General features: G+C 41.1%; 1 protein-coding gene across 1 annotated transcript; it reads right to left on the reverse strand.

Moving 5' to 3' along the window:
- Positions 1 to 31,556: 31,556 nt before the first annotated feature.
- Positions 31,557 to 33,793, reverse strand: LOC148032769 (uncharacterized). Its single transcript, XM_087684174.1, has one exon. The coding sequence runs from the start codon at positions 33,705 to 33,707 to the stop codon at positions 32,148 to 32,150; it is 1,560 nt and encodes a 519-aa protein (XP_087540300.1). The 5' UTR covers positions 33,708 to 33,793; the 3' UTR covers positions 31,557 to 32,147.
- Positions 33,794 to 72,089: the final 38,296 nt, after the last annotated feature.

The raw sequence follows: 72,089 nt of genomic DNA on the forward strand, positions 1-72,089 counted from the left end.
AAGACTCCAAAACCTAAATTACTTAGAACTAAAGGTGCCTTTCAGCAGCTGAAATCAAGTGGAGGACCAACCAACCATCAAAATTGGGGCATTTTCACTCTTCTCAAAGTGGATGATGCACAATCAACTACTCAAATCAAGGGGCAATTTGGATTGAAGACTTGGTGGTCACTTTGGACAGCAAGGGAAGTTTCGATTACAAAGGCAATTAGGAGAATTGCATTGTAAATCAACTTATACTTCAATAAAGCTAAAGAAATACTAAAAGGGGTGCCAACCAGGTGTCCATTGTCCAAAGATTAGAGGCAGCTTTGTATATTCAGTTTTGCAATAAGTGCTTGGTACTGTAAGTTGTAATCAAGAAATTATCACCCATCCACTAAAGGAAGGCTGTTTTCCCTCCCACTCACTCCCCCCCCCCGGCCCCAAGGTTGGTATAGAAGGAAATCAAAACAAGGAAGGAGGCAATTAAGAAAGATATAAAAGATGCCATCTTTTCAAAATTTAGTGAAGCCACATTGCAAAAGAGGACTACATTCCATGTATATATAAGAGGCCAGATAGCATAAGAAACACAAGAAACTAGATGATGAAGACCACCAAGGTTGTTCAAAGTCTACACGCTAGAGACCAAATTCTAGAAGAAAAAGGGGGTGATCATCTATACTACATTATTATTTGAGCTACAGGTTCGGGAAAGTGTCGAACCACCACAGTGCTCCCGAACCTGGCTCCCAAACCAAACCAAAGTGACCATTAATGTCACATGATTAGGAGCAGAATGAAAGGTAAGTGACCATTAATGTCACACGATTGGGAGCAGAATGGAACGTGGTCTCCTTCCACCACCTTCTCTTCTTCTCTCACTCTCACTCTCATTCTCACTTTCACTCTCACTCTCACTCTCACTCAGGAGGCAGCAAGTGCAAGCAGCAGGAGGCAGGCCAGCAAGCAGCAGGAGGCAAGCCAGCAACAAGCAGCAGGAGGTCAGTCCTCTCCCTCTCTCTCTCAGCATTTTTGTGTTCTCTCTCTCTCTCTCTCTCTCTCTCTCTCTCTCTCTCTCTCTCTCTCTCTCTCTCTCTCTCTCTCTCTCTCTCTCTCACGTTGACGTCTGATAGACGTCAGAGAGTCTGTCTCTCTCTGATGTGTGTGCCAGTCACGTCGCAGCGTCGAGATGCTCTGACGTGTGTGCCAGTCGCGTCGCAGCGTCGAGACGCCAAGAAACACGTCAGAGGGTTGGGCGGCCCGGGGGGGGGAGGGATTATCCTGAGGCAGCCGCACGTCGCGCGAAGCGTCTCTCTCTCTCTGACGGGGGGGAGGGCGGGGGGTGCCGCACGTCGCGCGAAGTGTCTCTCTCTCTCTGACGGACCTCAGAGAGAGAGAGAGAGTAAAGCTGTGTTTACTCGCCGTATATTCATCTGCCATAGTCTTGCTAGCTTTAATCATTCAGAAATTTTCAGTTATTGCTACTTTAAAATCATGAAAGAAGACTTCTCACAATGACCATATATTGAATGTATACTAATGGCTAGGTAACAGATGACAGATGTACAAATTAAACCAGTGCCTAGCTGGCCCCTCCTCCACATCATCATCATCATCGTCTTCTACTACTTCCCCTCCCTCCCGTCGGCTGGTGGCGTTGACAAGGGGAAAGTAAAAAAATATGAAATGATTTTAATTATTTTTAGGGGGGTGTCCTATGGGACGCGAGAGTAAACATAGCTTTACTCTCTCTCTCTCTCTCTCTCTCTCTCTCTCTCTCTCTCTCTCTCTCTCTGACGTCGGTCAGAGAGAGACTCTCTGACGTGTCGAGTCAGCTCTTCAATGATTATAAAGCACAATTCTTTTTTTTAGATTATATTGGTTTGAACAAATTAAAGCGATGCAAATTAAATGGACCTTTGCTCTCTCTCTCTGACGTCCGTCAGTCAGAGACTCTCTGACGTGTCTGACGTGTCGCACGTGAGAGAGAGAGAGAGAGAAGCGCATTTATTGGTTTAGTTTGATGTATTTATTGGTTTAAATAGTTAGTTTAGTTAGTTAATTAGATTGTTGGTTAGTTAATTAGGTTATTGGTTTAAATAGTTAGTTTAGTTAGTTTTGGTTGTTTATTTTAGTTTTGTTAGTTTGTTTTGTTTGTTAGTTAGTTTGTTTGTTTTGTTAGTTAATTTAGTTAGTTATTTAGTTAGTTTTGGTTGTTTGTTTATTTAGTTAGTTTATTTAGTTTATTTGGTTTAGTTAGTTTATTTAGTTTATTTAGTTAGTTAGTTATTTAGTTTAGTTAGTTTGTTTAGTTAGTTGATTAGATAAGTTAGTTTGAATTATTTTTGTGTGTTAGTTACTTTGCATTTAGTTTAGGGTTAGTTTATTTTATTTAGTTTACTTGGTTAGTTTAGTTAGTTGTGTTAGTTTAGGGTTAGTTTATTTAGTTAGTTAGTTAAATAGGTTAGTTTGATTAGATTTGTGGTTAGTTGGTTTAGTTAGTTTTGGTTGTTTATTTAGTTTAGTTGTTTTATTTAGTTAGTTATTTAGTTTATTTAGTTCATCTCTGTTCGTCATCTTTGATTGAATCAACAATCCTGTTTAGTTAGTTGTCGAAATTAGTTAGTTTAGTTAGTTGTGTTGGTTTAGGGTTAGTTTATTTAGTTAGTTTAGTTAGTTAAATATAGTAAGTTAGTTAGTTAAATAGGTTGTTAGTTAGTTTGATTAGATTTGTGGTTAGTTGGTTTAGTTAGTTTTGATTGTTTATTTAGTTAGTTAGTTAAATAAATATAGTAAGTTAGTTAGTTTGGTTAGATTTGTGGTTAGTTAGTTAGTTAGTTAGTTAGTTTAGTTAGTTTAGTTAGTTTATTTAGTTAGTTTGAATTATTTTTGTGTGTTCGTTACTTAACATTTTGTTTAGGGTTAGTTTATTCTATTTAGTTTACTTGGTTAGTTTAGTTAGTTGTGTTAGTTTAGGGTTAGTTTATTTAGTTAAATATATAGTAAGTTAGTTAGTTAAATAGGTTGTTAGTTAGTTTAATTTATTTAGTTTAGTTAGTTAATTAGTTTACTTGGTTAGTTTAGTTAGTTGTGTTAGTTTAGGGTTAGTTTATTTAGTTAGTTAGTTAAATAGGTTGTTAGTTAGTTTGATTAGATTTGTGGTTAGTTGGTTTAGTTAGTGTTGGTTGTTTATTTAGTTTAGTTGTTTTATTTAGTTAGTTATTTAGTTTATTTAGTTCATCTCTGTTCGTCATCTTTGATTGAATCAACAATCCTGTTTAGTTAGTTGTCGAAATTAGTTAGTTTATTTAGTTGTGTTGGTTTAGGGTTTGTTTATTTAGTTAGTTTAGTTAGTTAAATATAGTAAGTTAGTTAGTTAAATAGGTTGTTAGTTAGTTTGATTAGATTTGTGGTTAGTTGGTTTAGTTAGTTTAGTTAGTTTATTTAGTTAGTTAGTTAAATAAATATAGTAAGTTAGTTAGTTTGGTTAGATTTGTGGTTAGTTAGTTTAGTTAGTTTTGGTTGTTTATTTAGTTTAGTTGTTTTATTTAGTTAGTTATTTAGTTTATTTAGTTAATAGTTTAGGTTTAGTTTGTTTATTTTAGTTTTAGTTGAGAGAGAGAGAGAGAGAGAGAGAGAGAGAGAGAGAGAGAGAGAGAGAGAGGTTGCTTTGCTTGGTATTGTCTAATTTATTGGTATTTTCTAATGTATTTATTGGTTTAAATAGTAAATTAGTTAGTTAATTAGGTTGTTGGTTAGTTAATTAGGTTATTGGTTTAAATAGTTAGTTTAGTTAGTTTTGGTTAGTTTGTTTAGTTAGTTTGTTTGTTTGTTTGTTTTGTTAGTTAGTTTAGTTAGTTTTGGTTGTTTGTGGTTATTTGGTTTAGTTAGTTATTTAGTTTAGTTAGTTATTTAGTTAGTTTTGGTTGTTTGTGGTTATTTGGTTTAGTTAGTTTATTTAGTTAGTTGATTAGACTATAACTTAGTTTATTTATTTAGTTAGTTAGTTTATTTAGTCCATTGTGTGGTTATAATAATATCCATGTTATTGTGTTTGTGTATATATTTGGATATAGTATATGTGTATGTAAGTAGTTAGGTAGACAATCATGGATGAATAGTTACATGCATACCCATGTAAACTTTTAGTCCTATGTTACATGAACTTAGTTTATTTATTTAGTTAGTTAGTTTATTTAATTAGTTAGTTTAGTTGTTTGTGGTTCTTTAGTTAGTTTATTTAGTTAGTAGTTACGTTAGATTGTGTGTTAGTTTGTTTTTTTGTTTTAGTTTATATATGTGTTAGTTACTTTTGAGAGAGAGAGAGAGAGAGAGAGAGAGAGAGAAAGAGAGAGTTTAGTTTTGGTTGTTTGTGGTTAGTTAGTTCAGTCAGTTTATGTAGTTATTTTATTAGTTATTTTTTGTTGTTTAGTTGGTTTAGTTAGTGTATTTAGTTATTTAGTTAGTTTTGGTAATTTACTAAATAGGAAGTTACTTTAGATATAGTTTAGAGTTAATTTACTTTTTTGTTTGTTTATATATGTGTTAGTTACTTGAGAGAGATAGAGAGAGAGAGAGAGAGAGAGAGAGAGAGACAGGGAGGGAGGTTTGCTTGGTATGGTTTAATTTATTAGTATTTTGGTTTATTTTGTGCAGTTTGTTTGTCATGATTGCTATTTGAGGTCGGTGATCTCTCTCTCTCTCTCTCTCTCTCTCTCTCTCTCTCTCTCTTTCAGGTTGTAAATTTGTTTTGATATATTTATTGGTTGTTAGTTAAATAGGTTGTTAATTAGTTTGGTTAGATTTGTGGTTAGTTAGTTTAGTTAGTTTTGGTTGTTTATTTAGTTTTGTTAGATTGTTTAGTTAGTTATTTAGATTAGTTAGTTTTAGACTATAACTTAGTTACTTTATTTAGTTAGTTAGTTTATTTAGTTAATAGTTACTTTAGATTGAGTGTTAGTTACTTTAGATATAGTTTAGGGTTAGTAAGGTAGTAGTTACTTTAGATATAGTTTAGGGTTAGTAAGGTAGTAGTAACTTTAGATATAGTTTAGAGTTAATTTGCTTTTTTGTTTTAGTTTATGTATTTGCCTATGGTGCTTAAAAACACTTGCGTACCTTATACTTGGCCTTTGTGGCTTCGTTTTTCAGTATTGTGCTGTTGTTTCTAATTATCGCATGTGCAAGCATATAATTTCTTACATTTATGTCGAGAGGAATGTTTGTAGGTATGGTGCATGGAATAGATTGTTTTTATGTTTGGCATTTTGTGTTACATTGGTTTGAAACTACTTTTAATTTTAAGTTTGGTGTGTGTGTGTGAGACATAGAGAGGGTGCTTAGAGAGAATTGGAGAGAGAGAGAGAGAGAGAGAGAGTGTGTGTGTGTGTGTGTGTGTGTGTGATTGAGTGAGTGAGTGAGTGTGGATACAGAGGGGGGAGGTGTAAATGGAATCAAAGATAGAGGGGTTGTGAGTAGAGGAGAGTAAAGTATGTGATGTTTTTGTGATAGCATTTTCCACTGTGCGATAGGGAAGTGAAGCTGCCGTGCGCTCGCGGGATAGCGTTCTTCGCGCGCAAGGAACGCTAGTATGATACCATGGAAAATCACCATGAAATAGAATAATCGGGTAAGTTTGGAGTTTGAAAACGTTCAAAATAAAGTCAAAATAGTCAAGTAATCAAAATGTTTCAAAGGAACCAAAATGCTCATTTGGGATGAGCTTAACCCTAGCACAGTTTCAAAGAACGACTAAATGAAATCGCCAAGATGATGCAAAGCACACTGCCCATGGCATGCCGGTCAACATCTTGTTGAAGGCACCACTAGAGGAAACAAATGATATTGGCACAACATCAAAAGCTGTAGCCCAACACTTCAGCCTATCCATGTTGAATATACCCATGAGAGATCTTGTGATGATACTACATCAATGCTGTATGCTAGACATAATATAGCTCCAAACATCTACCCCATCTTCCTATTGTTTCCCTAAATGGGCACTACACGATACACCACTCTACATTTCTTTGCTTTGTATTGTATATCACTTATCATCATTTAGCACATCACAGTCAAGAGAGAGAAACTCCCGGAGAGCTGAAACAAGCCACAAACCTAGGATCGGACACCACAACCTAGAAAACTATATTTGGTGATGATTACCATTCTACATCGTTCTATCTCATAGGCCATTTTCCGTATCAACAGAAGTTAATCTTTGTGTGTGTGTGTGTGTGTGTGTGTGTGTTCAATTGTGCTGAAGAAGACATGCAAAAGCTATGCTGAGTGCAAAGATATTGGCAAAGGAAACAACATAAGCCAGTCCTCAAAAGTACTCACCCTAGTTTAAGGCCAAATTGGTTCATCCTACCAGCTGCCCATCAATAAGCATGCCATGTGGGTCAACATGGATTATGCAAAGCACTTACCCTGCATTTTGTGTAAGACCCTTGCAACCAAAACATTGTCTTCTCGAAAACTAACCCTCATCAAGCTCTACACCACTGTGAGCTGGGTAACTGAAACTGTATCAGCACTGAACCGCACTGTGACCCATTCTTATGCAGCACCTGCTTTGGGTCAGAAGCTCATGTAGACCTCCACCATGTAAAAACTTTAGCTCCATTTACCCCAGACTAGTGGACAGCAATGGACATAGTAGTCCAGCCAGATTGTTGATATAGAGAAGATTGAATGTCTTCAAATTAGGCAATCACTCTGTGCCTACAAGCTGCATTATTAAGTTCCTCCAAAACCTTGCATTGCCATTCTTGTGGTGGCTAAAGCCTGGATGAAGCCTCCTAAATTCCCAACAAATCAACTCTGCACATGCTTATCAACACCACAAACCATATTTGAGGGATCTTCTGGATTCCTCTTCAACCTGCTTCACAACTCCATCCTTGAGCCAACAGATTGTGATAGCCCTCCCACCACACTATTCCAAAGGGCATCCACTTCAACAGAACATGTATAATAATAACAATAATAATAATGAGGGCATGCTTATATCAAGTACTCTTCCTTCTTGCAAGAACTGTACCGATGCTGGCAAGAACATTGGGTCGTGGTGATCTCATGTTCATGCTTTTCCGTCTATCTACTAGTGCATAGCAGTGACAATGACAGCATGATAATGAGAAAGCTTGTTCTCAGAAATCAAATGCGACCTCTGAGGCAAACCACAAGCAAGAATTATCCCACATAAAATAATGGGCTATTTCTAATACATTAACATACATCTCATATGCAAGAAATGTACTCCCTCAGCTTGTCCATAATGGTCAACTGCAGACATTTAGAAATCCCTTGCTTTTGTTCAATGATGATGAACTTTGATGGCAAAATATGTGTCCTTGTAAAGCAAAGTCTATTACAGGCAGTGAAAATTGCTTCATTGCCAGTTTTGCAATATCCAATCCTAAAGCCTGACATGGAACCTAGCATGACTTTAGGCAGTATAGGACTCCAGATACTGATGGATATCCATTCAACCTAAGCATAAAGATTTCTGTGTTCAATTCCCCGGAGGAAAGTAATATCCTCCCTATGATGCCTATAACACACCTTTTATACCACAAGTATCTCCTAGATCTCCTTGCTCCATGTTTGTACTCCCAAAAGAATGGGTGGTGGGGTGGTTCTCGATTTGGAGACACATATGATTGCTCTTCATTGGTCACTATTCCAGGCCTTGTATGAGGGTAGGCAACCCTGGTCCTTGTATTGCCAAATTCTTCCTTGAGACAGGGTATCAAGCATGGGAACACCAAGATTTCTACTTCATGGTGGCATGTGGTTAATACTGGACAGCATATCCATCTTAATTCTTCTATGTTGTTGAATCATTTGGTCCACTCTTGGAGATCGGTCCTTGTTAAATCTTATTGGCACCCACCTCCAAATCAAGAGGCAGCAAACTCCCTGAAAATGAAAATGCCAGCAATTTCGAAGCTTCTCTCCTAGCAAGTCAAAGACGAACAAAGGTCAAAGACAAATAGGATGCTGCGCTTGGGGCTCGCCATTGTTGCTAACGCTCTTCTACCATATGTGGGCTGAAATGTCCTTCCGATCAGATCGGCACTACTTTCATGTTTCCCAAGGCTACCACAACTTGTGGAACGCCATCTCAACCTCTCTACATGCAATGCAACCTCTCCCCTCTTTGGAATAGGAGGCGCCTTGGCAGGATTGGATGATTAATGGTCGCCTGCTTTTGGGTTTTGCTTCAGCAAATCAAATATATCACTTGCTAATTCATGATAAGGATGGCTTGTCCAGAAAGGCAATACCACTTAGGGTCTCCAGAAAAGCCAAGCGTGATGGAAGTTTGTGGTAATGATAGGCTCGCTTAACAAAACACCTTTCCAATCCAAGGTCTTCATTTGGCAAATGTTGATTGGTGCGCTTCCTCTTGCCTCAACACTCTTGAAGCAAAGGATTTCCAAAGGTTGCTGCTTTTTTTTGTCAAACATTGATTGAAATCCCCCATCATCGATTCCTTGCTTGCCCTGTCATGCAGAAGGTTTGGTCACTATTATTAGCCATTTGGTTCTGAGTGGTTGGGTTATTGTTGTACCCAAAGGACTGGGTCTTTGGACATCCCAAGTTTGTGGACCCTATGCGGGCTGACATGAAAGTGTTCTTTCCTTTCTTATGCTTCTGGGGTTGTTAGCATATATGGACCATGAGGAATGCATCTATGTTTGACACTTCATCAGGTGTCCAGAGTCATATAGCCCGCTTGAAAGGGCTTCTCCATTGGCAGCTCGACTTGATTGAGTTAACAAATATTCTCCCTAGACAGGATCTGCTTGCTTAGCACAATACAGTTTCTTCTGCCTCCCTTTAATCACTTTGCTTCCTTTGTACCTTCACCGTCACTATGCACGATGGGCTAGAGCCATCCTGCATTTTGTAATTGTGTAATCTTGTACTTTTTTGGTAATCAATACAATTACCTTTTACGACAAAAAAAGAGAGAGATGGACCTGCATAACTGCTCCTCATGTTGCCTACATCTGATCACTGGCTGAGTCTGCCCCACTGCAACTACTGTGAGCTGTGCGCCCTGCACTTGACCTCTGTGACTGCACATTACACAACTCTGCACCTGTCCTGCATGTCTGTTGGCTGCATATCCTAAACCTGATTATCATCAGAGACTGGGTGCCTGAGAATCTACTGCAGCTTTTGTGCCCTCCTTCTAAGCACTTGCAGAACTGTAAATCTGTAACTATACACCTGCATGACTGCCGGCTAAATGCCCTGCATCTGAGCACAGAGAGAGAGAGAGAGAGAGAGAGAGAGAGATGAAATGCAATGATAACTTAACATCTGCAAAGAGGCCAAAACAACTTATGAGACCATGCGTTACAATAATTTGTATGACAGTATAATTGTCGGGTAAGAACAGTAAATGAAAATGTAATGAACAATACAAGGAAACTAAAAGCTAGAAGTAAGGAGAACTCTTACTGACAAATAAAGACCCCTAGCTGATACAATCTCATGAGGATGTAGAGGAGCAGGCTAGAGGAGTTGGCTCGAGCCCGGGCAATAATCTCCTATATTTGCCTGTGTAAGTGTCGTTAAAGCTTATGTCAAAGTTTGGGACGTCTCAATCGGCTAAGCTGAATGGCTTGATCAATCAATATCCCCTGTGTATGTGTAGATGACTCAGACTATGGCTGTACTGAAACCTCCTAGGTCTCTCTCACAAAGAAATGTGTGAGCTACCTCTAGGTGGGACCTCAATGTCCTAGAGCTGTTGTACTCCAAGGGGTCCAAGGGGTTTCTGTAAGTTCATGCTCAAATCAGCTCTCTCAAGTTGGTGCGAGGATACCCTGAGCTAGCCAATGGCTACCCGCCTCTGGTGTGGCATGTATATATCTAGGTATCCACATCTCTCAATGAAGCCATCCATTGTAGTCTTCATGAGGTGGTCTTTGTAGTACAACATCTTCGAGGGAAAGAGCTGCCTAGGTGAAATCCATGTATGCTCTATATACAATTGGTAAAGGCCCTGCCACATGACCAAATTCCTCTTTGTGTGGAAGAGGTGTATGAAGGGGGAGTCAAGGTTATACTAAAAGAGGGGCGATGGTCTATGTTGATCCCATATCCTATAAGCCACTACTATACCTGTGCATACCATGAAGTCTCCTGTGCTACCTAAGCTAGCTGCCTAAAGGCCTCGACGGCTCTCCTCGGTAGTCTATTCAAGCGCATGTCATGTACTCTTATGTATGAAGTTGATGGTCTAAAGAAGTGCCTCCATCATCATGGGGGGTTGCAATAAACTCAGCTCGAATAATCTCATGTGGGACTAATGGTTTGATGCCAATCATCCGTGAGAGCATGATGATCTATGGTCTCTCAATCTATGTCCATAGATGTGTAGCCAAGCCAAAGGTCCAAATAGGTGCACCATACATCATGGGTAGTGTGACCAGTGTGTCAAATAGCCATATTCATGTGTGAGGTTCCTAAAAGTGTCCCTGGTGGCACTCTCTCCAGTATAGCCAATGTTATGCATCCTTGTATGAGACATTCTCTGGCTGCCTGTGCCATGGTGAGTCTCACAGCAGATGTAGTCAAAGTGATCCCTTAGTAGACATATGATCCCACAACCTCCACCTATCCAACTCCTAGGGTGAAGATTGATCTATCGACGAGAGAGAGAGAGAGAATATATTAACCTCTACAAAAGGCCAAATCGGCCTATGAGACCAAAATATTACATCTGAGAATCCAGAAATTTTTCTAAGTCCCAAAATAGCTATCATCTAATGCTATCACTAACTAAATGGTGAATAAACAATACATAGATAATAAATACAAAATAATGTCAAAATGAGATACAATGTGGAACTACTCTAGGGGTACTCTCATCCCAAGATATCTCTCATAGTTCTATCTAACATAGAAAGGCTGAAGCGGCAAGGTGGGGTTCCTCAATGATGATGTAGTATCCTCTATATCTACAAATGATGCATCCTATGAGACCATGGACTCTAACTGGGCATGGACAATGGGCTCTACATCTCTCAAAGTAGTTGTGTCTAGGATGACTCCTTAGGTGGGACCACCAATCGGTCTGATGGAGGCTCTCTGGTAAAAGGGGGTGATTGATGCTCTATAGAACCCTATAAGTGTATGTTGGTGCATGCCTGCATGTGCCTATTCCTAAGTTTGTAAGAGATGCTCTCCATGTTTGCGTAGCTCCAATAAGAAGAACCCGAGACATCTTTGATCTAGAAAATCGATTACCCTAGAGAACGGCCTAGATCCCTCTCTAAATAGGCAATGGAAGCATCGTTTGATTTTATATAACATTGGGCATTTGCATATGTAGTGCTCCTCTATCTCTAGCTCAAGCTGACAATGTTGGCAGATCCTGTTCTCTGGAAGGGAGTCTATACCGTATCTACATGTCTCCATCGATAGTTGATGTGAGGATGTACAGAGCTGTCCAATGGCGCATTGTAGACCATGAGACGAGTGTGTATCCATGTATCTCGGATGGGTAACAAAGCCATCAAGAGATATGTGCAGAAGATGTTTCTGGTAGAAAGCCATTTTCGTCCCTAGGTGTCACCCATGTCCTGATTGTGTATAGCTGAATAATATCCATCCTAATGATGTGGTTTAGCTTCTCTCAGCTAAGCTCCAAGTGAGGGCAATCCAAGCTGTACTATAGGGGTGGAAGGTAATCCATGTAGCCATAACCATGCCTCTATCCAAGCATACCCGCACTCAGTATACCCTTGTAATGCTAGTTGTCTAGATAACTCTAGTGCAAGTTGGGGATATCTCTATCTCAACAAGCTCCAGAGCCTGTGCAAGAAAAAAAACGATCTAGAAAAGAGCCTTTGCCACTATGGATGGTGCTCCTCCCATGAGGACATGTATTTTTGAAACCTCACTTAGACCAATCAACAGTAGGTGACAGCATCTACACGCTGTTGAGACAGGGCAGCAGTAGTAAATGACTGATTTTCTTCAGTACTTTGCATCTACAAGCTGTTGAGACAAGGCAACAGTAGTAAATGACAGTTTTTCTTCAATTCTTCGCGAAGAAAGTCTGAATTTTCTCTCTCCTCAGCATGCTCTCTTATCTCCCACCCTTTCAATAGCCTTGCTCCAAAGATTGCAGCATTGAGATTACCAGAGGCTGAGAAAATTCAGATTTCTCTGTTGTAAATCTTAATCTACAACAGAAATTAGGGTTTAGCAACAACTTCGGGAAGCGTGCAAAAAATAGGAAGCTCCAAAACTTGGATTCAATAGGGCTGAAGCTGTTTTTAGCCTATTCAAGTGGAGGGACCAGAAAATCATTGAATTTGGGGCATTTTCCATCTCCATCAAAGTGGGTGAAGGCCAATTGATTGCCCGAATCAAGGGGCAAATCAGATTGAAGACTTGCTGGTCATTTTGAATAGGAAGGGGAGTTGAAATACCGAAAGGGATTGGGAGAATCCCATTGTACATCAACTTTTTCTTCAATTAAGTTAAATAAATACCGAAAGGGGCGCCAACCTTGGGGCCAATAAAGTGTCCAATATCCAAGATTATATGGTAAAGTATGCATTTCAGTTTTGTGAATTTATTAATTGCTGTAAATAGTGCTTAATCAAGTTATTTACTACCCTATCCAAGAAGGAAGGCTAGTTACACCTCCCATCTCTACTCTAACAATCTCATGTGGTACAGAGGGCTTACTTCGGATCATCCGTGAAATCATCGATACTAAGGGGTCTCTCCATTTTCTCCCATCCCTCATATATCTCCTCTCATAGATAATCACTGATCCTATGTGGCTCTCCTTATATGATAGAGGCTTGATCCTTATAGGGACCAAAGTATCAAAGAGTCAGAGCTTCGTCTGAGGCTCCTAAAGCTATATACATGCAAATGGGCTCTCCATCAACCCTAGGGCCACATTGTTGGGTTTCACTCACACCTACGCTCACAAAGGAGTGCCGATGATCAATAGGACACCAATGTACTTTTTACTCTCGGTACGAGAGGTTTTTTCTCCCAGACTTATTGTCTTCTTTCGTATGTGCTTATGTTACACACTTACAGGCACTTATCGTGTTCGGGTATAAACACCCCCTACAATCCTAAGGTTTAAGGGTTGTTCTTTGTACTTTCAGCTTACACTCTTTCAATCTATTGCATCGGTTGTCGTGCTTCACTCTCCACACTATCTACTGCAACTCTCAACTGAGATTTGATCCTCTCACCCTCTCACATTTGGTATCAGAACAGGGTTCAGCTCTACTCAGTCTCCAGGAGTTCCCGCTCAATCCAACTCTGTCTAGTGGAAGACTGCCAATACTGCCCGTCTCCTGCAGCAGCCGCCACTGCCCAACAAGTCCGCCACCTACACCACCAAGTCCACCACAACAGCATCAGGTTCGTCAGCCACCAGTTAGCCCGCAGCCCCAGCGCTGCCTAATGCCCAACAGCCCGCCAATCTCTGTCTGGAACCGCCACCAGACTGCGCCCCCCCCGCTGCCCCCGCCCCCCCCCCCGCCTGGACTCTGCCACCCTCCAGCTCGCCATCGTCGCCCCTGCAACTTCCTGCCCTGTGCCACGTCCGCCTGTGGCAGCGCTCGCCACACCCCTGCGCAGACCCTGGTGTGCAGCCTGTGCCGCCCCTGGACTGCCTGCGCCGCCCTTACCTGATTCTCTGCAGCACACACCTGCAGCACCACCTGATCTAGTGTGCAGTCCGCCAACTTGCAGATCGAGCTTCACCAACTGTCCTTGGGCAGCATATCTCAGCATTTGCAAGTGTCTAGGACACATTTCACACAGAGATTTTGTGAAATTTTGGGGCTTTTGATCTTTTTGAAGACATTGGCACATGTACTGCAGTCTCAGTTCACAGATAGACTGTTTTGGACAATTTTGGGGCAATAAATTTTGGGGTTTTTGCTCATACAGTGTTGCTGAACATTGAATGCACCTTGGACTGCATGCATTACAAACAGTTCTGACAGAGTGTGCCTCCGTGTACTAATTGCAGCAAGCTATTTGCTGAAATTTCTGGAAATTTTGGAGATTTCTAGGTTGGTCCAGCTTGGACATTGCTCTTTTGCCTTCTCTTGGTATTGATTATCATGGCAAATCAAGGAGGAGATGTATTTACCTATGTATCCAAGGAGGACAGATTGGATGGTAACAACTACTCACTTTGGTCCTTCATGATGAAAAATGTGCTCGTTGCGAAAAATCTTTGGGACTATGTCAATGGAGAAGAAGTTTGGCCCGGAGTTGTGGCTCCTGCTACTCCTCCAAGAGGATGTGGACAACGGGCACCTCAACCTGTTCAGCCTACTCCACTTCAACCACTTCCCCAAAGATCAACAACTCAAAAAGCATGGGATACACAGGATGCACAGCTTTGTTGCTGATTGCATTGGCAGTTTAGTGGTCCATCATCCCTCACATTCGTTCTGCAGCTTCTTCATGAGAAGCTAGGCTAACTTTGGAGCAGATGTTTGCTAGTAAGAGTGAGACTCACATCTCTTTCTTAATGAAAGAGCTTGAGACATTGAAAATGGATGAGGGTGATTCTATGCAGGATCACTTGAATAAAAGTTATGACTTGCATGAGCAACTTATGAATGTCGATGAGTACTATTCAGATGCACAACTGATATCTATTACATTGAACTGATTACCTCCTTCGTACTTGGCTTTTCATACGACCCTAAACCTCACCATGAGAATTGCCCCACAGCCTATTTCTTTTCTTCAATTAGTATGTTTGCTTCTAGAGGAGAAGCAAACAAGAAGAAATAGTGGTGTGGATGTCATAGCCTCTGAGCAGGCTTTTATGGCTAGACAGAAGGGTAAAGGCAGCCAAGTAAAGAATGCTCCACAGAGCTCTGGGACTTCAGGCACTTCACATGGTAATAAAAAACAAGGGGGCATCCAACCCAAGAAGGGAAAATGCCATTATTGCAAAAAGCCAAGCCACTACATCACTGAGTGTAGAAAGCGCATCGCCAAGGAGAAGAAAAAGGAGTCACGGATGTCTGTTTCTGATGCTCCTTCCACTCCTAACTAAGTCAATGTCCTTTGTTGCAGACAGGGACTATTGCTTTTACACATGCAGTTATGACTCTTCTTGGGCTGATAAAGCATTTAGCTCTACTAAGGATGCAAGCACTTGGTTTTTTTACAATGGTGCTTCTAGGCACATCACATCTCGCAGAGATTTATTTGCTTCTGTTGGTGTAGCTCCAATTGACAAGTCTGTACAGTGTGCCAACAATGCATCATACCCTGTGAGAGGTATTGGGGAGATTGTGCTCACAGCCATTGATGGCTCTATTCTCTGCCTAGAGGATGCTTTGTTTGTGCCAGGTATAAAAAAGAATCTGCTCTCTATTTCTTCTTTGACACGTTGTGGTTTGCAAGTCACCTTTGATGATGACAGATGCATGGTGAGAGATAAGGAACACATGACTTTGGTCTTGATTGGCAATTTATGTCATGGGTTATATTAGTTAGATACTCTTTCAGTTGATTAGTCAACATATTTGGCATCCACTCTTACTCCTGCTATGTTACACACGGAGTTATGGCATGCTCAGATGGGACATGTGAACTATGGTAGCTTGATGCTATCATAGTGTACACAAATGCTAGATGGATTGCCTCTTATGGAGAGACCTCCTGAGCACTTGTGTGAAGGATGTATTTTGGGAAAAATGCATACTATTTTGTGACTTTTATTGATGACTTTACACGCTTCTACTAGGTCTATTCTTTAGTGAAAAAGTTAAAAGTATATGATGCATTCTTGGCTTTTGTAGCACTTGTTGAGAACCAATCTGGCTGTAAAATAAAGACTCTCTGTTCGAACCGAGGGGGGGAATATATGTCCTCTATGCTGAATTCCTTTGTGTTGAATTCTTTTTTGAAGCAGAAGGGCATTTTTCATCAATTCACTACTGCTTATACTCCACAGCAAAATGGGTTTGCAGAGAGGAAGGATCGGTGACTCATGGAGATGGCCAGATGTATGCTAAAAGCAAAGAGCTTGCCACAGTTTTTGGATGGAAGCCGTAATGTGTGCTTGCCATATTTTGAACAGATGCCCCACCAAAGCATTAAAGAATGTTACGCCTTTTGAGGCATGGAACTACCGGAAACCTTCTATTGAACACTTTCGTACCTTTAGGTGTCTTGCATATGCACACATTCCTCAGGTACTCAGAAAAAAGTTGGATAATAAGGCTATCAAACGCATTTTTGTGGGATATAGTAGTGAGACCAAAGGCTACACACTCTATGATCTAGTCTCTAAAAAGGTGTTTGTCAGTAGGGATGTACTCTTTGATGAAAAATCAAAATTATCCCTTGCTGGTTTAGACACATATCAAGCTCTCCATGATGTATTTGAAGGGTTGCTATCCATTTCATTTGGTAATTCAGCTGGAGTTTCAACAAGTGAACTTAATGTTCAACCAGCTGCTCCATTGGAAAATGTAGAAAATCGGTCATTAGCTGATCTTAATATTCAGCAAAGTGCTGAAACTGAAATTCAGTAAGAAGCTTATGCAAAGTCAGGAGGCAAGACAATTAGATGGTATTTATAAACTACGAAAGATAGTCATCTAGATGCACCCATGGCTCGTCGTACTAGAAGGCAATCTCGTATGCATGATATTGCACATACCATGGAGTTTGTTATGGCAGCAATTACAGTTGATGATGAGGAGCCTGAATGTTTTAAGGATGCATAACAAAGTGTACATTGGATGGCAGCAATGCAAGCTGAGAATCAAACATGGGATTTAATGTCTTTGCCCTTTGGAAAGAAGGCCATTAGAACGAAATGGGTCTACAAGCTAAAACGGAATGCAGATGGATCCATTGACAAATATAAGGCAAGGCTTGTAGCTAAAGGCTATGCACAGAAGAAAGGCATTGACTTTGAGGAGACATTTGCTCCTACCTCCCGAATGACTACCATCAGGTTTATGGTTGCTTTGGCTGCCCATTATGGATGGACTGTGCATCAGTTAGATATTAAAACTGCATTTTTACATGGGGAACTTCATGAGGAAGTATATGTACAGCAACCCATTGGTTTTGCAGTTAAGCGATCCGAACACTTGGTTTGCAAGCTGAAAAAGGCTTTATATGGCTTGAAACAAGCTCCTAGAGCTTGATATGCAAAGATTGATGCCTTTTTACTAAGCCAAGGGTTTATAAACAGCTCATCTGAGTCTACTCTTTACGTATGTAAAGAGGGGGATCCATGCTGATCATTTGTCTATATGTTTGATGATCTTTTGCTTACAGGGACACATGCTGATCAGATTTCAGCATTTAAATAAAATTTGTAGCAAACTTTTGAGATGTCAAACTTGGGGTCTTTGCATTATTACTTGGGCATTCAGTTCATACATGATGCTAGAGGTATTGGTTTATCGCAGTCAAGTTACATTGGTAAACTTCTTGAGAAGTTTGGCTTACAGGATTGCAAGCCAATCTATACGCCAATGGAACCTAGACTAGAGCTGTCATTACATGATGGCAGTGATTTGTTTGATATACACACATATGCTCCAGCAGTTGGATGCCTTATGTACCTATGCAACACTAGGCCAGAAATACAGTTTGCAGTTTCAGCCCTAAGTAGATATATGCATTAGCCACACATGTCACATTGGCAAGCTGTTAAGCGTGTCTTTCGTTACTTGTAGGGTACTAGATCTCTTGGATTGCTTTATGCCAAGGGGGGACCACTGCACTTACATGCTTATAGTGTTTTTTATTGGGCTGGTAATTATGATTCACATCACTCACTAGTGACAATTGTTTCTTTCTTGGCTCATCTTGCATATCTAGCTTAGCAAGAAACAATCCATTGTTGCCACATCATCATGTGAAGTTGAATACAAGGCAGCTTTCACTACCACAGTTGAATGCGTATGGATTAGACGCTTACTAGTTGATCTAGATGTATCTGTTACAGAGCCTACTCCTTTGTTCACTGACAATCAGAGTGCCATTGCAGTGGCACGGAACCTAGTGTTTTATGCACACACGAAACACATTGAGATACATTATCACTTTGTCAGAGAAAGGCTACATGCAAGTAATATCAGCCTTGTCTATTGTCCTACCACCAATAATGTGGCAAACATCTTCACCAAAGCTCTTTCTCGTAACAAATTTAAAGCATTTCGCAATGCTTTAAATTTGATCTCCTTTGGTGGCAAATGATCCTTGTCTTTTGATCACTCTTCACTCCGGGGGGTTTGTTGGGTTTCACTCATGCCTACGCTCACAGAGGAGTGTCGATGATCAGTAGGACACTGGGACACTTTTTACTCTCGGTACGAGAGGTTCTTTCCCCCATAGTCTTCTTTTGTATGTGCTTATGTTACACACTTATGGGCACTTATCATGTTCGAGTGTGAACACCCCCTACAATCCTAAGGTTTAAGGGTTGTACTTTGCACTTTCAGCTTACACTCTTTCATTCTATTGCATTGGGTGCCGTGCTTCACTCTCCACACTGTCTATGGCAACTCTCAGCTAAGCTTCGATCCTCTCATCCTCTCACACACATAGCCTCGTGTCAATCTATCCTTTGCTACCCTCCTCAAAGTGAATCTCAGCCCTAAGAATTTGATCCCTAAGTACACGTATCAAGACCACCACCACCCTCTCCTCTCCATATGTGAAAGGGACCACTAATCATTGAATCCACTGGGTGAAGGTATTAAACAACATAACCTTGGTTATCCGAAGGTGTATATGGGCTGCCTAAGGGAATCAGAGATTTTTGCATCAAATCCGCCATGTCTACCATGTCTCAACTCATAAAGACTATTACTACAACTGATGCATTGCTGCGTGAAAAAGATTTGGACTTCCAAGAAAGTGGGGAGAAGCCGAATAAAAAGTTGTCAAATGTTGAGAAAAGTGGCAAAACTGAAATCAGCTTGAAAAGAGGTCAAAACAGCAAGAAAAGGGCTAGAAATCAATTGCACAATGTAGGGAATTTAGGGCTACAAATAAATGCTTTGTTTGTGAACAAGAGGATCATATGGCTAAGAACTATCCCAATAGACAGCAACTAGAAAATAAGAAAATCAAGGAGATCGCAAGGGTAGAAAGTCCAAAACATCAGTTGAATTAATGCCAAATGTTGTTAGTGATCAGCCCAATAATGATGCTACTGAGTTGTGCAAAGCATGGGGCAAAATCAAAGATCAGCATGCTTTGATTTTCTTTGATAATAGAGCACAGGTCAATTTTATCTCTACAAACAAGGCAACCTATCCACGCATCAGAGAGGATGAGATGGACCCATGGGCAAAGTCGATATGGCATGCAAGGGCCATACAAACCTTGTTACACCACTCATTGAAAAGCTTCATTTGCACATTTACGGATATGAGGACAACAAAGAGTTCTTTATTGCTCCACTTGAGGGTTGTGATGTCTTGCTTTATATCAACTGCCAAAATCACCTTTTAGCATACTTGGTTTTTACTAAGGATAAGGTTGATAATGAAAATACTAGGACATGTCAAAGTTAGAGAAGAATCGCATTTTCTTTCTAAAAATGTATACTGATTGCTTCTCTCAATGTAAGGCAACTACTGCCTAAAAGGCCAAAAGATCATGGTATAGATCTTATCCCTGGAAACAACCCCCATAATAAGCCACCCTACAAGGTAAGTACAGCCCAATAGAAGAAGATAATGAGTCAAGTAAATTAGCTCTTGGAAAAAGGATTGATTCAACCCAACTCATCTCCCTTTTGTTCTCTAGTGCTTTTGGTGCAGAAAAGGAATGGTCCATGGCATATATGCATTGACTATTGTGCTTTGAATAAAATCAAGATAAAGAATCAATTTTCGATCCCTCGGATCGATGATGTACCATATTCAACCATCTAGATTTAAAAAGTGTGTATCCTCAAATACACATTAGACCAAAGGATGTACTAAGTTAGCTTTTAGGACATCTTTTGGGTTGTACGAGTTTCTTGTCATGCCTTTTGGACTCACAAATGCTCCTACCACTTTTAATTGAATAATCAATCGCATCTTCAAGCCACATAGAGGATTTGTGGGCACCTTCTTTGATGACATGATTATCTACTCAAAGAATGAGACAGGGTATAGAAAGTATTTGGACATTGTAAATTTTTATTGCACGAGATCCACTTTTTGAGGCACATAGTGTCAGCTAATGGTATTCATATGTAACCTGCAAAGGTTGAGGCAATACGTTCATGGCCACCTTTGAGGAATATCCATGAGATCCATATCTTTTTGGATTTATGCTCCTATTATAGGAAGTGCATGCACCGTTTTGCTGAAATCACATCTCAATTGTATGCTTTGCAAAAGAAGGGTATGCCTATTAAGTCAACAGTTGCAGAAATTTTAGCATTTGAAAAGTTGAAGAAAAAGATGACTTTAGATCCTATGCTTGTGTTGCCAGATCTAAAAAAGTCATTTATTGTTCACTCTGATGCATATGGGAACAGCATAGGGGTTGCTTTAATGCAAGATGGCCAAATCATGGCATATGAGAGTCCTGTTCTCCATGGTGCAGAGAGGAATTTGCAAGTTTACGAGAAAGAATTGCTTGCTGTAATTCGTGTACTTTTGATACGGAAACACTATTTTTAGCAGCTAATTTCACAATGCAGATAGACCATCAAACATTGTGCTATTTCTTGACTGAAACTAAGTTGTCTAAGAAGCACATGAGATGTGCCAACTTCTTATCTATGTTTCACTTTTCAAATTGTGCACATAGATGGAAAGAAGAATGTGGTGGATGATACATTGTCACATAAGCCTCAAATTTTGACTGTCACTATAGTATGTCACACTAAGGATGCCATAAAAGACCAATATGTTGTTGATTCAAACTTTGCAAATATATATGATCAGCTTTGCAATGGCCAGAGGCATAAGTACTTTGTGTTTAGAAATGGTTTTCAAATGATGCATGGACGACTATGTGTCACAAAGCAATTGAGGCCTAAAGTGATTACTAAGAGTCATGGTTTAAAAATATGGATACGATGCTGAAATTTTCTTCGTTCTTTCATCTGTAAACAAATGGTCAGTTAGAAGAGGCAAATCTGGAATGCTTGATCTCTTGAGATGCTATGTATCTAAGTGTAAGTCATAGTGGGAGTAATATTTGCCTTTGGTACAATTTGCATACAATAATTCAGTGCACAATTCCACTGTCAAAGCTCCATTTGAGGTTGTGGAACATTGCAAGAAAGTGGCCTCTATTTTGCACACAAAGAACAAGATCTCGGTAACGCGCCCACCTATCAGTTGTCCTAGCACATTTTAGCAGTCCATCGAGAAACGATTCTAAGCGTCGCCACCCGGCACTCCCATGGAATGTTTCGTGGTTTGTCACCTAGGGTTTCTTGAGTCCGCCTTGCAACGGAATATCCACGGCCGCAACCCACTAGGATCGATCTGAAATCTGAGTTTCTAAGGCCAAGGTCTCCTAATAACATTCTAGCATCGGGTTTTGGACATCCTACTTTATGCAGAGATACCCAATCCAAAGCAGATCCATACCACACTTGGTTCAAAGAGAATGGGAAACGAGGGGGATGCACCGCTCAACGTCTCTACCCATAGGGCATAGTCGTCCCATTCCGGTCCCCTAAAACAGCATAAATCGGGCTCTAACTTAACAATATCTAAAGTCAACCCGGCAATAAATCCTTGTGAGAAGCCTCCCAAATCTTTGAGACGCAGACCCGTCAGGGATTCCACCGACCCGCTTCCCTTGATAGCTTTAATTTTCTAATTAGGTCCTACCACATTTATGTATAACATTTAAAATCAGCTTCATTAATTAATCCTTTTAGGCCACAGGGTTCGTTCGCATAATTTAGAGTACATACACGAAAACAAAACAAGCAGTCCTTTTGACAAACAAGATCCTTAACTTATCTTCAAGTTAATCTTTGTCTCCTGCCCATACAGGAGAATTATGTATCCCTTCTGTCCAACAGAAGTACCTGGTCCAAATCACATGGCACCAAAATTTCCATCCTTTATCTAAAATAGGATCTTCCAACACCCTAGACATTGGGCTCATGGGGATCTCCAACTCCATTCTGGACAAGCAAGGGGTATCCAAAGCTCCACCTGACCCACAAGAGGTCTAGAAGTGAGATGTCATTTCCGTGGTTGGCCTTTTCACGACCATCGGCCTGTGAATCGAGCAGTGCCCTCTCGGGGCAATCCGCAATGCGATCTTGAAGATGATCCACGCGTGCAAAATATCCTTCCTTAATTAATCCAATTAAGAGTCAAGCACAATCAAGGCAATCAACCCTAATATCATTTTCTAGGAAAACATTCATTTATTCCCATGGCAACTTGTCATTACAGACCCCTGCCATGCAGTGGCCATCAACACAAGCCTTGGAATACTTATCCAAATCACAATGCCACAATCAGTTGATTGAAAAAAAACATTTAGGGTGTTGTTCAATCAACCAACAAAACTAATTGTATTTTTCCCAAACAATACAAAAATGGACGCGATAATAATTCCATCGCATATTTACTCTCCCCCTTGGGATCAAAGAACGATTCTATGCAAAATTTACTTAATACTTGCATGCACAATTCTTAATGTTATTCTATTTACGATTATGCTATTCATAACCCCTGATTGATTGCCCTATCAACGAATAAGCCATACGCAACTTCCCTTGATACATGCACTTTGCAAACTCCATCTTTTGAATATGTAAAAAGAGGTTTATCCCTTCCCAGGACCTATTCTCGTATGTCATAGCATGGGCCTAATGTATCTCATGCGAAAAATTAAAGCAAGCATCTAACAATTTAGAAAATACATTACTTATGACCGGAACCGCAGTTGGATTGACAATGATGCCTTCGCCCAAAGCTTCGTTGCCAGTCGTAGAATTGCCATCCGCACGCGACATTCTTCGTTTGGAAGCCATCGCTCCGCAAATAGACTCAAGAGATTAAGAAGGCGGAATAAATTCGAGATGGGAGAGCATAAGAGAAGATGGTTAAGTCGAGGATCGAGATAGAGAGAATTATGCGGCCTCTCGAAAAAACTCTTCTTTCTCTCTCTCTCTCTCTCGAAGGGATATCCTTCTCTTTACCTCTCTCTCGCAGCCTCTGGAGGTCTCCTTATGCTCCCTTGTGCCTCCTCATGCCTCATATTTATAATGAATTAGAGAGAAGGGGATAAGGCTGAGAACAAGAGTGGAGGGACTCTTGGAAGACTCAGTGATCTAATGCTCAGATCATAAATTTGATGGCTACATTGGCTCCAAAAAGGGGGTAAAACCCCAAGACACTTGATTAGAAAGCTCTTAGTTCACTCCTTCATTTCTTTGTTCGAAGTGCTGTCTACTGCCTGTAGACTGCGATCTATAAAATCTCCAAAACTAACTAAAACATCACTTGTCTTTTCTTTTAGACGACTTTCAATTCTATCTATTTAGGATAATATCTAAAATATACTAGTTTTTTTTTTCCCCAAAAATCTAATATTTTTGGACCATCCAAACTATACGCATTAATACTAGTTATTAATATGGCTCATAAGTCTCGTTCACGTTGTAACTTCCGTGAAGCGTGTCTACGGTCCTTGTCAATCCGAGAAAATTATCAGATTTACGACTCTCGGTTTTTTTAAAATATATTTTTGATTAAATTAAAATTATTAGCTATTAACGTTAGTTAGTTTTTACCTTAGTTAGTCTTTAGTTAGTAATCTCACTAACTTATTAACTAACTAACTAACTTTTGAACTAACCAACTAACTTTTATTGCATGGAGATATTACAATCTTTGAGGTTGATAAATATATAGAAAACATGAATGCAGCCTATGCAAAGGTTAAGTATGCTCTTCAGAGGTCTCAAGAGAAGTAAAAAAAGGCAACTGATCGCAAGACGTCCTTTGCAAATCGCAGAGAGCGATTATATATTGTTGTGCTTTGAAAAGACAATGCTAAAAAAGATGAAAGGTAGAGAGAGGTGGTATCCAAAACTGAGTATGAGATATACTGTAGCCCCTTTCAGGTGTTGGAGAGGATCATCGATATTACTTATAGGCTGAAATTGCCTCCACACTAGCATATATACAATGCCTTTCATGTGAGCTTATTAAGGCCTTTTCATGGTGATGTGCCTAAGGATGTATCTATTGTAATTCAGCCAAAGGTTAAGGAGTTGGATGAGATTTTGATATCCGAGCATATTTTGGCACGTAAAAAGAAATATTAGAGGTAAAGTTTCCGGAATGTATTTGGTGAATTTTCAAAACTATTCACCAATGGATGCTAAGTGGATAAAAGAGGATGACTTGGCACACCATCCTTGGTTGTTGCAGCTTTACCTCAAGGCTTTTCAATTGGAGCTGCCTTTGGATCGGACTCCATTAGATTCAGCAAAACAAGGATCCACAACATTGCCTAAAGCTCAAGGGAAAGAGCACTTCCACTCCTCCAATGATAGACAGCTCTTGTATATAGTGGATCTCATATATATTCATTGTGCATCCAAGGTATTGTGCTGATAGTATGTCTACCATGAGGCCACTATTCAGTATACTAGTCACTGCAATTGGTATGCAGATGGGCATGGTTTTTACTACAACTCTGAAACTATATATTTGCATCACTATACATTAGTATACATCAGTCTATGATTATCAAAGATTAGTCATCAATTGCTAGTTTTCAATGATGATCATCAGTTTTCATTGGTATTCAACTGGTTTTATGGACAGTAGCATATTTTATGAATGCCATTGATAGTTCAACTATGCGTTGTGTTCAATTTATGCTTCTCTATGGTTGTTTGGTCAAAACAGTTAAGATATGCTGATGGAAAATGCATTTTATGGAGTTCTAGCAACATTATTAGATTCTTTTTTAGTCTTATATTTTATGTATGCTTGCTGGAAATATACAGTGAGTCTTTGGCATTAGCATGGTTAAGCAACACTTGCCAATGTTGCATTTACTATGATGCCTTTTGAAAAATTCCAGTGCATAATGTTTTGCTTTGACACATTGCAGTACAATCGAGGACGACTGAAAGGATTTCAAGGGGATAGTCTGTCACGAGGACATGATCTTTTATTGCTTTGCTTAGCATTTGATTTAAAGTTAATCAAATGTACTAATGTGACTTGTACATGTAAGGTGCAAGTTAATTATTTCAGAGTGTGGGACTTAAGACTCTGAGATATCAATCGGTGCCAAAGGCATAATTTGTAATAAGTTATACTTGACACATACTAGGTGTTACTTGGTGTCAGATTTGGGTCTAGACCAATTTGTTGGCCACCAATGTCGATGGTGACATTAGAGACTGGGCATTAATTAATAAACTAATGTCAATCTAAGGATCAATAACTTCTCAAGGAGACTTGGGAGACAAATTGGCATGGCCAATTTAATTATTGGCTAGTGGAATTATTTTTCTAAGCACTACAATAATTATTAAATTAATTTCTCGAATCAATATTCTGAAATTTAATTTAATAAGCTAGATAATGCTAGAAAATGGAATTAAAAAGCTGTCACTTAGCAAAACTTACCCATGCAAGTGGAAAAGACGTTTTTGAGGTTGGGAGAGAGAGAAAGAGGGTCATTCCAACCTTCAAGCTAAGAGAGACAAAGAGAAGACTGCCATAGCTGCGACAACACTTGAAAGGCCATTTCCAACAAGCAAGAGACCCTCCAAGAGCAGATGACATACCTGAAAAGAGTATAGCAATAGGTATCAACAGTTTGAGGGCTGTTTCAGCCAAACAACAACGTATTTGGTGTGTTCCATCAATAAAAACAACTTTCATGGTTGTCTAGGCAGGGCAGCAACTAATTTCTTCCATTTTCTCATAATGGAAGCTTGAAATTTCTCTCTTTGAAATTCTCTCTCGTCCCATAGCCATTTTTCAACTCCCCTCAACATTTTCCAAGAGTTGGTAGAAATATTGGAAAATTTCTGCTCTATAAATCCTAATTTAGGGCAGAAATTAGGGTTTGAGAACCACCTCAAGATGCATGCTCAAAATTGAAGGCCTATGACTACTCCCGTTCAAGATCGATTAACTCCTCTAGCCCCCCTCTATTAGAGATTGGCATTCCCTCAATAGTCACATGCATACCTGAGCAGTTTCCAGCAGCTGTACCAGGCAGTCCACATGCCATGCAAGTGACAAGACACATTGCAAGCCCAACAGCCTACAGAGCAGGTCGGGCAGTTTTTGTCTGATCGCCGACCTGCATTATTTGACATATGTTTCTTGGGTTGTCTATAGACCCCAATTTCCACACTCTTGCACAGTTGTGCTCTGAGTTTTCAAGCTACATACCATGGAGACTATCCTCAAGGTTCACAAAGTGTGAGATTTTCGAGGTGGAGACGTAAACAGACATTCTCTTTGCACCCATGTATATATCTGCTATCACAACTCTATAGAAACAGAATTTGTATCCTTTTCATTAATTTGTCTATATAATGATTTATTAAATTTGTTTCCTTTGCACTAATTAGATATAAAGAAAAGTGCATTGGAGCTGGCCACACTGATGAGTGGTCACGAGTTATGGTGGACCTACGCGGTGGGTTGGAGAAAAGATAGATCACACTTCCACCTATATGGCCCGGTTGGGCGCCTATGACCAGAACTCATGCATATCAGGGTTAACGTCGCACACAGAAAGGATTGATGCCTTGAAGTGTGGGCTGGATCCGCCAGAACAGACAGTTACAATCAACAAGATGGCATGATCATGAAATGCTTGTACAAAGTGCATGTGTGGGCTGAAAGGTTGAAATGCACATTTCTTTGCATAGGAAAGTCACATGAAGATTCTGATACCATTTTTTGCGATGTACACGGAAAAAGCTTTCATATGACACCCATATTAGGGGGTCCCTAAATTTTAGGAGCCTCGAATTAGCCTAAAAATGCTAGTCCTAAAAAATAGGGATATCATTCTAAAAATAGTAAATTCTGTACTCTGACTATGCTTACTAAATTTGGTTGTTTCTATTCTTGACAGTATTCAGCCCAAAAAGGAAGGCCATAGAGAAGAGACAAGTGTCAAGACACTTGTCACACAAGTTTCCAAGTGTCCCACCACTTGTCACATCTCATGACATGTGGCTGGACACTTGTCTTGTGCTACTCCACTTTCCCCTTTTGTACTAGCTCTTCCGTCCCCTATAAATAAGAGCTCATTTTTCTTCATTCAACATCATTTTTCTTTGCTGTAAACTCATGTACAGCACCCACAGATAGCCAAGAACTGGCCCCATCCATCCCCATCATCATCCCCCACTTCTCCATTATCAAATTCCTCCATATTCCCTCTTCTATCACTGCTGTTTTAAAGAACAGCAAGCCTATAAATTCATTACAACACCTCCTTCTCGAGCTCTTTCTTCCATCTTAGCAACAAGAAGCAAGCCCTATCCATGTACTGCTGATCAACAATGAAGAAAGGCTGATTTCCCCTCTTTCTTCTCTCATACTATAAAGAAATCAGTTCTTATCATTGCATAATAGATAATGCATGTGTTTGTGCATCTTTGCATGATCTTGTGAGAGTGAGAATTACTTCTCCTCACTCTCAGGTTAATTGTAACTGAGCTCTTCTCTAAGGGACTTGGGTTGAGCAGAAATACATTCCTTCGGAGGAGGTTGCCCATCTTCAACCCTCAATCTTATCTCCATTACTTTTACATTTTCATGGCTGAAATTTTGTGAGTAATTTTCATTTTCAGCTTTAAGTGTTCATTCTCTTTTATTTAGTCTCGAAAACAAGCGAATTTCATCATTGTTAAGCATACTACGTTGTTCGAGGCATTTACATCTGCATCCTTATACAACATTCTTCACTGCAGATTTTCTCATTTTACTCTCTCTCTCTCTCTCTCTCTCTCTCTGTCTTGGTCATATGCTTCCGCACTACTCACTCTGACATGGTATCAAAGCATTGAATGATTAATCAAGGATGGTTGATCAAGGGTGGGCTACCTGAAGAAGAGATTTCGATGCAACACAAGGCTGCGTTTTCAGTGTTCAAGGGCGAATAAGAGGGCCGCCCATCAAAACAAGGCTAAGGCGCACGTGGGTGTGCGAGAAAGGAGCAAATTTGCTGAAGCTACTGCTGATTGTTGCTATTAGGGAAGGAAGAAGGCTGCTTTTTGGACCTTCAAGTGGTGCAGATTTTACCTTTTCATCACCTCCGGCACATGAAGGAGCGGGACGAGCGGCAAAGAACTCTAGCAAAGCTACTTCCACACAACCAAAGGAGATTGTTTTGCATTTTATGCAAGCATTGTAAGTGAAGATGTCTTTTGAGGCCCAAACAAAGTTTCAAGAGATCATCGACCGCCCTAGAAGGTACTTGTGTTACCGCCTCTTCCATCAGATCAAAAGCTCAATGGCGAGAACTACCACATCTAGCGGGTTATGATGCTTGTTATTTTGAAGTCCTATGATTTGGCAAAGCTTGTTATTACAGAGGCTATTCATCATCCTTCGCGTGATGAGTCCTGACTCTTCTAGTGATAAGTTGGAGTTGGCAAAGTCTCAAGCACATTGGGACAAACTCAATGCTTGCATTCGCTCGTTTTTCTCTCATGCACTATAGTTGTTATCTCTCATATTGAGCATTTGACGGTGACCCGGGAGATATGGTTGGAGCTTGATCAAACGTATAATCGTATGGCCATCATTAAACAAGTTTCTTTGAAAGTGCAGATGAAAACAATAGTGTCAGCAAGTCATCTTCTATGCACGTACATATTATCAAGCTAAGGCAACTTCAAATACAAGTCCAAAATGCAAGGATGGTGATCGCTTCTGAAGATATGGCAATAACTCTTCTTTCACAGTTAGTGCCCCGTTTCAGTGGCTTCTATTCCGCCTTGATTGCTTCAGGGTGGTCTAAGACTCTTCGATGGGAGGGTTGGTTCATATGGACCTGGACCAAGAGAAGCTTGGCTGCCCGCAGAGAGGTCCTACTATTCTATAGTGCGGCAATGAGAGTTTGCATTGCCTTGCCCAGGAACCCTGTGTTTCGCTCAGACGAAGCATATTGAGATCCAATACCATTTCATTCAAGAGAAGATTATGGATGAGACTATTGCCTTGGTCTACTACAAGACAGAGGACAATCTTGCAGACTTGTTTATGAAGGCGCTTCCTCAAGCTTTACTTCAACAACACTCCAAATCCCTTAGCCTTTTGCCGTGTCTAGGATTTGAGAGGGGATCTTAAGAGATTGGCATTCCTTGGACAGGCAGGTGTAGATTTGAGCAATTTCCAGCAGCTGTACCAGGTAGTCTACGTGGCAGACAGCTGACATCAGCAAGCAACAAGACACGTGGCAGGTCAGACAGTGTGCAGCAGGTCAGACAGTTTTTGTCCAATCGGCTGCATTTAAATAATGCGGCTGACCTGCATTATTTGATGTATTTTTCTTGGGCTATTTATAAGCCCCAGTTTCCACAATCTTGCACAGTTGTGCTCTCAGTTTTCAGGCTGCAGACCGTGGAGACTGCTCTCGGGGTTCACCGAGTGTGAGATCTTCGAGGTGAAGACATACGCACACATTCTATCTACACCCATGTATATATCTGCATCCTTATACAACATTCTTCACTGCAGATTTTCTGTGTTTTATTGTCTCTTTCTCTCTCTCTCTTCCCTCTCTATTCACTCTTTGTCTTGGTCGTACGCTTCCACACTGCTTCACTCTGACACCCTCGGCCTACTCCCATGGGAGACTGTACGGCTGTTGGACAGCCCTCTGCTCCTCAAGCATTTGTTGTATCACATATCCCCACATACTTAGTTTGTTCATTGGATACACTCCTCCATTCAGTCACTCAGTCTCTCATTCTTCATTTGTGCCCAAACACACAAATGGTCACCAACATTCTTGACCAGTCAAGAACACCCACAAACAGTCATGAATGGTCACAAAGTAATATGAACTCCCTACATCCATCACAAACACTCTAGCCATAGAAAAACTTGTGCCATGATCCCACATGCAATGAAATGCCAAGTGGTACCATCGACAGAAGAATATGACTGGGACAGATGGGCACAGTAGGCATGGTGACAAGCCTGGTGGATTGCCCAACTGCCACACGGGGCAAGGGGCAAACATCCACATGCAGCCAAACAGGCACTCGGATCATTAGGCAGTCAGCAGCCTTCTTTTTTTCCAAGTCAGCTAGTTTTGCACTCCTACCAAAACCAACCCTCGTCTTCTCTTCTGGGTCACTGTTCTTTGTCATCCTCTCCTCCATCTTCCTAAGCAGGTGCATCACATGTGCCGGAGAGGACAAGCTTGTTGTGGTCAAGTTATTGCAGACAGAAGTATTCATGACTGATTGTGGCTGATGAGACACTATCTGAGACAGGACAGCAGTTATACACCATGGCTTCAGAGTGCAGAAGTATGGGCTGGAGTGAAGTGTGGATATATTGTTGACAGCTGTTTCCCCTTGCGCATACATCATAACTACAACTTAGTATATGAGTAGGAGGATCACTTCCACCTTTGAATTCTCCTCTCTTAATTGAGTTGTGCACATTTTGAAGACACGTCGAACAAGTGCAGCTCCGAAATGCAAATGTGTGGCAATTGACTTACTCTTTCAATTTGCAAGTATAGTGTGAACCGGTCCAACACTCAACTAAGGCTATGATACCATATGAAACACTCACCATGCATTATTCGCTCATAAAAAGTCTTCATTTTCAAACCAAACCTCACATTAAACAATACATATATGTGCAGTTCTCCTTATTTTGCCAAAAGGGAAGGGACTTGTGCAACATACTTTGGTTCAATAGGTCAATCAAGCAACTTTCTTCTCAACTGATGCTAAGCACAAGCTAATTAGAAGTACTTGCTGACTTGTTTCGCCACTTTACCACATGACAATATTTTACAATGTATAGTCTCTAAAAGCCAAGCGCTTCAAGACTTTTGTAGAGCCTCAAGAAGATTACAATAAGAATGAGGAATAAAAAGAAGTCTGCATGCTCTCTAGACTCAAATGGTAAACCAATAAGGAGGTTTTCAGAAGTTGAGATCCTCAGCCTGCAGCATACATTACTTAGCTTCTATTTAAGCCTGGTACTGAAAAAGAAGGAAAAGCAACCTGCCTTAGTATGATGCATGTGTTAAGACTCTACATCCCCTGAAGCAAACACATCCTGCCTTTACATTATGCATACACCAAAACCCTGTATCGTTCCCTTGATCCGCTTAGTATCAATCTCACTTACACGCAACTTCTTGTATATCCAAAACATGTGTTAGAACCACACAGTTCACAATGATTGAGTAAGATCTCTCTCCAAATTCCTCCCACACAAAGATTCGAGTGGGGAAAGGGATTCTCTACAACTAGGCAAAAAAATTTAGTAACTTATCAAGGTTTGACCTGCTTAAGGAAAAAATGCAACTGAAACCACACCAAAATATCCATTGATCAAAACCACCAACGTAAGGCAGCACAACACTTTGCCTTCAGGACAGTGAGATGAATAAAGCACCCTATAATAGACAATCAATATATTGGACAAACCGCAACAGAGAACTTGCTGCTTTGCCTTTCAAGACAAGGAGATGCGCAAAGCACCTTACAACAGTCGATCAATATATTGGACTGGGGGATCTCTAATTACAGGGAACGAACTTACATCCGCTGATTCAATCTTACATAAGCTACTCCTGCGGGAGTATCGAAAATTGGTGGACAAGACTATATATATATATGTGTTGTTCCTTGATCAAAACCAGGCAAATGTATATGCCTTACAGGAACTGAACATGACCACTATTTTTCTGACCACCTTGGCTGATCTCTGCCCGCGCATTGCAAATAAAATGAAAAGGTAACATGCCATTTGAGGTGAAATATGCCTGAAAGATTCATGAGGCTTGCTGCAGCAAAGATGCGGATAACTGCAACAGCAAGTCTTTCATATCAATGGAAGAGCCACAAGAAAGTGAAGCACAGAAAACAAGGTGTGGACGACCATAAGAAAAGAACAACATCAGCTACATGGCTTCGCTATATATCAAGATTCCCTGCCCATCCCATCTTCACCACTATCTTGCTCATGCTGTTGGCGCACATGCTTTCCTTTCTGTTGTTCCGTTGCATCTTCTTTGATGTTGGGTTGCTCCTCTGTCTGATGCTCTACTGAATGAAGGCAATGATGGAAAGATGGGGAGTTCAAAGAGGGTATTGAAGAAGCCGAAGCAGTACCGTAAGCTACTGCCTCATAGCTGGCATTACCTGTGGGCATCAAGAGAGAAGCCATTGGTCCTCCAGGAAACATAAAAGGGACATTCCACATTGCAGCCACATTAGTCCAGAGAATTCCTCCTCCAACTCCTTCCATTCTTCCTGCTACACCTCCATCATCAATACCAGATGTCACTCCTGGCTGTTGCTGAATATGAATGGAAGATCTTCTTGCAGTTGGGAAGAGTGGTCTCCTTTCTGTCTCCTCATCCTGGTAAGTATCTTCCTCCTTGCTTAGACGAGCTTCTGCCTTTATAGTTCTCTTCCTTTTTTTCTTCTCCCTGTTCAGGTCGTTTATTTCTGGCTCGCAAGCTCGTTGGTGATTACTGAGCCAATGCAACCCTGCAAAGCGGGACTCTAAGCTAGGTTTCACATCTTCTTCAGAAGACAGCCCTTGACATGTTGTTGCCTCTGTATCCGGATGTCCTAAAGGCTTCTGTGCGCTGCCGGTATCTGCTTCTTTCTTCAGAAGAGAAACCTGTTGCCCTTCATGGCAATCCAACGAGCATGTTTGCTCAGAGAGTGGCGGCCATCTATGCTGCATCTGTGAGAGTCCAGAGCTGACCATGAGAGATGCAGGGACAGTGCCCGTACCTGTAGCAGCAATTATGGATGGCTCGGCCTGGCGAAGCAGCCACTCGATGGTCTCTCCATCAGACTTGTGGCCCAGCTCACGGGTGAGCTGAAAAACCCTAGCCGCACACATCACCGGTAGGCGAACGCGCCTCCCCCTACCATCCACCTTTGTGTGCCGGTCTTTGGAAGAAACCCGGGCAACTGTGCCTTTCTTTGAACTAGGGAGAACTAAAGCAGAAGAAGATGCCAGTGGTGGCAGCGGATGCGGCTGCCGCTGGCTGCTGGAGCCGCTGCCGCCGCCGCCGCCGCCACCACTGCTATCGACGTGCATGGAGAGCTGGCCGCCTTCTTCCATCAATTCACGCGAGATTCTATCCTGCCGGGCGGACGCGATATCCTGTGGCCTGTGGACAAAGAAGGGCGGCACCGTGGCAGTGGTGGCGGCGGAGGGGGCGATGGAGGCTGTATTGTCCGGCGAGGAGGTGTGGTTGTCGCTGTCGGCAGTGCCGGCGGCAGAGAGGGCGGCGACCATGAGCTTGACGAGGGAGGGGGAATGCGGGGAGGAGAGGGAAGCTTCGAGGCCTTGGAAGGGGGTCTGGCTGGCGGCAGCGATCATGAAGGAGGGAGAGGGGGAGGGGGAGGGGGAGGAGGAGCCGGGGAGGAGCAAGGGCGTGCTGGAGACGGAGGAGGAGTCCTGGCTGCTGCTCCTGCTGCTGCCGTCATCCTCCCTGGCGGCTGGCGACAAGTGATTCATTTGCGAGAGAGAGCGAGAGATTGCCTTTTCTTTTTCCGCCACGCGCAGACGCAGAAGAAAACGAGAAACGTTACTGCGGGCCTCCTCCCTCCCTCTCTCAGTAAAAACAAAATCAATTGTAGGAGAGTATTTATACCCACACACTCTTGTTCGGGGAGGGGCGGGCCATTGAAGATCACGGCTTGTGGCGGTCCACAAGACCCAAATCCTCCCTCTCTCTCTCTACACAAAAGGTCATGCCAGATGGCCCCCATATCCCTTCACACCAGGTCCCACGTGCTTCCACCACACTCCCCGCACCACTCTTTTACGTTCAAAAAAGAGATGTTCTCATAGGGGTTTCCGCAGGGGGGGGTTTCCACGAAATTTCTTTTGGAAACCGGAAACTGATCCAGGTCACATGGACCGATTTCCGGTATTCACCAAAAACTCTTGCACCTCTTGAAAACAGCCCCTCCTCCATTTTCCAATGGGAAACCCCCGGCTAAAATTGGAACATGCAATGACAGCCTTCCCTTTTGGAGGAAGGCATACCTCACCAACACACAGGAGCCACCATACCACTAATATATTGCACCATATGTGGGGAGGCGAGCGATGGCATTGCACCAACAGTGCCTTCAATGCCCATTTATCAAAGCAAATAGTTCTCTGCATGCTCCTCACCTACATCCAATCTTTGTAGCAATAAGGTCAGCTTCTGCATTTCCAATTACATGTTAAATTTTCCACTCCCTTGCCAGCTTTTTTTGCGCTCATAGCTCTTGATTTTCCATTCTTTTCTCTTTGTAGATATTAAGATCGTTGCATAACCAGACACAATTGCAGGTTGAAGGATTCACTCTTTTGGTAAGTTTGTTGGATCGCACACTTGTGATCTTCAATCACTCCCCAATAGCATCCCTTCTTCCTTTGCACAAACTACCAATTCTTATTTCTACAAATTTTTTGCTTTCTTGCAAATGTAGTAGCAGAACAGCTCGAACCAACAATGTAGAGGTGGAGTGGAGCCTCATCAACCACACAAATTCGATTAGAAGAGGGACTTCTTTGCACACACGTGCATATACTGCATTCAATGTCAATTTCTTCATGGTGTGTCTCCTTTATGCATTTCTTGCATTGAATTTGTGTTGCTCTGTCATGATAGTTGCATGTTTGCTACAATTTGCCAATTACACTTCCCTGCCCTCATGCTTCTCTTAATTTCCATTCGATTTGATTCCCCTTCCCTCCATTAAAAATGTCATTTGTTATGGTCTTGTGGCTTCTCAGTTGGCTTGTGTGTGGTTTTGTATTGCACCTTCACTTGGTTGTCACATCACTTTCTGTTGCACCTTCGTTGACTCAAGAATTTCTGCAATTTGTAAGATTCGATGTTGGGTATTTGCAATCATTCAATCCTAAAATTCTAAATTGCAACCGTGCATTGTGGATTTGCAGCATCACTAACTCATGCTTTTGTTGCATATGCTTCTCCCCTAAACTATCACTTATTTCTTGCATTGATGCATCATTATTCGTACTTGCTATCATGTTTGTGCACATGTTTTGCATATACTTCTACAATGCACTTCTTTTACATCCATGAGAGTGTATTTTTTCACTACTCTATGTCGAAATGCTGCATATAAATTATTTTGTTCATGATAAATACGAACCTATCCTTGATCACCAATTACATACGGGTTTGATGCATGATCGTCAAATTGACGAGTAAGACAAGATCTCTGAAGGGTCTACTTTGGCTCCATCAAGTTGGCACTAACCAACCAATAATAGAGTACAAGTTACTATTTGCAAATTATTTTATTCTTCGAGTGATCATACCTTGGAGTTTATGAGAATTTGTCATGTGTTTCAGATTCCAAAATGTCTCCCTTTTTCTTAACAAATTACAAAAGGAAATAAAATCTATGTTGTATTTCACATGCTAAAATCAATCCATACTATAGAACACGAATTAAGGTAGACATCTACCCTTTTTCCATTTAGAAATTTGCATCTATGTTATTTAGGATTCATGTCAAATTGCAAATGTGCTCCTCATGCTTTGAATTATATTTTGACTTTAATAGATTGCGAAATGCTCAAGTATGTATATGATCTTAGCAACAATTTCATATCTCATCATAGTTTTTATGCTTTCTGCATGATATGTTATAAAATAAGAGAGAATGTCTTCAAACAAGACTAGTCACAGAGTGATGGCATGGATGGCTTGGTCGACTCCTTTGTCCCTTCCTCTCAATTGGAGAATGACAGACACACCTCTTCACACACCCTTGCTATGCAACAGAGCACTTTGCATCCACTACCTTCACATAGTGAATATCGCTTTGTTAGCACTTAGGTCATTTGGGGCTAGCCTTTCAAGAGGACCTTTTGGAGCTGTGACTGTGCCACGTCCATGGAGAGGACCATGAAGCTGCACATTCCTTGTCCTCTCAAATAATTTCCTCCATGGTGTCTCTCCCACCTCTAGATAACGTGGCCAATCACATTCAAGGATTGTCTAGGTTCCATTCTCCTCTTTGTGTCACCATGGGTCTCCAATGTCCGTGCAAATTTTGTTAGAGTAATGCCACCATGGCTCTGTTTCTCCAACACCAATACATGTGATGGGCATATCCCACAACTTTAGTTGCCCCTATTCAAAGGCTAGTTATGAGACACCTAGGCATGTCCTCTCTAAGCATTTCAATGACTCCTCTTCATGTTGCAATTGCCACTTCTGATTGCCACAGCAACATGCAAGAGTCTACACCACATGTGAACTAGGGGGACCATATTTGAAATGATAAATTTGCGCCCTAGGAGCAAGGAACCCCAAGAGGAAAACCCTTCAAGTGACAAGAATAATAATGATCCAATTGCTATGACAAGTGACTCTCAAGGTGCTAGTATAGATCCCTAGTGTTCTTAGGCGATTGTGGTACCCATTGTTGCAAAGTTAGACCTAGTCTATGATATGATTGAAGCGAGCGAGCTACCCATACACATGAGAACTACCACTCAAATATGAGAATTTGTGACCAAGAGTTGCACAAGGTCAAAAACATCCATAGATCACCCAAGCAATGAAAGACTCAATGGAATCGATTGAATCTAGAGTTCAAGACCATCAATGATTACGAATGACACATCCCTTCGAGTTATTCATCATATTGGCAAATGTCCTCAAGGGAAAGGAAGTCTAGAAAGTTTCTTATATCATTTGACTTGCGGGTGTAAGAGGTCATAGAAAGCCACACAAGTAGTCAATGTAGAGTTGATCTTAGGGACGATGTCGTAGATGCCTCATATGACCCACTAGGTGCACAGCCATCAAAAACTACTAGATGCATTTTTCATACATTGATTGGCACTTGCAATTCAACTTACTAATACGTTTGCACTCTTTCATAGTACTCTTACACAATAAGAGACCCAGAAGAGCAATGTATGGGCAAATTAAACCCTGAAGAGGGAACAGAGAATGATGTGACAATCATGTTCCTATAGACATTTCTTCGATGGGTGGGCACAATCAACGAAAGTGAAATGGGACCACACTAGGTAGAGACTTGGAAGAGACCACTCAGGACATGATGGATCATTTCTCTAAGATGGAGAACTTAGGCACACGACATGAGAGCATGACTCTCTTGAAGCAACCCTAGCCATGCAAAAGGAGAGGCTCAATCACTAGATAGAGAAAAACCATGCCCACATAAGCAAAATGAGAGGGAGGTAAATGAGGTTGTGAGGGATCTTGCTACCTCTATTTGTTTTTTGTATGTGTTGTCCAATCATAGACTTAATTGCTAGGATTTCCACTTGTTTTGAGAGTTGACAATCATTGTAATGAAATCAAACTTATCAATTGTTCTCTAAAGTCCATGCTCTCCTTGGTTTATTACTTCATGTTTCACAATCTCTAAGTGCATTGCATGCATTTTAGAAAATTGAGCAATAATGCAATGTTATGGTGGACCAGTTTAACAAAATAATTTGTACTATGATAACTTTGAAAATAAGAAAATGATAAATGAACATGAAATATTTTCTCAAATAAACCACAAAGGCAATGAAAAAAATGATAGATGATTGCATTATCAAGTTGAAGACATAGATCAAGACAATACCCTATGCAAGATAGACTTTTCATCGAACGAAAGTTCATTTTCTCAACAACTTCTACTAAATACATAATGAGCAAGGCAATCCCGTTGGATCTCAACACTATGCAATCTTGTTGGTGCATGCACTAGCAAATGTTTATTTTGCAAAGGAGGGAAATCATGATCAATGATTTCTTTACCATCAATGTAGATATTATTCAATGCACAAGACACCACAATGCACTTATCGATGAACTTTGGCATGGGCTACGATATTTTGCTATGTTAACCCTTAGACGAACAAGGTGGAAAATCTGGAAAATCTAAAGTAGAAGATGGGGCCAAGGCAAAAGTAAAACGAAAGACAAAGGCGTGCCAAGAAAAATATGGAAACACAACAAGTGCAAAAAAGTCCTAAATCGAGGAGAAAGGCGCACAAGAAAAAGTGCAAGTCAACACTTTTGCAAAAGAGCACAAGGCACATCATGATTTATTTGAAGAGCACCGGGCTCTCACCTGTGCAAATTGTAAAGATTGATGGGCGGTAGGAAGGAAGCTAGGAACATAGGAGGACAATGGGAAAAAGGGCCATGTAAAAAAGGGGATAAGGGGATGACTGCCCAAAAGGAATTTAGATTTTATATATAAAGTTGAAAAGTGAATGAGAATCTCATTCTTGTGTGTGGCCAAAAGTAGCTCTCTTCTTCTTCTTCTTGAGCTTGTGCTTGAGAGAGGGAGTGTGAGAATATGAGGGAGTGAGTGTGTGACGGTGAGGGACCCTAGTAGTGGAGAAGCTCTCTATATTCTCCTCTCTTCTCTTCTATTCTCTTACTCACGGCAATGGAGCTTGGAGCATGGAGCTTGAGAATGGAGCTCGCTTAAAGCTTGCACTTGGATCATGGAGCTTGCTTGAAGCTTGCACTTGGATCATGGAGCTATCGGAGTGCTTGGGAGAGGAGGCAACTCGATCGAGAATGGAGGTAAGCTCACTACACTCGTAGAGAGAGATAGCGCGTTGGCTATGTGAGAGGTAGCCATTAGTGCTTGGCTTGGAACGCTTGAATAATAAGTGGTTCGTGGGTCTTGGCGGTTTTATTGTGGGCTGCAGTGGTGATGGAATGTCCCCCAATTATTCGAGGGGGGGCCATTTTAGTAGGTTTCTCCCAAGACCTAGTATAGTAATTCTCCCTTGCCAAAAGTATTCAATACTAAATCTAGCTAAACAGAGGCTCTTTGGGGATATATCCCTCTCTTTTTCCTCCATATGTGTAAACTGCTAGTAGACGACGTACTCTCTAGGCTAACTCATGTCTCTTCTTCAAGGGCCTCTTTTAATTGGATGGATAAGTTGATATTATCTACATCAATTAGGCACGTCCCCTCGGGCAACGAACCAACCTCAACACCCACCGAATCACAAGCTTAGGGGGTCAACCATAAGCACGCTCTCGTTGGGCAAGAAGTGTGATGACAGAACCAGCCCGTTGGAACTTAAGCGCTTCTTGCCATTTTGATAGTGTAACTTACAACCTAGTGCAAGGAAATGTAGAGGCGAGCTCAAGAATTCAACCGCCAAGACCCACGGACCGCTTATTGTTCAAGTGTTCCAAGCTAAGCACTAATGGCCACCTCTCACATAGATGACATTCTATCTCTCTCTCTACGAGTGTACTGAGCTTACCTCCATGCCCAATCGAGTTGCCTCCTCTCCCGAGCACTCCAGTAGCTCCACAATCCAAGTGCAAGCTTCAAGCAAGCTCCATCCTCAACCTCCATGCTCCAAGCTCCATTGCCATGAGCAAGAGAAGAGAAGAGAAGAGAAGAGAAGATGGAAAGCTTCTCCACCACAGTCCCTCACCCTCACACACTCACTCCCTCATACTCTCACACACACTCTCTCAAGCACAAGCTCAAGCAAGCAAGAAGAAGAAGAAGAAGAAGAAGAAGAAGAAGGAGAAGAAGAAGAAGAAGAGAGCTACTTTTGGCCACACATAAGAATGAGCTTCTCATTCACTTTTCAACTTTATATATAAAACCCTAAATCCATTTTGGGCGGTCATTCTCTTATCCCCTTTTTTACATGGCCGCCCGTGGCCTAGGCCATTTTTCCCATTGTCCTCCTATCTTCCTAGCTTTCTTTCTATCAGCCATCTACCTTTACAATTTGCATGGGTGAGAGCTCGGTGCTCTTAAAATAAATCATGATGCACCTTGCGTTCTTTTACAAAAGTATTGACTTGTGCTTTTTCTTGTGCCCCTTTCTCCTTGATTTAGGACTTTTTTGCACTTCTTGTATTTCTATATTTTTCTTGGCGCGCCTTCGTATTCCATTTCACTTTTTCCTTGGCCTTGTCTTTTTCTTTAGATTTTCCAAATTTTCCACCTTGTTCGTATGAGGGTTAACATTATCCCCCTCCTAGACGAGTGCTAATCCCATGGCACTCACCATCATAGGTAATAGGCTTTGGCATGCACCAAGGATGTGGGTATAAGGAACTGTTGTGGTTTGCCGTGGAGGAGTTTTGGTGGTGGTATAGATGAAGGTCATTAGTGGCACTTTGTTGTCCTGATTGGCTGGTGATAGAGTTGTTATAGTTGGTGATAGGGTTGTTCTTTGTTAGGATTTGCACTCTTTGATGGAACAGGTGTTGGTGTTCTAGGGATTCTACGCATGACAATTATTTGGAGGGCTTGCATGATGATAAAGGATAAGAATTCAAAGTTGAGTGCTGATGAAGAGCTGATGATGCTTTTGATGGAGTCTTCAATACTTGCATTTGAAAACCTCTCATATGTGGCCTCTCCTTGGGGGTAGTGCTAGTCTTCTTATCGTGCACAAGACATAGTTTGATTAGTTTGGGAAACATGTCGGCGAGCCAAGAGTAATATCTTGCACTTGAGGACCCAAACTATGTATAGATTGTGGTGTTGATATTATGTGAGTGCATGTGCATACTTAGATATTATGTAGTTAGAAGACTGTTGGTCTGGTTCCTCGTAGCAATGTGTGGATGAAGCAAGGGTTAAATGGGGTGGAAAACATTGTCAATATTGAGGAGAAGTACACCTGAAGGCTTCTTGAGACATCATTGGTGATTTTGTCAATACGATGTAGCGTAATTGAGCTCATTAACGCTTTAGCTTTTGGTAGCTCGTGGCTACTTGTATTGTTTGAAGAGTACAAAATACTTTCCATAGTCTTTCGTGCCTTGCTTACCACTATTGATTGCAATGGTCCTGAGAAGGGGTGTGAAAAAGAATTGTGTGAATGGTTTAGGGTGACAGTTCTAACCATAGGCGACACAAGCTCCCTAGGTATGTCTAGCCCTTGATGTGCCATGAACAATTGTGGGGAATGTGTGAAGGGCCAAGGGACTAAGGACAGAGCTAGCCGACCAAGGTCACTGGACGTACCTGATTTGAGGACCCCTAGGTGTTGTGCTATGATCGTGAGTGCTTTTTTTCTTTCTTTCTTTTCTTTTCTTTTCTTTTCTTTTTGTTTTCTCTTTTATTGATTTCTCTCTTTTTCTTTTTTCTCTTTTTTTGGGATAAAATGAATACAACCAATGCAATACATTGAGGCTATCAACCTTTCATTTGGACTAAGAAATGTCGAGATCCAAAGGCTGTGAAAAATGGATATTACAAGGATGATTGTGTTACTAGCCTCGATGCCAGAGGAATAGTTGTTGAGATGAAGAGATACATTTGAGATTTTGCAAACCTCTTTGTAACTTATGAGACATCGAAACAATCGAGGTAGTAACTACAGTGAGCTGAATGTAGAGTCTAGCAGCTAAGAAAGGGAGAGTAGCCAATGATTATTGTAGGGGAGCTACGGAGTTCTACCCCGAGACCTACAGACCGCTTATTGATCAAGTGTTTCAAGCCGAGCGGCCATGGCTACCTCTCACATAGCCGATGTGCAATGCCTACCTTGCAGGTGTAGTGAGCTTACCTTGATGCTCGATCGAGTCCCCTCCTCTCTCTCACACTCCAGTAGCTCTACGATCCTTGTGGCAAGTTCAAGCAACCTCAAGCCCCCTCCGTCAAGCTCCATCCCCCATAGCCGCACGAGACAAGAGAAGAGAAGAAGGGAAGGAACAATGGAGAGAGAATATGGGGAGCTTCTTCTCCATGATTCCTCACTCTCACACACCCACTCCCTCACACTCCCTCAATCCCTCACTCAAGCACAAGCATGAAGGTAAGAAGCAAGAGAAGAGGAAGAAGAAGCTTTAGCCACACCCAAGAATGAGCTTCTCATTCACTTTTGAACTTTATATACATGCCCTACCTTTTGGGCGGTCATCCACACTTTTTTACATGGCTAGCCATTAGCCTAGGCCCTCTTTTCCTCTTTCCCACCGTTCCAACTCATCCCGTTCCCACTAATGCATACAATTTGCACAGGAGTGAGCCCGACGCTCTTTTTACAAAGATTCAAGAGCGCCTTCATATTTAATGGCGTGCTTTTACTCTTTTCTTTTCTCGAGGCAGCACAGTCTTTGAAATCATTCAAATTTCCAGGCTTCCATTTTTTTTGCACTTCTGCTCCATTTTTCGTTCCTCTGTGCTACGGTAAGCATTACCCCCCCCCCCCCCCCCCCCCAACAGAGTGCCAGTCCCATAGCATTGGGATGGGGAGTAGCAGCAAAGTTGGGATTTGTGCTAAGTGGAATTGGCGGGCAGATAACCACGATCAAGAAGGTGCTATTGTGAAAGAGACATGATGGGGTGTTGATTCCTGATGATTTGGAGAGGTTCCGGCTTGCTTTGATCTTCATGAAGGTGCTCGGCCTTTGTTACCCAGTTGGAATTTGTCGTTGGCGATGACTGTCACAACCGGGGCTCCGCAAGCCGTGGAAAAACACGTAATTCCAAAATCTATGCTAATGGCAGGCCCCGATTGAGTTACAAATAGCTTGCAAGAGAAGGATGTGCACTCCCTAAGGGGTGTGTCTGTCTCCCGGTGAGGTGTGAGTGCATGTGTAGTGGAACTAGGAGATGGGTCTAACCCTAACCTTGGGCAAGCCCTTGGTAATGTCCCACACTTGAGGACCCAGTTCGTGTGTTGTTGGAGGTGCAGCGCAGAGCTTTAGGGTGATAGGTCTGGAAGTCTTGCCCTTGATGTGCCCTAAGCGTTAAGTGGGGAGAGGGGCTAGGGGTGGACCCTAAATGTGGTGAGCAAAGTGAGGCTTCGTGCCCTTGTCTTGCTTGCTTTTCTTTCCATTCTCTCTCTCTTTTTTTTTTGAAGACGATATACATAGAAGGCATTTGGCTAGTGCTGATCACCGTCATAGAAGACGGTATACATAGAAGGCGTTTGGCTAGTGCCGACGATCATCGTCAGTCGAAGCGCGGGGTGGTCGCAGACATTGGGATAGAAAGGCACGGCTTTGGAGGTATTCTTTAATAGCAGCCCGGGCCTTCAAAGGTGTGGATGACAAAAAGGGATGGTTACACCTTGTGAAGCGGATGTCATTCATGTTTTCTAAGAGCTCCAAGCAAAAAGAGGGAAGGAGGGTTGCCCTCATCATTAATCTAGTCATAGCTCTACTATCTATTCCTAGATTGATGTCGAAAAAGAGGGCGGGAAGGTGGGCTTCCTCAATGGTAGGCTTCTGTATTAATAGGAATTTGATCAACCTAAGATAATTGCAGGTGGTTAGGAAGGCGGGATCCAGGTAGGAGGAGAAGTCCGCGAGGAAACAGTTGATGGATGGAAGGATATCCTCTACTCTAAAAACTAAGCATTCCTCAAGAGTTCGGGCATTTACATTATATATTCTAGGAAAATCAAAATCCCCATGAATAGTGCGGTCATAATCCACTCCATGCCGACGGGGGTAGGGCATGTAGGTGGGGTCATTTCGTTCTTCGGGGATGAACTACAGAAGGCGGTCCAAGCGTCAAAATTAGCGTCCCAAATCCTCCTCCACCACTTTGGCTGCGCCTCGTAGCCTTGGACAGATTTGGGAATCTGATTCACCTTGTCCTGCCAGTAATCTGCGGGCTCTTGCCTACACCTGGTTATAATTAGGCTCCTCTCTTCCATCCATCTGTTTGCCAGGTCATTGGCCATGTCCTTGATCTTGGATAGGATGCTTAGAGGCAACGCACGGTCCAGCGAGCATGGATAGAAAAATGATAGCTCAAAAGGTCTCGTCTGGAACTCCCGGTCATGCCAGATGATCAATTATTGATGCCAATCGATAGGGTTGGGGTCCCCTCGTAGTGGTACCGGCTCGTCAGAGAATTGTCTGGGTAGTGACCATGCTCTGCGTTGTGCATCCTCTACCAGCTCCTGCCTCCTTCTTCTGGCTGCCATGATGCGCTTAGGCATGTGGGCATCTTCAGGCTCGTCTGGTGGGAGGTCTGGTAGAGGAGAACTAGGCATTTTTCGTTGTTCTTTGTTGGCCTCATGCTCCAAGTCCGGGCCCTCCTGGATATCTTGTTCGGCCACTGCTCCAAGTCCGGGCCCTTCTGCCTCCTTCTTTTGGCTGCCACGATGCGCTCAGGCATGTGGGCATCTTCAGGCTCGTCTAGCGGGAGGTCTGGTAGAGATGGACCAGACATTTTTTGTTGTTCTTCGTCGGCCTCCTGCTCTAAGTCCGGGCCCTCTTAGATATCTTGTTCGGCCACTGCTGGGGTCATTTGTGGTGGTGGTGTGGGCTGCTCTTGTTCTTCAAACCCCAGTTCCTTGAGCTCAACGGTGGAGAGGCCGGCATTGTGCAGGTAGTGGAATTGCTGCTCCTTGGTGAGTCCCATGCCGGTGGGAGCTCCTGTTCCTAAAGGCCATACCTTAGCACACGGGTAGTCAATTCCAGTTTCCTTCTCACCCTCTCCACTGAAACATCACCCTATGCTTGGGTGACATGTAGTACGGTGCTGTGAAAGGCTTGTCTCTGTGCATTGGTGCATACATTGGCTGCTTTAGCTCTGGATTCGGCAAGCACTCTCTCGCTTTCTGCCATTGCCAAGCACTCCGTTAATTGCCTAATTCTTTCAAAGTTGTTCACTTCCCAAGTGTTGGCCCTTTCATCCATCTTTCTTCTTTATTCTTCCAACTCACTTGCTAGTGTGGTTATCACCTGTTGTTGCTCGTTCGTTAAGGCCCAGAGTTGGTGCCACTTCTTGGACTTCTAAGCCAGCTGTTCTTCGGCGATTTCTTTCACTTGATTTGCAATACTGAACTTTTGTTCTGCCTCAGCGATTAGTTCTGATCTTTCCTGCGCTAGTTGCTCGTGGCTCTGGATCTCTGCAAGGTGCAGTCTTCATTTCATGAAGGCCATGGCCATGAGGGCATCTGTGCCTTCCTTGGCAACTTCCAACGCACCTTGTAGCCATTGTGCCTCTTGTTGTTGTTCTTGTGCTTTTGTTGTGAGGGTTGCCGGCCGTTCCCGTGCTAGAAACTCTATCTCTTTCTCTAGCCTATTTTGTTCCTCAAGTTCATACTGAAGCTTTGCCATGGTATTCCCCTGCCACTCGCTCGGATCACCTTCTTGAGTTGCCAATGGTCCATACCTCTCCAGTTTGGCCGTTCTCTACTCTAGGTCAGCATATTGCTGCACTAGCAACTTTAAGCTCCCCTGCTCGGCCACCACCAGGTTTTGTTCTTCGTCCTCTAGCCTCTGTCTCAGGCGGTTTTCGTTATCTTGGGCCTCTTTCTATTTTGCCTCCAGCTGATCTTGTAACACATTGACCTCCCTTTGCCGATTAGCTCCTTGCCTTGAAACTTCGAGCCTTAGGGTTGCCGAGGTTTTCCTTTCCTTTTTCAGCTCCAGCAAGGCCACCTTCTTTTCCTCCTTTGCCTTATCCAACTATGCTAGGAGCTCAACCACGTAGGTGTCGTAGCCTGCACCAGGTGGCATGGGGATAGGAGCTGTGGTGGTTGATGCTTTGAGTTTTTGCCGTTTCGGGTCTTTCCTGGACTCAGCATCAGCAGTGGCAGGTCTTTTTGCTCCAGGTTCTGGGACAATCTCAGCTACCTTACTGACGAGCATCCGCATCTTGCTCATCAGTTGGGCCGTGTCCAGAGAGTGCGTGGGTTGTGGGGCAGTTGGGGTGTTTGTTGGTGCCGGCATGAAGGAGGGAGGCAGGGGGTGTAACAACGACTTTACCTTGCCTGCGATTATCGAGGCTGCCCTCGCACTGCCACTTGCTTCGGCCTCATGGTGAGGACTATAGGGGTTGATTTCTCCTCTTCCATGAGTTTCTTCGACAAACCGGTGAGTGGCCTCAGCCAACTCAGCCAGTTCCTTCATCCTCAGCTCGTGGGCTTCCTCTTCCGCCCTTCTTTGCCGTTCCTCCTCTGCCTTTTTCTAACTCCTCTTTAACTCTTTTGAGTTCTTCCTCCTCCTTCTTCTCCAATTGTTCTTCCAACCTACTTGACTCTTTTTGAGCCCTCTTTACCTCGGCCCACTCCGCTTTGCTCAGTCTCTTCCCCTTCTTTTGGCGCTTGCCATTCTTCATTTGCTCCTGAGGCTCGGCTGTTTGCGTGGGTGGTACTTCAGGCTCTCCTTCATACCTAGCCGTCCTTTCGCTCGAGCCTTTCTCCTCACGACGTAGTGAGTCTTGGTGCTCAATTTGCTCTCCCTCCACGCTGGCATCCTTGATAGCCTCGTCAATGATGGCTATAAGGATACCTCCGTACCTGATCGTAGAGGCTTTGATGGTAGGTTTCTTCCTCGTGGAACGTGCATTGGAGGCCGGAGATTCCCCACTGACTGGGGCTGCGGCTGGAGCTAGGAGGGCGGCTGAATTCTTTATAGTCTTTTGGACAAAGCCGTTCCAATGCACCTCCTTCGAGACCCCTGCCGCAATGCTTTCCAATAGTGGCACGCTGATTCTATTCATGAGTGTGTTGTATCTATGGTTGGAGAAGAGAGAATGGATCATCTTAGCCTACATCCTCGTCACCGGGTCTGGAGTGTCAGCTAGACTAATTCCATCAACCGTGTGCACATCTTCTTTTCTGACTCCCAGCATGGTGTACACATCTCTTTTTGGGCGTCTTTCTTTTTTGGGCACGAGTCCCAGGGCTCTTTCGACAGTGACTGCGTTAAGGGGCACCTATACCCTTCTTTCTTAATCACCTGCCCTTATCGTGACTGTGCCACAGCTTTGTCCTTCATCGAAATTTCTTAAGAAATCTGCGCACATGCTATAATCTATTGCCTGCCCGAGTTTCTCTATGTACTTTTGGAGGCTACATTTGTCCACCAACTCTCTTACGGCCGGCTCCTCCGAGATGGCTTCATCCAGGTTCATGGTATGCTTGAATGTGAATTGGCTGAATCCTCGCGTCTTGATATGCTGATTCCATATTTCGTCAGCTCCACTTCTGTAAATGGAAGTCTACCCTAACCTGCCATGGTAGGTGTCTGTCATTACCCAAGTCAACATTAGAGTTACGATGTGATTCATTCCTAGCATACCCCAAGAAAAAACGTGTGTGACAGTTTGCCGGGCGGATTCAAGGGGATGAAACTTTTAGAAATAATTCACAACCAACATCTACTTCTTGCTTTCTCTCCTATTTGAATTTAGTTGAGCACTATTAGCCTTCACACTTCTTGCTACATCACTTGGTTAGTCTCTTGGTTATCACTTGCTCTTCCCCCCTCTTTCCTAAGTGGTACAGGGATCCTTTTCAAGATTTGCGGGGGAGGGGGGAAGGCTCGCATGGACTGTGTGGGGTGAGCTATTAAAGGTTAGGGTTGTATTCAAACTGGGCATGACGATCAAGTTCACATGGTTGTAGGAAAGCTTGAGTGATGTAGGTCAAGACATCATGAAAGATGTCCCCTGAGTTGAGGCGACTAACAATGTGCAACTCCTCTTCTGTGAGGAACTGGCCAATGTACGGAGGGGCCAATACCTGATCATCTAAGTGTAAGTTGCGTGTAATGGCCAAAACTCTGAATGAAAGAGGTGCCACGTACGTAGGGTCGCATTCAATCGTTTTGATTGCCCTCCTTTGCTCAGCATTGGTCATGATCCGGCGGCCTTTTTCTCCCATTGGAGTTATAAGGCATACCACAGTTGCAAGAATGGAGAAGCAGAGCTAGCAAGCTGCGTGAGCTCCTCCAGTTCTCGTTCAAGAGTAGAGCGAGCAGGTTTGCAGTACGAGGTGACTAGTCATCTAAGAACAGCTTGTTCCTTCGAGATTTCTCCATTAGCGATTAGCTCGGCCGCAACTTTGGGAAATTTGATGGTCATGAACTCGTAGTCTTCCCAAGTGCATGACAACGAGAGAACATCAGAAGCGAGGGTTCATCAAGAAGTCCTAGGTCAAGCCTCTCATAGCTTCTAGCGAATGTAGTGAAGGTGTCGTCCAACTCCTTGATGCATGTCACTACATCATTCCTCGAGGTCTCAGCAAGATCCTTGGCCGCTGAAAGGAAGGATCATCTTTCGTACGAAGGTTTAAGACCTGCTGGTGACGATGGCATAGTTGGGCTGGACAGTGATGACTCCCTTGTGGGCGTCGTCACTGGGACTTTGCACTCTGGATCATTTGGAAACGCTGCAGCGGGCTCCCGTGCCATAGGAGGCATGCTGCAATCCATTCGAGTGGGTATGGGGGTGTGCACCTCCTCTGACCTGGATGGTGTTGGGTCATCCGGTTTGGGACACTGAATGTGCTGGGTGCCCTTAATCATCACCGTTGCTAGTTCGACGTTCTTTCGACTTGTGCTTTGCCTGTGCTAGCCTGTCCAGCTAGAGTGGGGTTGCCCAAAGTTGATCTTCTTGGGTGTCTACCCTTAGGCACCCATATCCAGGGGTTGCCCTCATAGTATTCTTATGCTCGCAGGAGATCTTTCGATATCCATCGTGGCATGGCGATGCGCCCATGTTGATGGCGCCTAGGCTACCTCTTAGGCTGTGACTGATAGTTTTTGCATTTAGGAGCGTGCTTCTGTGGTCTACTAGAGGTGGCGCTCACCGTTTTGGCACCCATGTGTGCATGGGCTCCTTGGCCATGTGAATGGCTTGGGTGGGTTTGCCTTTGGCGGTTGGAACACGGGGTAAGATATCCATGCCCTTCTCCTTAGGCTTGGCTGTGGGGTCTCTATCGGTGGCTCTGCAGTTGTAGAAGGAGCAAGATGGCCCTTTCTGAAAGTAGTTACTATGCGCACATTGCCCATGGTCAGATGGATGTGATCTAGGTTGTAGTCCACATTACATTTTGTTTGCTTTTTGAAAGTGCGCCCTAGCAGTGATTTATCATCGGCCCCTTTAGTGTTTGGTAACACATAAAAGACGACTGGGATACTTCCAGACTCGAATGAGACATCCACTTGGGCATTTTTCTAAGAAAGGGTAAGTGTTGCCCCCAAATGGGCTAAGTTTTGCGTTTGGTAACACATAAAAGACGATTGGGATACTTCCAGACTTGAAGGAGACAGCCACTTGGCATTTTCCCAAGAGAGGGTAAGTGTTGCCCCCAAATGGGCTAAGTTTCACGTTTGTGGGCTATAATTTAGGCTGACCAATGTGTGTCCAATGTCATGTGCCAAGACATTACGGTCAGCACCTTCGTCGATCAGGGCATCAAAAGAACTGAAAGAAAGAATAGGGTCTTAATGGAAGCTACTCGTGCCATGATGAATGAGAAGAAGATGCTGCTCTATTATTGGGCCGAGGCTGCCACGACAGCCATGTATATCTTGAATCGGACTCCCACTGCAGGTATTCATGAGATGGCACCGTTTGAGAAGTTGTATGGTTATAAGCCGGATGTAAGTCACATGAAAGTCTTTGGCTGTCTTGCTTATGTGCACATTCCAGATGGGAAAAGGAAGAAGCTAGATCCAAAAGCGCATAAGTGTGTTTTCATCGGATATTCGCAGGAGAAGAAGGCATACAAATGCTATGATCCCTCTACCAGGGAGACTTTGGTGAGCAGGGATATTATTTTTTATGAGATGGATTCTTGGTATGTATCACCGGCTACAGTGCCATCGGATATGCCTTCCACTCATGTATCTATAGTTGATTTGTAGTAGAGCACTGCTATGACAGGACCTAGTAGTCAGACAGTATCCCCATGGATAGGGAGATTGAGGAGCTCACTGTCCACTAACACCAATATGTCAGTGAGGGGGAGATATGATGTCTTGGACAGCAAAGGAAAAGAGAAAGCTACTGAGGATGCATCTGGTATGATGACACCTAGTAGAATGACTTCTGGGAATGAGTCTGCTGACACTTTAGACAGTGAACTTGGTATTCTGACTGTCTATACGCCTGGCACAAGGCAGACCAGGTACATTCCGCCTCATGAGAGAGGGGAGTCTGCTGACACTTTAGACAATGAGCTTGGTATTTCGACTGTCTATATGCCTAGCACAAGGCAAAGCATGTACATTCCGCCTCATGAGAGAGGGGAATCGAGCAGTGCACCATAGCCTAGACTCTCACAGAGGGTCAGATACCCTGTTGACAGGTTGACGTACAGTGGCTACTCTGCAAAGGATTATGCTTACATTACAAAAGTGATGGAGATCAAAGAACCAGATACATATGCTGAAGCAGTGAAAGATGAGAACTGGTGTGCAACTATGGATGAAGAAATGAATGCTTTGGCTGAAAATAAGACATGGGATCTTGTGCCACTGCCTAAAGGGAAAAAGACCATTGGCTGGAATGGGTCTACAAAATCAAATGCAAGTCGAATGGCATTGTGGAAAGGTACAAAGCCAGGCTGGTTGCTAAGGGGTATGCCCAACAATATGACTTGATTATGAGGAAACATTCGGCCCTGTTGCCAAGATGGCAACCATACGCATCGTGATTGCTTTGGTTGCTACTAGAGGCTAGAAATTGCAGCAGATGGACGTGAAGAATGCCTTTCTTAATGGTGACTTAGTAGAGGATGTCTATATGGTTCAGCTGGAAGGGTGTGTTCACCCTGATTTTCAGCATTATGTATGCAGGCTGAAAAAGGCATTGTACGGGCTGAAGCAAGCTCCAAGAGCTTGGCATGCTAGGATCAGTAACTACTTATAGAGCTTGGGATTTGCTATTGGTAGGGTTGATCACAGTCTGTTTACAAAAAAGACAGACAAAGGTTTGGTAGTGCTAGTTATCTATGTTGATGACCTGATAATCACAAGTGATGATGATTTGGGGATACAGCATGTTATGCAGATGCTGAAATCTGAATTTGACATAAAATATCTAGGTGAATTGAATAACTTTTTGGGTATTGAGGTGATTAAGGCTAAAAATGGTTTATCGCTGATGCCAGAAACATTATGCCATGGAAATGATGAAGAAGTATGGCATGGCTGAATGCAAACCATTGGATACACCTCTTGATCAGAATGTCATGCTAGACATGAGCACTGGAGTTGAAGTAGACGATGTGACTATGTACAAGCTAATGGTTGGCAGTCTGATTTACTTGACCATCACTCGGCCTGACTTGAGCTATGCTATAGGGCTCATAAGCCAGTTTATGCAGAAGCCTAGAAAGTTGCACTTGGATGCAGTTAGATGCATTATGAGATATGTTAAGTCCACTGTAGAGTATGGGTTGTTCTATGTCAGAGATAAGCCCTTGACACTGATGACTGGATACACGGATGCAAATTGGGCAGGTTGCTCATATGACCGTAGATCTACAAGTGGATATGCTTTTGGATTTGGTAGCAGCGTGATTAGCTGGAGCAGCAAGAAGCAGCCTACGATTGCTTTGTCGAGTACTGAGGCAGAGTGCAGGGGTGCTGCATTGGCACCATGCGAGATTTCATGGCTGCTCAAGCTTATGGATGATTTGGACATACAGATAGATGCTCCAGTGAAGTTACTATGCAATAATCTGAGTAGTGTACTCTTGGCCATGAATCCAGTATATCATGCCAGAACGAAACACATAGAGGTACACTACCACTTCATTAGAGAGATGGTTCTTGCAGGACGAGTTGATCTCATGCATGTAAAGACTGATGAGCAAGTTGCGGATATCTTTACCGAGTCCTTGGGTAAAGATAAGTTCAGTGTTTTTAGATAGCTACTTGGTGTGCATATGTTGTCTTGAGCTTGAGGGGGAGTGTTAAGACTTCAAGCTCGATCTACTATCTTTGGTATGACCATACCCGACACTTAAGCTATCCAGCTATACCATACTATGCGGACATTAAATAAGTCAATGCTTAGGACTTAACTGCTTTGGTGTGAATGGTCCTTTGTGACCTTAGGTTATACATTCATTAAGTAGTGCATGGAATCATAATGAAAGTGTGAGAGCACTCTGCTCTGACTGTTGTGTCTTCACTCTTGTCTCTGTGTTTGATTGTTAACATCCCCTATCCTTGGCACGGTTCTCCCTCTCCCTCCTCTCTCTCTCTTAGTCACACATACTCTCTCTCACCTTTCTATCCCAAGCTTTCCCTCTCTCCCTCCCTCCCTCCCTCCCTCCCTCCTCTCTCTCTCTCTCTCTCTCTCTCTCTCTCTCTCTCTCTCTCTCTTTGTTATCTCTGTATAGGAGAGTCAATACTTGGATTTCTCCCTACTTACCTACTATGTTCATGTATATCACAATTGATATTTGTTAGTAGAAAATCAAGGGGGAAATATATTTGCAAGAACTAACCCTAAACCCTCCATCATGCCCATATCAGATTTCAAAAGACAAGTTCATGTCACCCTTTTTGAGAGTGATGAAAGCATAGCAAAATGTTTAATTCAATAAATGTTCACCTCGCCGAGCCTGCTCCCTGGATGAGTGGGAGTTCTTATCAATGTCGTGCATTGAAGGTGTGAAGGTTTGTGGAAAAGGCAATACTTAGATTGATGTTGAGGAAAACGCAAATGTGCAATGGCCAATGGAATAGATAGTAAGCAGCCCCTCTTTTAATTTTTGTTATGGCCACTCTATCTCCCCCTCTTACCCTATTTTGGATCATTGTTTGCATGAAAGAGAGAGATAACCTGACGAGTCTCCTGAGGACTCTAACTTGCCTCCACAACCTAGAGTAGGATAGGTTGTTCTCACGAGTAGCATGTAATTGCAAGGGGGGAATCACCCTCCAAGATCAAGGAGGAGAGCAACACAAACATGATCATTGACATCCACTAAGCTAAAAGCAGCCATTGCACTTGCATGTGGGGAAGGACTAACGTCAAACATTAGGGGAGTTTTGAGGTCTTGAAAATGCCCTATAAGCTATCCTAGAGAGAGAAAATACTTTAGGAAATAAAATAATTTTTTAATTTTTAAAAACTTTTATATTTTGGTAAGTAAATATATCAAAAGTTGTTCATAAGTCATTGTCGTGATATTCTCGTGGTCACATCAAACCTAGAAATCTAGGCTACCATAAAGGTGGCAAAGATTGTCATAATCAAGATCTTACTCATCCTCATTAAAGTGAAGACTAATCTTCAATTTCAATTTTTTCCACGTTTGATTACTTCTCTCCGTTCTCACTCTCTTCTTTCTTTCCCATCCTTACTAGTTTCTTCTTCGTTTTCCTTCTTGTTTCTAATTCGCATACTTTTTCAATCCAATCTTCTAGTCACATCCTTAGCTATGGATCAATCATCCAATGATCTCTGTAGCTCTAGTAAAAGGCCTCTCTATTATCTTCATATTGATTTGGATAGTGAGTATGAACCAAAAGGAAGAGAACAAAAGCCATTACCATTACAGAGTCTATGAAACATATACTCAAGTTTGAAGGAAAGAAGAAACTTGATCTTTGGTTAGATGGCAGGCTATATCCCAAAGATCCTAGCAAAAATAGTAGTCCACCTTTCTATAATAGCTCTTCATTGTTGAGGTTTATTGGTGATGGTTATAATGGGTTTCTAGGCTATACACTTAACTTGGTTGTAGAAAAGGATGTCCTCGAATTGGAGAACCATCTTTTATCAAAACATAACAATGAGTTGCTACAGAAGCTAGAAGGCTATCAATAGAGGATTCATTTGTTGGAGAAACACATCAAATCTTATCAACAAAAGCAAACTATTTTAGGACTTTGAAATTGACAAAAGGCTCTTAGAAATATTGAGAGTCTCAGACGAGGAGGAGGTGGTTGTAGTAAAAGAATCCAAGTAACAAGGTACATTTTTGTTCCACTTTAAAAATATGAAATATGACTTTGTTTATAATTAATTGTATTGATTTGTGATGTTGATTTTGTTTAGGTCTCTTCTTCAACCAAATGCAAGTGAAAGATATTCTTTCAAAACATCTCAATTTTATTATCATCTTCTTTCTTTAGTTGTTTCAAAAGATATTTTGGAGAAGAAGAAATTTGAAAAGGCAAAGAAACAATGATTGGAGTCATTTATAAAGGATCTCTCTTTGGATACTGAGTTAGTGTAGAAGACACTAGATAATATTGGTATGAGTCGAGATGCTTATATACAACTTTTCTAGCTTTTACAGTCAAATATGAAGCAAGGACAAGTACATAATTGCACACTTCCAAGGCCATCTGTGATTAGAACTATTAGACATAGAGTGAATAACAAAGTAATGGAGATTCTGAGTGAGCCTTTCCATATCAAGACTAGCTTCAAGGGCAAGAAAAAGGAAGTTGTATTCAATGAATTAAAAATATTTTCCTTGACTTGCCCACCCTACAATGCTTAATGATTAGATTCTATGACTTGTCATCACTAGAAGAGGCACAAGGACTGGCTAGATTTGTGGTTAAACTTAATGAAAGTGAGATTCTAAAATGCACAAAACTAGAGAGGGTCTCTATTACCTTGATGAATAGAGCACTTTCATAAGATCGTTACAATCACTCAATGTCATTTAGTATTCAAATCGGAACACAACATCTGGTGGCTAGGAACATTCGAAGTAGATATAGAGGATTTTGATATATTGTATTAGGTTTTTCATCGAACACCAATATTTGATGTTATTAAGAGACAACAAGTAGGAGAAGAGCTATTTGTTGAAGGATTTGGGAACTATAAGATTGAGTGGCACATAGATGGTGACTTAAAGACACTTAAATGTATGTACAAATGTATCAAAGGGAGCCAACTCTAGATCTCCTCGCCTATATTGCATATCCCCAGCCAGAGAGTTGAACTCAAGCAATTGGAATAGAGCTCCCTCTAGGCACAACAAGGATCCACCGTTTAAGTCAGTCCTAGATATTCCTTTAGTGAATGCCCATATCTGTATACTTCATGTGCTTTATAGGATAATTGAAAAGCTTGTTCATATTTATATAGGATTTGCATGGAAGCTGAAGCCATTATCAACTGGAATAGATGCTATAACAAAGATTGAAAAAGTCTTATCTGCAATTGGTTTGCATTGTGGTAATGTTGTTATTGAACCGGATCTTCAAAAGTCTAAGGATGGCAATTGTGTTCCCAAAAATCCATATATTGGTAGAGTGAAGGCTAGAAGGTTCCTAGACTTTCATGGAAGACTTGGTATGATAAATTCTAGGAATGGTGGCTCAACTATTAGATACAATCAATGGAAGTGCCTACATAATGCAGTTAAGGATCATGCTGATAATGGACAAGTTCGAAATAGAAAAGCCAATGTTTGGGAAACACTAGACAATATTCTTTTATTGTGATAAAATAGAGTGGAATGATGATTATCTCAAAGACTTCAAAAACTAATTGAACCTTTTTAAAAAGGCAATGATAGAAGCTTGGGGTAATCAACACTTCACTCACTATATGGTAAGAAGTTTTCATATATATGTCTCTTTATTATCTGACTCATATAGGGTTTTCTAATTAAATTTCTTTATTGAGTAACTATGCAATATATTTTATACAACCATGCTCCATACTTTATCAAGAAATATGGATCTCTATCTATTTGGTCAACCCAAGGTGTGGAAAAATCACATTATCAAGCAAGAACAAAATACTTTAGACACACAAGACATGGAGGTGGAAGATACAAAGCAAACAATTTATTAGAGATCTTTCAATGATTCTATAGACAAATTTGGCACAAATTCAAGCTCAATGACACAATCGCATCATGTAATATGTCATCTTTGGCTAGGACTATATCCACTATTACCCAAAGAAGAAAATACGGATATTTAAACTCTTGTGCAAAAATCAACGATATTCTGAATGGTTACAAACTAGACAAAGAGATGGAAAAATATGGGTTTCAAGAAACCCTTAACATCTTTTAGTTTGACTCTGTTGCAAAAGAGTCTTTAGTTTCAGGGAATTCACTGGGTCCTCTAAGGGAATCTTTTGTTTCATCCCACTCGATGAGACCTCTACATTTCAGGAACTCTTGTTTCCTATAGCCTGGAAGGAGCTTCAGAATCTTGGCATCGCCTACATGGGAGAGCAAATAAGAGGCAAGAACTCCAAAATATCCTACCCTAGATCCAGGCATGAAACATGAACTCTTGTTTCCTATAGCCTAGAAGGAGCTTCAGAATCTTGGCATTGCCTACACGGGAGAGCAAATAAGAGGCAAGAACTCCAAAGTATCCTACCCTAGATCCACTGTATCCAGGCATGAAACCAAAAACTCTTACAGCTTCTTCCTTCTTCGCCAAAATTATCTTTTCTGAACCTCTATTGAAAGCTTAAGATCCAATCACCTTGGAGATAGCTTTCAAAGCCATTATTTGTAAACTTGGAGAGCTTGACAACCTGCTATGATAAATTGCAACTATTTGATTATTTAAGCTTCCAATATAATGACCAAGGCCTTGACTTTTACTAAACTTCAATGGCCTTGAGCCCTTGGCTCTTCCAAGAAAGTTGTCTGCATCTTCAATTTCTATCTGCACAATAAACCACAATAGTATAAGATGTTGGTAGATAAATATCCAAAAATATTTATGTATAATGTATAACATACTCTAATATAAATCACAATGGATATCTTAGAATTATCTTTAATACCTTAGGGTTTTTACCTTCTTCAAGAAGACTATCATCATATAGATTTATTGAAATTTTTGGTTTCTCCTCTAATGGAGACTTCAGTTTCTCTTCATACCCCATGTTATCAATACCAAGTCTCTGTTGAATTTGTAAGTACTTTTCCTCTGAAGGTATCCCCCCCTTTTCATATTCCACAATCTAATTAATACAATAATGCAAGGCTATATAACTATCTTGAAAATTCTCTCTCTCAATGTCAAGAGTTGCTGGTAATTCCTCTTCATAACCTATAAAATTCTTATCATTTTGACCCCATGCAGCAAGGATTGCCAAGCAGTAATCTTCTCTAAGATAAAAAAGGTTTTGAATATCATTTAGAAATACATATCTCTTTTTGTTGATGACACTTATTAAAAAAACTTGACAAATTCATGTTTCATACATCTGAAAAATTCGAATAAAACAATGTCTCAAGAACATCAAAACCCCATCGTTTTACATGTTTACTAAACCAATATTGCTAGAAAAACAAAGTAAAACCAATATAGAATTTCTAAGTACCTAATGTATCTTTCTCCTTTTAAACCAACTAACATCTTGAATGCCTCAAAATTCAAGATTACAGAGAAAAATATTAAGAAAACTGTGATACCTGATATTTGCATGCTTTGCTGCTGAGAATAAATGGTTTCTTGTAAGCATATGCTTGGTTTGGCTTGTGATGCTTACAAGATAAAAGGTTGGTCAAAGATAAGACGAGATACGTGAAAGAAATAGTAACAAGACCCGAATCTGAGTGTTCATATATATATATATATATGCCAACGATCACCGCACGATTGATCAAAAAGTACGCTGCACTAATTCGGAGGATGTGCGCTTAAAATGCAAAAGAAAAAAGAAAAAACTCGAAAATCGGAGCTATGCTATCATGCCAAAAAATTAAGTGACATGTGGCATAACTTCCTAGGCAAAACATTCTTTAGTCGCACGTGTGAAATTAACTATGCATTGCAGTTGCCACATGTGTAAACCAACATCATTATAAACCCAATTTCTAAACCGCAAAAATAGTTTTTTCAAAGACAAACCCTCTTTATGTTCAACCACACCAACACAATGCTAATTTGATCGCATTACAAAATTATTCTTCCTCACCAAGATACCAAAGAAGGTTTCATTGACAGCATATGCACTCAATACTCAAGAATGTAAGTTTTTTTTCTAGAATATGAGTAAATTCTAAATCACTTGAACACTCCTACTAAATCATCCCCAAAAATGCAAAACGTATGAATCACGATGGGTGCTAGGTTTCTCTTGTCCACATGAGGCCTCCTCGCGTTTCATACGACTAAGGCCTACAAGTTTCTATTGTAATGTGGGTGCTAGGTTTCTTTTGTCCATTTAAGCCATACTCACGTTTCATGCGTTTAACTTGATGCAGGTTATAGAAATTTGAATCTCTTTTAAGTTTCATAAATTATAGAACTTCAATCTTCAAGTAAATAACTAAGTTGAAATGAAAGAATCCGTATTATGTTCTTTTTTCTGAGTAAGGCCATATTGTGTTTCATCCAACTTGTTCTTGCATTGTCCCCTTTGTGCCATATGAAACGCAATATGATGTTGAGTTCCCTCTGTCTTCAAGGCCTACTCCCATTTCGTACACCCTTGTGCCATATGAAATGTGATATGATGTTGAGTTCCCTCTGTCTTCAAGGCCTACTTGCATTTCATACGTCTTCACATTGTTTTATTGAGATTGTATTTAGACTTTGTGATTACTATTTGCATGCTGCTTCGTGATTGTAGATATATTGATATGAGAGATTAGGAGATCTTTCCTAAATTTTTAGTATTATTTGGATTTTTGGATATTCCAAATGACTAGAACTAAGTCCACTGCAAGGAAGTAGAAAGTTGATTCTAAAGGTCTTACTTCAAAGTTACATCAGTCCTCCAAGCCTTCCAAACTTTCAAGGAAATCAAAGCCAAGAAGAAGGTTCTCATAGCATGTGAGGTGCCTTAAGGAGATTAGAAGTGCAATAAAGGCTCTGAATAATGCAATTCCAAAGCTGTCTTTTCAAAGGCTTGTCAGAGAAATATGTGACAAGCATAGTCTACATAGTTTTAGATGGACTAGGGCAGGTCTCAATTGTATTCAGGAGGCTACACTGGATTTTTTAATTGAGTTTTTTCAAGATTCTTATATATGTGTGGCTCATGCACATAGACTTACGCTTATGGATAAAGACATGATTATTCTCAGGAGATTGAGATACAGATTTTCAAAGGTCCTTGAGTTAGTCCCTCTACACATAAGACTAGGCTACCACGAGAGGGACAAAAGAAAGGAGTAAAAAACACGAGAGGAACAAAAGCAAGGAGGGAAAAAAATATGTGCCAAGCTTTTAAATACTAATTTGAATTTAGAGTAAACATGTCATTATCATTAATTAAGGCATATTATTAAATAAAAGAGGCCGAGAGTGTATATCATTAATGTAAAGAATGTCATAATCACGAATATAAGAGGTTAAAAATAGATATTTATAATACAAATTCGTAATATTATTATAAATGTATCTTTTTGTAGAATAATTTTTTGCATTTTTAAAAATAGGAGTTTTGTTACAGAGGCTTTGCTCCTATTGGTCTAGAGCACTCACTTTCTATATCCTAAAAGGCATTTTTGAGACCTCAAAACTCCCCTAATGAGAAGGTGGACACACTTCAATAACACAGACGAGGAAGGGCAAGAGAATGCTCGTAGTATCAGAGAGTGATACTGACGACGAAAGCAACCACCATCAAAGTATTGAGTCCTTCAGTGCATAGCGAGGGCATGGCCGCATGAAAAGCGAGAAGAAGCGAATGCAAAGAACTAAAAAAAGAAGCACATGACAGAGGCTGAGGATATGACTACGAGATTGCTCTCACACAGTCACTTATGATAAATGTATTATGTAAGCATGCATTGAAGACTAGTTGAAAATGTTTATGATGAGTACTTATAAGAGATCGTGATAAGCTTTTGATCAAGGTTTTTATTTCCTTACATTGATGTGGATAATATCTCATCATTTCATACAAATGAGAACATCCACCCCTTTGCCACCCATCCCATTATGTCATTTGGTTTTCATGCCTACAATAAGACAAGTCACATCAAGGTACAAGCAACTCTCAAAGACCTTTTTCAGCAACAACGGGTACGTCAAAGGGATGGGTATATTCATTGTATCATTAGAGATTCCAAGGCACTAATGTAAGGAGGTTGATGATACAATGAGAACCACGAGAGCTTTGAGGAAAAAATAAATAGCATTGCTTGGGTATTTTTGTCAAATTGCATGTTTATGTTTGGGATGATGGTAACCATAGACTCATAGCATGGATGAATGAGATACGCACATGTGAGTGCCGTAAACCATAGGACCCTAATATTTTGCAATGTGTTTGTTTCTTACATCATCACTAACATAATTGATTGTTTGCAATGGCCTTTCCAGATAACGTGAGGCAACATGTGCACATTGTTTGTTGCCTTGTGAAAGTGACAAGTGTGGCAGAGGAGGAGATTTTGTCATCTATATCTCATACAAACATGTATACAGTGGACCATTTTCTCATATGCTTGGATTGCCTTTGTACACTAAAGGTCGCATGGATGATGAAATATCCATGAAACCCTGGTATAGAATGTATACAAGCTAGCACAAAAGGGGGTTGTCCATATCTCATATCTAGACCTTGTTTGCAAAGTAAGGATGCTAGGGCAAGCTGACCACGCAACTATTTTTGATAAGTTAACTCATGAGGCAAAGGCATGGATGCAAGCACACAGAAAGCCAGTCCCCATTCCTACATGGTACAAGGCACCATTGATTGCACTTGCCTACGTCATGTAGAAGATAGGTAGTTCTTCAAGCTAACTTAAGAATGTTTTTCCTTATGTATTTTTTTCCAATTCAATAATGTTATCCTTGTGCAAGATGAGTATGATATGGGGGTGTGGCCAATTGAACAAAAATGGACATAGCTCTTTGAATTTGAGTCTAGAACCAAGTGGAGCGAGGCATACTATAGTGTTAATGAAAAGCTCATCAAGAAAACTCAACATTTGCTAAGAGTTGTAGAACCCAACTCAGAGAGAAGTGGTATCAGTAAGTTGCTACCTCTTTGTACTTGCCATTGATATATACTCAAACTACATTGGCCCAAACTAACAATGTTTTTGTCAATGCAAAGCTGTCTCATGCTTGGAGTGGGGCTCCATGATGGGGGGGCATATTGAACGAGAAGAGAGTATACACATTGGCGTCCTCAAAGCTAAACGAGGTAGATTGCATAAGGATATTGAAGACTATGGAGAGTTCTATGACAAGAAAATTTGAACGTTGATGGGCATGCCTAAACATAGGTTATTCTTGTTTGTCTATATTATGTGCATCGTAAGTCTAACAAATTGATATTAAATTACATAACTTTGATTTGAGCATATTAAAATGCACCATTTCAAATTTGGGTAAGATAAGAGACCTTCTAGGCTATGTTGCAAAGTGGTAGAAGGAGATTGCTCTTGAGTTGGTAGGACTATTATGACATTTGAATAGAATATGATTTGTTCTTCCAATACACGCAAGAGATAAAGAGAAAACAATAGAGAGAAAATGTTTTGCATTATCTTCTATGATTTCAATCCATATGAAGATAGATTCATAGAAATCATTGAAGTCATTGAAGTTGGCGGCATGAAGGCTTTTGTATAGGTAGTTCACAATATACTTCTTTTGTAGCATGTTTGCAGTGCCATCTTGCCAATCCATTCTAGAAATATAAGGGTGACTTTGACTACCAAGTTCATGTATGGGCAGATGGAGAGGGGGGCTATACAAACTTTGCCACAAGAGAATGCGAGGATTGGGACTGTGGGCAACAGACCTGCAAGATGATTAGTGTATGTATGAGGATTACCAAATAGAGCAAGAGTGAGATGAGGAGGTGTATTGAATATGCCCTATTTTCCTCAACTATCAAAAAGATGAATATCCCTCCAATGAGAAATGTTTGTACAAAAAATACTCAAGGAAAAAACAAACACAAGAGACACAAGGTTCCATAGGCATGGTTAGTATAATGAGTTGCATTCTCTTGAGAGTTTATTACACTTTGTTGTCTCCTAATAAAGAGACTATGATGGGTTTATAGGAAACTAATACTAGTAGTAGGATTGTCAAAAAAAGAAAATAGAAGAGCAAGCACATAGCTAATATCATCAAAGAAAGGCCAAGTAGAGATCAGCCCTCATCACCAATCAATTTGGTTTCTCCACACCCAAAAGATTTGATGTATTGAAGTATTATAGCCAAGACATTTCTTGCACCCCTATAGTGAAATATGAATTTTGACCACGAAACCATCTAGGCCCTTTGATTGATACCATTGAAGTTCAAATCATAGTCCCAACAATGCAACAAACAATGCACTCAAGCATGGGTGTAAGACAACTGAAGGTTGCAAGTTTGCTATTTATAACATGTTTATTCATATTATTCCAAAGGATTTGTATTGTTCCATCCCTTGACATATTTCTAGTGGACTTGATTTGTAGTGGAAGGCGCCACTAAGGAGGTTCGTGTGATTGGCATGGATAGAAGGATAGAACAAGTTCTTCCAGATCTTGCGGTGGAGAGTCCTACCTTACACACCACTATAGAGAGATGCATGACAGTGATGAGAAGTGGTGAGGCAATAACCAAGAACAAGGCATTGTATTGAAGTGGCACATGTATTACAAAGCACCAAGATGGTAAGATTGCTTATGCACAAAACTTGTGATGTGAAGGAACGTAAATCTTGTTTATCACCAAAGTAACAACAAGAATCTTTACAAATCAGGTACCTCACCCTTTTGTGTTTGTTGAAGGTCTTAGATTTGAGGTGACAGAAGACGTGGCTCATGCATAGAGAGGTAAAGAAACTATGCTCACGAATTTCACACATGCTATGATTGGATGATGTTACAGCTTTGAAATATTCTATTATTATACAATAATAATAGTGATGTGTGTCCCTATGTAGGGAGGGAAAGAATGCAAGATTACAGACTAGTCGTGCCATGGGACATGGTAGCTAGTAGTAAACAAGCGTGACTCGTGGTTTTCTTTTTTCCCATAATAAAATGTCAATAAGAATGGTCTGTCTTTTTGTAGAGAGGGATACAATTTGTGATTATGAACCTATAATGGTAGAGAATGTGCAAGCCATAGACACTGGTGAACTAACTTGTCTCAAGAATACTATCTAACATTTTGAAGGAAAAATATGTTGCTAATTGTGAAATCATTGTGCAAAGGGCCATACTGAAAGTCACGTGGAAGTCCCCTTGCAAGACATCATCTCCCACGAAGCTACAATGGTGCAAGATGTGCCAACCACACACACAAGTAAACAAACGTATATCAAGAATGTTATCTATAGTAACATTTAGTAAGAAAAATGTATTACTAATCGAGAAGTCAATGTGCACAGGTCCACACTAAAAGCCACATGGAAGGCCTCCTGCAAGTCAATGTCTCCCATGCTGCTACAATGGTGAAGGTGTAGTGTACTATTATATGCAACCCACTAGAAATAAGAAATGCATTACGAAATGATCAGCCCAGCAAGGCAAAGCATTCACTTGATTGGTAGAGGCATTGGAGGAGGACAACTACTAACACAAGATGGTCGAGGTTGACGAAGAAACCACAAACACAACATTCGATATCATGGTGGTTCGTCTCCCTAAAGATAGTGTCGTGCATGAATTCGGGGATATAATACCATCATGGAACTCCCATACTGCGTAGAGTCAATCGATGCCATGCATATGGCTGATCATCTACTCAAGGACATAGGGATGTTACTTTTCCTTATCACAACACAGTCCATGGTAGAGCTCGTCAAGCAAGTTGTGAAGGATGGACATTGATGGATGGAGTTGGGGTAGAAGTGTTGGGCCTTATGCATGGCACATGTTGTTCATTGTGCGGGACACTTGTCTGTGTCATTGGAGGCAGAGAGGTGAGAGTTTTAAAGTCATGATATGGTCATGTTGGATACTATTTATGTATCATACTTTGCTAGCTCCGTTTAGTGAGTGCAATTGCTAAAATTAGTACTTCATGCTTTAAATGCAGATACATGTGATATATATTCTAGCGTACATACGTTTAAATGTCACTTACAATGGAATCATCCCTCCAAAGTTCACAAAAGATGAAATTACTATGAATGAGTGGGTTGAGATACATCAGGATCCCCATTAAGAGGTCAGTATGAGATCCAATGTTGTTAAACTACTTCAGATATGTTTTGTAGACATTTAGTAGATTCATAATCCCTTATATGAATACCACATATTGTAGGTGGCATGCAGCGTGGCAAGGCTTTTTGGAGCTCATTCTTGCAAACATATACGAAAGAATGGAGCATCATTTTAAATTTCAATGTGGGATATGGTCACCTTGCATTAGTAGCGCTAAATTCCAATAGATAAATTACATGTCTATATCACTTTGTTAAAGATGGAAGATATCTAAGAGCAAAGGTAACATGTTTACCTAAACTTGTACAATATTTTATTGTAATGTAGTGCTCTTTTTCATCATATCAATACATGGTGCTTACCCTTCCATGTGCGCATATACAACTACCTCCCACAACCCAAAAATTAATTGTGTTTGGTATAAATGAGGTGCTTCTACATAGGTGGCCAAAGGATCATTACTGGTGGTAAAACCCCTAGAAGTGGGTAGGTATTGGATGATTTTGTGGCCAAGACTCGCAGGTTTTTGAAGGAAATATCTACATTGTTTGACATTGTTATCTGGAGCTCCATGAAGGAAGACAACTTAAGTGAGCTCCCCCAACTAGTTAGAATTGAATGTGTGAAGTCAATGCATAAGCTATGGAGGTTGAAAGAGGAAAAAGGAACTCATGAAGACATTGAACTTGACAAGGACACATTGTTACACAAATGAATTAGATTCCAAGATTGAGACTTGGACTCATAAACACAATCTTGTGTATTGACAGTGACATGACACTTTATTGGAAAGAAAAGAGTACTATCATTGCATTAGAAAAAGAGTGCGAGTACAATGCTTTATAGGAATTGAGTGGTGGTACTTTCTCCTACTATGCGTATGGGATTTTGGTCCTCAGCCCTCATTGCTTCTCACAAAGGGACTGAAGTAGGTGTGATTGCAAATATCTCAACACCCCTCCTCAATCACAGCCAGAAGTATAAAGCGTATAGAGGCTTTAGTGAAAGCAACACCTGGAAAGTGTGGGCACACCATAAACATGGCAAAACACTAGAGGCTATCACAGAAAAGGCTAAATGTGGGTACCACAAACATGATGGACATCTAGAGGCTGTAGCATGGGCCTCATAAAGTGTATAGAGGCTCTAGTACAAGGATAAGTGAGGAGTTTACAAGTTTATGTTTGAGGAATTAGGGCTAGGAAATACAAAACTAAAAAAGTCTATCTGAATAGAAGGACTGATGAGGTTTGTCCTTCTCTTGGTGGTCTTCTTCTTCTTCTTCCTTCACTCCATTTTCTTTTTCTTCTTTGATTGCAACTAGATAGGCCTTTTGGGACCTCTTTCTAGCATGGCAAAACTTTTCGATGTGTCCGGTCCTTTTGCAGAAGTCACAGAAGAGCTAATCCTTCTTGCCTTTGTACCTATTGCCAACATATAATGCATGTTCATCTCTAGAGGTGCTTGGTTCTTCTTTAGTTTTTAACTTCTTTTCCTCCTCTAATAGTGATGCCTGGATATCAACAAGTTCAGGGTTTGGCATATTAATTTTTCTTGTTGATTTATTTTTTGTTAATTTTTAATATTTTGGAGTTATGTGTGTGGGGGTGGTGCAATGACTGTATAACATCCCCAAAAAAAAAATCAAAACTTGTACAAATCGCTTGCAACAACTTATAAAACTAAAATTATCCCCTTTAGAGCTATCATCAAAATGTTCATATATTGGAAACACACTTTAAAAGCCTTATGTAGGTTTTTAATGTAAACTCTTTCTCCTCTATGCACTTCGAGATTTCTAACTACCCAAATAAACATGCCTCTATCATAGCTTGAGAGCCATAGCAACTATGCAAGGGTTTACATTATCATAGAAATTTTGTATTTGCTTTATTTTTGGGATGTATCATGGGATACTAAAAAAGGAAGGAAACACAGTGAGTTCATGTGAACAGTTGCTTAGAAACCATGCAGAATTTGCATGAACAGCAACAAAGACGAACACAAGCATGATCAAGACCACATGCAACATATTCTTACATCCAAGTCTATAGTATAACCTTGCACATTATTCTTTAGAGCAGCAACTTCATTTAGTTAATGCAATGGAGGAGTTGAGGAGGTCATCTTCTTCTCTCATGCCTAACTTTGAGATCGTCTAAGGCAATGGAGGGGTACAAGTACACCATTGTCTTCTTTCATGCCTAGCTTCAGGATTGACTTTACTCTACCCTCCATGTCGATAACTCTTGCATCATATTCCAATCCTTCCAAATGGTACCTCTTGTATCATTGAGGCTAGCAATAAACTTTTCTTTTCTCATGCCTAGCTTTAGGATTGGGTTTACTCCACCCTTCGCATTGGTACCTCTCACATTTGTTGAGGCCAACATTGGAGGCGTATGAGAATGTTGTCTTCTTTCATGTTTAGATTTGGGGTTGCCTTGAATTTTAACTTCTTTCATGTTTAGTTTTAGGGTTTCCTTGAATTTTAACACTGCCATAGGCTTTGCTAGTCCCCCATCACTCTTGCCTTTTCATGATCAATAATGGAGTTTTGCACATGGTGGAGAACTTTGGTCAACTTTATAAAAATGTTCTTTTAGCCTCTTTTGTGGCCAATGCAATGCTGCCATGCATTCAAGTTATTGTCAAAGATGCCCTTAGTATTCCTTCGACCATTGAGGTAACATGCCGAATTCCTACAACAAGAGTTTCTTTGTAGGGGAAATTTATCATACATGAGTGCTGCATGATGAATAGAGTTCCTCATTGCTCCTAAGGTGGTAGGGATATTTGGAAGCAAGAAATCTAGGAATCGCAAGGTGTGATTTCTAGCTCTCCCAACAAGCCTAAATATTCCCTCTCTATTGGGACTAGTTGTAAGCTATGTTGAGGAAAATCTAGTGAATGTCATCAAGAGACACACCAAGAATATGTTGCAATGGCTAACCATCGAGCAATGGACCAAGTGTGTTTAGAGCACAATATACATGATGGGAATCTCCCCATGGACATGACGGAGTGGCCATTGCAATAGGATGCTCACTTCTACATGCCATCAAAGACACACTTGGCAAACAAGAAAACAAGAGACATTACATGTCATACATATAAGATCTCGCACTCATCCTCTTCTTCCAACATGAAGAGTAAGAAATTTTTCAATTGATCATGGTTTGTATCATGTGCATTTAGTTATGCATCTTAGAATGTAAAAAAGCTTCACTTCAATGGACCCAAGAAGCTCATAATTTGTTTGGATTTGTAGTAGCTAGCCCTCGGAAGGGTACTAATGTTACAAGTATACAAGCTCTCTTGCTCATAGGTAATTTGGATAGAGAAAGTTTTCTCGTGTACCTCATTCACCCAAGGGGAGTACTCAACCCATGCCCCTTGTCAAAGCCAAGGAGAGTATACCTTGATCAAAAAAAGCTTTTTGTCATAGTGAGAGACTATCAAGATGATTGTGGTTATTTTAGCTTTGTTGGTTTGATTCCTTGCCTTGGAATCCTCGATACCTATGCACTAATCGATGCCGAAGCATGAGCACCTTGTGACTCAATGTGACTTGCAACTTGGTTTTTTATATTTGGAGGAAATTTTTAACAAGTTAGAGGCCTTGGAGAATTAGGTGAGCAAAGGCTTAAGTTTTAAGGCATTGTAAAGGGAGAGTAGAAGGCTACAGCTTCCCTTCCTTCTACATTTGGGGACTAGAGGTGTGTGAGAGTAGAAGGCTATGGGGGCCCTACCACATGAGGGATGGTTCTTTGAGTTCTTGTTAGGCTATAGGTGGCTAGAGGCAAGTCTATTATAATGTAATAGAGCTTGAAACCTTCTCCATGGGAGACTAGGGAAATTCTTAAGAAGGGCAGAGACTGGGGTCATTTGGCAAGCACCACTCTCTTGGACCATGCTCTTGTCCTTCAAGGGACCACTCTCCTAGACTATGCTCTCATCCTTCTAAAGGCTCACTTGATCCCCAATTTGTTTTATGACTATGAGATGGTGCATGAACAAAAATGTAACTTATGGACCAAATACTAGGATAAGATGGCAATAAGGAACTAAGATGGTGTCTAGACTTTTGGAGAGCTAAGCATGATTTTGAAGGAGGCTTTGTTAGCTAGCCAATAGCTTTGGGAGAAAGATAGAGAACTAATACCTATGTAGAGAGCTAGGACCTATTCAATGGCTACCTATAGGCCTCCTAGGTGACCACACCCTATAGACCTAAGAGCTTCATATAAGATTAGCTCTTGCCAATATGGAGGTTAGGAGGGAGTTCTCCTTTCATGCCTTAGTAGCTTTTTAAGATACGATTGGTATGCCATGTGCATAAACTTTACTAGGCACATGTACCTAGAACTCTTGGGAATTAGATTTGCAACATTTAAGATCAATATAGGAGATTGTGGACTTTAGAGGAGGTGAAAAGGGTGAACATGGATTCCAATAGAAGATTGTTCTAATAAGACTAGGTTTTTTCTTGGGTACATTATATAGGAGGAGCTTTGAAAATGTACCCTCAGTTGGTAAGCTTCATAGAGAGCAGGACCTACTCCAAGTATTTCAAACTTAGAAGGGGTGGAAATGTTCTTCTTCACCTTCTATGAGGAGGTGATACTTTTGTAGCCTACAAGAGTGTAGCTCTAGAAATGTTGAAGATTAGCTCTACTACCATGTGACCTACTAGAGCATAGTTGTATCAACAATGCGGATTCACCTCCAAGAAACACAAAGAAGAAAACATGGAAACAAGCCTTTTTCTTTCACTTGGGAGACCTTTTTCCATAACATTTTTGGAGGCCTGTTGAGAAGATTTCTTTTGCAGCTAGCTACTTTTTGCAACAAAAGTGGTTACTCTAGGTAGCTTCAACACAATGATTACTCTCACTTGACTAGATCAAGTTCTACTCTAGTGCATACTTTACACAATCATGATGCACTAGAGAAGCAACTATCCTAGAGAAGTGGTCCACCCAACCAATTACTCTTTGTATTTAAGATTGCCTTAATGGTAGTTGTAGTGTGCATAGTGCATGATCAAACATTGTAAAGTTTGTGCTAAGGATTTTCTTTAGCAATAGTTGTAACTTTTCTCTTATATGTAATTTGAGTTTGGTTTGGGCTTGAGCATCATCCTTTCTCTCTCTATGAAACTCCCTCTCTCACTCTCACACAACACTCTCCGCTCACTTCACAAACTTTTCTCTTCCCCCCTCTCTCATTACATCACTTTCTTTGTCCGTGCACGTGTGTGTGTGTGTGTGCACGCGCGCGCGTGTGCGCGTGCACGTGCACGTGTGCATGTGCGTGCGCACGTGTGTGTGGCACAATTTAGCCTTCTCTTGACTATATCATAACATCCCATTGCTCACTACTCTAATTTCTATAGTGTACCTCTTGTTGGTGCACATAGATCAACTATAGATTGAATTTCTAACAAACTTGTTAGGGGTTCCATCTTCTTGCTATAGACTAGCCCTCTACATTGGTCCTCATTGCATGATTTCAACCACCCTCTAGCAAGTCTAAAGTTAGTCTAGTATCCTTCAGCAAACCTATAGTCAATCCACCTCTAAGGTTCTTTGTTCATTGCTATTATTATCCCTCCTTACCAACTTAGTCCCTAAAGTTAAAGTTATGGTGGCAATGCTCCATACTTATTTAGGAGGCTTCTTGGTCCACCAATGATCCATTAAAGCATTACCCTCTCCTACCACTAACAAAAGGTTTAGGAAAACCTAACAACTAGCTATAAAGATAGAGATAGCTTATAGGTTGTATGAAACAAAGCTAAGGATAATGAGCTTAGCTCCATTAGAGGACAATGAGGTGAACAAATTGAGGAAGGAATCGGAATCCCTACAGATGGAAAACAATGAGGACAAGGATGCATCTACTTATTCAACTATGAAAGGTAATCAAATAATTAAAGAAAGGGAATAAACTAGCTCAAAAAACATAGCTATGGTACACCTCTTCGAATAAACCTAGGCATTCCCACCTAGACTATCCCTACAAAAACTTAGTAGTTTCCTTAAACATCCTATCTAAGCAAAATTGATGAATATATGGGTGAGGACGCACCGCACATTGCGTTATCAGGCAGCATCACTCCAATGCATGTACGACTAAGGCGATGACTAGCTATAATATGGTTCCACTATTAATATATGCCCATAGCTTTTACCTTGCCACTCCACAATATCATGCTCCAAAGAATCATCCTTGCTCTTCAACTCATAGCACCATTCACAATCATCCACTAATCTACTATCAAACAAGATTTCAACATGCCAAAAAGATCACCTCCTTATTAAAAATATCTACAAGCATATGACAACTACATGACATTACCCTAAGAATAAGAAGGCTTTATCTAAACACATCAACATGACCACAATAAGATCTAGGCAACCAATAGAAAGAGTTGTCATTGGAGCAAGGTAATAATGGAGTTCTAATTAGCCAACCATCCTTGTACCTATTATGGAAGCCACTTCAATGAGTGAAGGAAAAGGTACCCTAGAGTGTGAAGTAGAAGGATAGATTTTTTACAAGCTAGAGTCATATCCATAATGGTGCATATAGTACCACTCAAAAATAACTCTAGCCTATGTCAAGAGGACTCTCATTCCTAACTTTTGCAGTATCTAGACCTTTAAAAAATAAGAAGCTACTATGGTCGATTTGGATGTTGACCACCATCTAGGAAAGAAGGATCGTGTGATAAGAGAATTGACTCAAGTAGAGGCTAATTAAACCAAGTTCAAAAATAGTTGGCTTACAAGCTACTAGATACCAAATAAATAATCAATAGCCAATGGTGAGAAACTAGAAGATAATGTGCCCCCATCTTGGAAGGAGAAAAGTAAGGAACTTTTACTAAAGACAAGAGACTGAGCCAAAACCAAAAATGCAAGAAGCAATAGGTGAGGAAAAGCACATGGAGATTCCATCCAAAGCATTATTGGACCCTATCCAAGAGTACAACTTGGGTAATGCAAAAGAACCAAATTTCATAATGGGTAGCTCCAATCCAACTCTCTATGATAAGGTAACCTCTTTCTTTGTTAAATATAGCAATGTTTTTTCTTTTCAAGAAAAGGATCTTGTAAGGGTAAGAAAATCCATTGGTCAACACCAAATTCCTTTAGTGGAATCTCAATCACAAATATGCCAAATTAGTTTAACAAGAGATAGAAATATGCTAGAGACTCATATCACCTTCCTAATACATAAACTTAGAGTGTTCTCCCCTATGGTTATCCTTCCAAAAAGGAAGACCAACAAAATCAAAAAATGTTTGGACTTTCAACCACTCAACAAAGGATGTAGTTATACATGCTTCACATAGTTTCATTGATGGTTTTAGTGGCTACAAGAAAATCTTCATCCTCCACTTAGATATGCCAAAGATGTCATTTGTCACTCCTTAGGAAATCTTCATGTACAATAAGATAGATTTTGGGCTTGTTATGCTACCATCAACACTCTAGAGATATATATACATCATTTATTATCCTTTTCTTAACAAGTTTCTTACCATATTTTTTAATGAGTTCTTATTTTTCTTAAGTACATCTAATACATTTTTAAAAAATCCTTGATGAACACATGTATTAGTCTTTGAAATGTCTCTAGCAAAACTGGGCTCCAACTCAATCCATTTAATATCATTTCCTGTTGGTTCAAAGCTCTTTATTGGGCCATATAGATTCAACAAGATGGTTGACAATGACCCCCAAAAAGGTTATCACCATCAAGTTTCCAACCCCAACAATAGTTAAAGGATTCCAAGTCTTTTCTAATCGCATTGACTAGCACAGAAGGCTTTTGGTGCAATACACTAAGGTATCTTATCCTCTCTCAAGGCTCAACAACCCTAGACACCTAGTGCCATTGAAGCTCCTCCTCAAGCCAAAACACCTATTTGACTTAGATGTAGAGCTTGATAATGAAAGTGTTACCTCTTTCAAGATGCAAATAGTAAGTATGGATATCGTAGAAGAAACTTGAACCCTTGATATTTGCAACAAAGTGTTACTCCTTTCACTCATTGCTTCAAGCATGAGCTGCCTCAAATACTAC

Source organism: Lygodium microphyllum, chromosome 8 (genome assembly GCF_053477565.2).
Source record: "Lygodium microphyllum isolate KBCC chromosome 8, Lygodium_microphyllum_v1.1.10, whole genome shotgun sequence".
Classification (NCBI taxonomy): Eukaryota; Viridiplantae; Streptophyta; class Polypodiopsida; order Schizaeales; family Lygodiaceae; genus Lygodium; species Lygodium microphyllum.

Coding starts and splice junctions, on each gene's coding strand:
- LOC148032769 (XM_087684174.1), bottom strand. CDS start 33,707: ATGAATCACTTGTCGCCAGCCGCCAGGGAGGATGACGGCAGCAGCAGG.